The following is a 72,089-nucleotide window of genomic DNA, read 5'->3' on the forward strand; positions in this document are numbered from 1 at the left end:
TCTCCCAGCCCTGCAGCCAACGTGGCTTCCCTTCAGCTGGTGTTTAAAAGTACTCAAGTCTCCTCCTAGAGGGTGGGAAAACCCTGCAAAAAAAGTTTGAATGCAATTCTTGCCTTTATAGAGCCTCTAGGATAAATTGATTTCTGGGGGGCACCCTGCTTACCCCATACCAGTACCTGTCCTTTTATTAATAGCTTCAAAGTGTGGTTATATAAATACCTGAGATGGGGGTCAAAATTTTCAGTTGCTTTAACATTAAAGTGAAATTTTACAGCTAAAAAAAATACTTCTTCAGATGCAAGATGGCCTGTCAAGATTCCATTAGCTAGTTCATTTTTGTTAAACTGTTGCCAGAAAAAATGGTGGATCAGAGAGTCATTATCAAAGGGGCAAGCTGACTTGTCATCACCTGTGTGATGAAAACAGCATTGTCTGAATCTTGTACCTGATCTAGCCTAACATTTCTACTTACACAAAATGTTTAACAGTTCAATTAACAACTGAAAGTTGCATTTGGATTTTCTCAAGACTGAATTTAATGAAGACAATTATCTTGTTTCTTCTCAAAATAATGCATGTTTTTATATTTTTGAGAGGTTTAAAAATATATATATTTATCCTTCTGGACCTATTTCTGGAACAATCTATCTTAGCTAGGAATACCTCAAATCCTTTCACATTTAGGGGTATTTTTGAAGGGACAGTCGTGGTATCATCTTTCATTTATAGACAATGTACTTGATGATAACCTCAGAAAAAAAGATAAAGGCAACCCGTCCACTGTTTCTCATAGAAACAGTTCTCTGGTGTTTATGTTTCTGCATTATTAAGGCAAACCACAGATATTTGCAATTTCTGTGGTTACTCTTTGAAATTACTGCAACTAACTACATTTTTGCTCTTTATACTCGCTGAAAGAGCTGCTTTGAAGCTTATTGGTTTTCATGTGATGCATTGCTAACATCTCTTGAAGTTCTAACTTTTAATAACTGTCAAGGTTTTTAACTCAGTCTCCTCTGTCAAATACAGTAATTCATGTACAAACATAAATTCTCCTCACATTTCTGAGTGACATATTCAAAAAATGTTTCACTCATATCTCCCCACCTCATTTATTGCACTGGCTTATGGAAGGCTTTCAAATTTAAATTAATTACAATTAATTTTCAGAACACTATGAATACTCCAATATCTTCTGGGTACTTTGGAGAAAATTTTGAGAAAACTAGCCAGAAGACTAAGTCCCCATACTTGTTCTGCAACCCATGATAGAAACACCGCATACCATTAATAACATATCCATTACATTTCCTGGTGTGCTAGAGTGTGAGGTCTCTGAGGTTTGTCTGGTACACTAGCTACAATTGGCTATTATTAGGTTGGTGCATTTTGGCCTAACAAAGCTGTCAGCAGTTCTAGGCCAACTCCTAGATGTTTTCCCCCTTTGGACCCACACTCCCTTATTGCTTCTCCCCTGAATGTATTTTTATCTTTTCCTATGCTTTATTTCCTCAGACTTTTGTATTTGACTCCTTCTATTAGCACATAATCCCTAGCATCTGGTCCATTGGACAGAGTTTTTTCAGTGAGGTATATGTTTTATTACTAATGATAGTACATAAACAAATATTTACTGATAATGAATCTGGGGCTTCTATTAGGAAGGTTTGATGGAATAATATATACTCCGAAAATCCAATATTGAGGCAGAGTAAGCAGAATACATCTCTTTTGTTTAAACATTTCTTATCTTCCCTGTATATTTTCTTTATAAAGTCTGTCTGAAGAAAATGAAAGAGCAGGGGAAATTTTGGCAAGAGAAGCTAAAATCCTAGAGAAGTTAGTCATGCAGCCTACTTCAAAATTAGAAATAAACATGAGAAAAGTCCTTTTCTATGTCTTTTGGATACTCTAAGGCAGCAGTCCCCAATGTTTTTGGCTCCAGGGACTGGTCTCATGATAGACAATTTTTCCATGGACTTGGGGTGAGGCGTTGGTTTCAGGATGATTCAAGTACATTACATTTATTGTGCAATCAAACCTCTCTGCTAATGATAATCTGTATATGCAGCAGCTCCCCAGCAACAGAATCACCCTCTCAGCGCCACCTCAGATCATCAGGTATTAGATTCTCATGAGGAGCACACAACCTAGATCCCTCACATGTGCAGTTTACAATAGGCTTTTAGCTCCTATGAGAATCTAATGCCACCACTGACCTGACAGAGGAGGAGGTCAGGCAATGGTGTGAGTGATGGGGAGCGGCTGTAAATACAGATGAAGCTTCACTCCCTTGCTGCCCGCAGGTCCCCTCCTGCTGTGCGGCCTGGTTCCTAACACGTCACGGGCTGGTACAGGTCTGCCTCCCAGGAGTTGGGGATCACAGCCCTAGAGTATTTGTGTACCTTTAAGCTTTACCAGAGTTCCACTTTGCTTGGTTTAAAGAATGACATTCAGAAAGAAGAAACTTGCAAAATGTTCTCTACTTTGTTTCACATTCACCCTGGTAAATGTGTTGTTATCAACAGAATTGTGAAACATCAATCAACAGTAAAATGTTTATATGCTTTTGTTTTCTAAAGAAATAAATTTGCATTTGCAATTTATGTTTATTTTGCCTCATATAATTTATTTTCTCCACCACAAAATATACTGTGACACCTCCAATTCCAGAAATAAATATACATCATATTAAACTATTGATCCTGACCAACTCTTCTTAGAGTTTGTTTTTCTATTTAGTTTGAGAATTCTACCTAACAGCTACAGGAATGATATTACTTTGTAATAAATACAGGCTATTTCCAAATAGCAGACACTATTCAGTTGCATTGTCCTCATGATGGACAAATAGATAATTAGAGAAACCCAGAAGCTTGACACAAATGTCATACAGAATATGCCTGACATTGGTATCTTTACACATAAATATTTGTCAACTGACTCTGCTTGTCAGATAGTACCTGTAGGCCCCAAGGCAATTTATTTTTTTAACCCTCCATTTCCTTATCTGTAAAGTTGATAGGTCAATATTTATCTGTGTTAACTAAGGATTAGTCCTAGGAATCTGTATTTTAAATAAACTTTTGAGTCTTCCTAAGCAGCTACCCTGAATTTGGTCTATAAATCAGGGCTGGAAGCTACTGCCTTAAACCAATCCTGTTTATTTTTATATAAAGTGGATCCATTGATTATAAAATTAAGTATTAAATAGTAAGATATTTTTTAAAAGTAGCACAGAGGAAAACCATAAATAAAAACAAATACACAAAAGGAGTAAATCATTTTAATCTGATTTTTGGGCATAGCTTAACTATAAAAATGATTCCCCTGGAGTTTTCTACTTTTTGTCTTCATACCTATTTTTTTTCCTGGTGATTTTTCATGGTACCTATTTTGTCATCGTTGTAGTTTGAGAACAAATATTTAGTGCATAAAATAATTTTATGAAATTTTTCTGTCATACATCATCATTCAAAGAAAATTCAGAATGAGATTAAAGGAATGCTTCAGATAGAGTTTTCATTCAGATATATCAATGTTATTGACCAATGTATTCCACAATATTGAAAAACAATGTCTGATGCTTCTGTTTTCTCTAATAAGGCAAGAGGGCAAACTAGATATCCTGAAAATCCAACAAAAATGAAACACCTAAAACAAGCTTAATAAAGTTTACATTAAAATAAATTGTTATAAATCATTGGTGAAAATGTTAAGAAATTTAGAAAAATTTCTAAACAAGACAGAGGAATAAGGTATTAAAACAAAGAGGTAATTGGCTTTTGGAGAAACTGACAATCCACAAATCCATTTGTTATGGAGTTTCCATATTGGAAACTGCGTGCTGGGGGATTGACTCAGAAACCCTCACACAAAACTGTGACTTCTGGTGGATGACGCAGTTTAAAAGAGAGAGCCTGGAGTGATTCTACTTCCACAGCAGAGACAAGGTAACTTGTCTGTCTTCTCCTTGGTGGGGGCAGGGGTAGAAGACTGGAAACCAACTGTGACTCAAAAATACAGAGGCAATAAAAAATAACAAATTGAATTATATGCTTTTTAAAAGTGCTTGGAAAACAATGTCATAGAGGAATGTCAAAAGATAAAACAGGAAATCAGTGCAGTGTGCACTGTCTGGGAAATGGACACACTTATAGCTCTGACTCAGGCAGGGCAAAGGCAATATACGTAACTTAAACATTTGTACCCCCATAATATTCTGAAATTCAAAAAATGAATAAATAAAAATATTTGAAACAGGTATTAAAGACAGAAAGCAAATTCCCCTAAGATATAATTAATTATTCAAAGAATATAGGAAAAAAAGATGGAAAAAGTCAGAAACAAAAGTAGCCCAAAATATGAATAGTTCTCCAAATTATGATATAAAAATGGTACTTAAATGTATAAAAACCAGTTCAATATCCTTTAAAATAAGTACAAATTAACATTACATTGAAATATATCACTTATCAGGTTGGCAAAAACTCAAAAGTTGTCAATACTTCTGTTGATAAAGCCTTAGAAAAATAGGGACTCACATAATGCTGTAGAAATACAAAATAAAACAGGCATGGTAGCTCACACCTGTAATCCTACCTAGCACTTTGGGAGGCCCAGGCACGAGGATTGCTTGAGGCCAGGAGTTCAATAGGAGCCTGAGCAATATAGCAAGACCTCTTTCTACAAAAAACTAAAAAAGAAAAACTTAGCCAGGTGTGGTGGTGCATGCCTGTAGTCTCAGCTACTTGGAAGGCTGAGACAGCAGGATCATGAGCCTGGGAGTTTGAGGTTGCAGTGGGCTATGAAGATGCTGCTGCACCTTCAGGGCAGGGCAACACAGTGAGACCCTGTCTCAAAAAAAAAAAAAAAAAAAAAAAAGCAAAGCATATCAGTGCAGAAGATGGCAATATATTACAAAACTGCACATTCATTTGGCCCAGCAATCTCACTGATGAATTTATCCTTAAATTACACCTCAAATAACTAAAAATACATATTCAAAATGTTATTCATTATGGCATTAGTTGCCATTACAAAGTATTAGAAACATTCATAGCATATTGGGCTAATAAATTATGGTATTTAACACAATGGAGTATTATAAAACTGTAACAAAAGAATGAGAAATGTACTTTGAACAAATAGAATCTTTAGGCTATATTATTAATTGAAGAAAGCAAAGCATATGAAAAAATACTCATGTGCCAGGACAGAAGGGGAAATTATATGTGTTTGTATATATAACTACATATACGCATATTTGTCATAAAATAAAACAAAGATGAAAAATCTACAATGTAATACAAACAGATAAAAATGAACCTAACTTTATTTCAAATATATTACAAAGCCACATAGAAAGTAATGGTATAATTTTCAATTTGTTCTAAATCTTAAGTTGACAGTTAAATATGCAGTTTATTATTACTGTATATTATTACTATCCATACATCTATCATCAATGATATCCTTATTATTTTGGATATGTGAAATGTTTCATGATATAAAAAAAAAGATTCTTTTGAGTGCCATAGAGAGGTTAGTAAATATTCACGGAATATTTTAAGAATGTATGCTCTGTAATCATATAGCATCCATTCATATTCTGTTATCTTGGGCAAATTCCTTTACACTCCATGCCTCAGTTCTTCATTTATGAAATGAGTTTATAAAAATGTCTATCTAGTAATATCTTTATGAGTATTAAGTGATTATTAGACTGTTTAGAATAGCATCAAGATCATAGTAAGAGATCAATAAGTATTAGTCAGTATTAATATTAATAGCACAGATTCTACTTCTCTAGGACTCAGAGTCTTGGGCCATCAACTTGCATCTGATTATCAGTGATGGCTAAAAATGGTATTTTAGTAACTGTATTCTGTAATGGCAAATAATAGTGATTTTCAACTAGGGGTAACATCAGCATCAGTGTTGATGTCTTAAAAATTATAAACAAACAAAATTCAGAGAATTAGGCATCAACAATAACTTATCGAACAGAAGTTTTAGACATCTGGCCCAGGTTCATATAAGTTCAAAAATGTCTTAGGTGATGCTGACAAGCTGTCCTTGTTAAGAACTCAGTGATAGGAATATTGAGGGAGTATTTGGCTGCAAAGAAATAATGCTAAGTCCTTCACCTGAGACAGAGAATTGAGCCTCAGTTTATCCTCTATAAAATGAGGATAATGATCCTTTACAAGTAGGTTCATTGTAATGATTAATGGAGATAATATGTAGAGAATACTTAGTCCATTTTTGGTACTCAATGAATGATGGTTATTATCATTTTCTGTTCTTGTAGGGGATTGAAAAACTGCATGAAAAGAGAAAATGGAGTATTTATAAGAGATCATAGATAATGTAATTTAATATCATATTTTAATGAGATCTGTAATTTTAGTAGAATTTCAAACTCTACTTTTAAGGCCATTAGACCAAATCCTATAAGATATAAAAATATCACCTATTTTCACAAAGGTAATTGAAGGTCTTAGTACAATTTCAAATAATGGATTTATGCTGCTGACTTGCACACACAAATGAGTGCCCTTGTGAACTGAAAGATATTCAAGTATGTTTATCATAGTCAGAGTCTGCAACTGCATACTGATCAACGCCCCTCGCTCATTAACATACGGGACTCCTTGCTTGAGCTTTCATTTGCATGCTCTTCTAAAAGCTCCTTTTTTCTTCACTGTTCAAACAGCCAATGACCTTTGTAATCAACAAGAAAATTAGAAGCAGGTGGGAGCTTATTTTTAATGATGCTGAGACCAAATTGTTTAACTTAAATCTGAACTTTTTTCTTCCAATCATTTTTAGTGCCTGACAAATACTAATTATGTAAAGTTAGACAGAGACTCTGACTTTCTCATCATCTCTGATCAAGCTCTGTAACTAACTCTTTGCTTTTATATTTAATTAATATGATGAAAACATCTCGCCTTTATCACTTTTTTCTTTTTCCTGGAGCCTCCAGTACAAACATGGTATCTTTGAGATTTAGCTAATATACTGGCAACCTTTACAAGTTCTCCTAAATGATTAGAAGTCAAACTGATCGAGGACATTTCCTACAGGAGTGTAATTATTTATTTTAATAAGTGCATGTTAGTGAGTCAGAAATAAAGTTTTAATGTCATAAATGGCAAGTATTTATTCTGTTTTTTGTCTCTTTTGCTTCAAAATATTCTTAATCATGTTCACTTGAAATAATCTCATTTCCCTGAAATTTCTCAGAGGAAGCACAAATTTTTGTTTCAGCTTTATATTTCAAGTATGTAATGAGTTAAATAATAAATACTGCCAATTTCAGTAATATCTAGATTATCTACAAACAAATATGTGCCTACTGAATCTATAGCAAACTGAATCTCAAGCAAACTAAATCTCTATTTAACATGATCTACTCTGCCATCTCCTAATACTCACGAAAAATATGCTCAAAGAAACTAAAATAATCTTAAAATGTATCATTCAAATCTTTCAAGATAAGTAAAAATGGACTTTATAGTAGTTCAGAATTTTGGATTTGCCACAACTCCCTCATTAATTTTAAGTAATGTGATATTCATTATACTTTATATCTCAACCTATCCAGCTATTTCTCCATTAACTACCATTTGAATGAAAATGACAATACTAATATAAAGCACTAGCAAATAAAATATTTATTTTACCTAAAGTAAAACAGAATATGGAGTTTTGAAAAAAGAAAAACCCTATTAAATGTTTCACTATTCGTTTAAAATAATCTACAATGACTTGCCTTTAATGGCTTGCCACTATTTTCTACGACCATTTTGTCTATAAATATTTTGGCTAAAGAACTGATCCTTTTCAGCTATCCATAGATTGAATACAAAATAGTCAGTGCTATTTTAAATATTTATGCCTACATATATATATTTAAAATATATACACACACCACAAAGGCTTTTACTGATGATAATACCTTGAAAACTTCTAATCAAGTAGAAGCCTACTTAATAGTCAGTTGGGCTTTAAAAACAAAAATCAAATCCATAAATCTTGTTTATTCTTATTTTTTACGTTATATTTATATATTGTCCAATTACCAAATAAATTGAGGTAGCTTAAAATGAAAGACATTCAAGTAAAGTTTTTAACTGTGATAGAAAATCAGAATCACAGGAAACAGTTTAGAAATCTGCTTACTATAAGGGCTAACCTATGTTTTTCACAGTTCCAAATATAACTATGAGCCTTATGGCATCTGGAAGAAAAATTAAAGGAATGGAATAAATGGCATAGCTCTCATACTGGAAAAACTAAACAAAATCAACAAGGAAGCAGAAGTAAGAGTCTGTATTTATGGTAATGAATATCTAAGCACTACAACATGAAACTCAAGATTCAGCTTCACATTTGAATGTATGTTTTGAGCTCAAAGTTCTCTATGTCAGTAAAAGTTGTATAAATCTCGTATACTGCTAATGTCATACAGTATCATATACTGCTACTTAGGAAAAGTAGGAGGAGACAGAAAATAAACAAAGTAACAATAAATCTGTATAAAGTGGAAGGAAAGGTTTAACTACTGTTTCTATGGTTTTTCTATGTTTATGTTTTTATGGCCCCAGGGATGCTTGAATATTTGACATTTAATTAATTTTCCATGCAATATTTACTCAAATAGTGCATAGGTAGACACAATATCGGATCCAAGATAAATGAGAATTCAACCAAAGACTGTGTATAAGAACAAGCACCTGTGCTTTATTGTTGGCACTGTTCATTGAGAATCAAGTCACCAGTGCTGTTGAAATAGAGCATCAACGGCAACGGAGACTACACACATACCCTGAGGGCACAGTACAGTAGCTAGACATAAAAGGTGAAGGGATTCAAAAGCTGAAGGCTGTTCTGGCCAGTGACCACTCAGCCCCTTCTCCTGTGACGAAACATGTTCTGAATGTGGATATGGGAAATTGTGCTTGCTCTACCATTTTCTGTCTTCAATCCTTTCTTAAAACTAAATAAACTTGATGCTAGTGAGCCCTACTGTGTTATGAGTTTAATTATCAATCCAAGCTTAAGATCACTGATGCTAGTAGAGCCCAGTGAGTGTTATAGTAACTAAACAGCATTTTAGGTAGCTCAAGTGATATGCAGAAAAAGCAGAAAGAATTCTGGCTTTGGATTGGCAGGGTAGCAAAAGGGAGTTGATTTTAAATATGAGTGGTCATATTTAAATATGGATGATCATACATGAAGACCTCACCTAGAAAGAGATTTCCACAAAGACATGAAGCACAAAGTATAGCAAGTCATTTTGATTTTTTGAGGAAGAACATTCCATAAAGAAGAAAAGGAATCATAAAAGACCCTGAGGCAGGTATATGCTTGGTGTGCTTTGTATTTTAGAAACAGCAAGGCAGCCAGAGTGGCCAGTGTGGAACCAATCAGGGGAAAGAACAGTAGGGGTATGAAGTCAGCAAGATGATTACTGTGGATTATTGTGGGTAGGAGGGGACAGATATAGGGCTTTCTATTCCATTTTAAGGACTTTAGATTTAACTTATAATAAGATGGGGAGTCACTGTTGGAATTTAAGCAAAATAGAGATATAATATACTTATATCTTATTAGAATCACTCTGACTATTGTTTTGCAAATCCACTGAAGGAGGCAATGTGCAAGGAGAATGACTAAGAAGCCATCGTGGTAATCCATTTAGTCAAAGGTGGCTTGGCCCAAGATAGCAAAGGATAATCAAAAGTGGTAAAGCCTACAGGATCTTTTAGTGAATTGATACATAATGCAGAGATAGAGGGAAATCAAGGATGGCTGTAAAGGTTTTAGTCTCAGTGACTGTAAGGATGGTGTTGCCATGTCAAAGACAAATTATTCAATAGACATGTTAAAAATGGCAAGAAAGATTTTATTCAGACTACTGAGTAGAGGAGACAGACTGCTGTATGAATTCAGTTCAACTCCATTGAAACAAAAGGCAGGAGGCTTTTTAAATGACAGGGTATGCTAAAAGAAAAGTACTAAAGGATATTAAGGGGAGGGATGGGAAGAGAACTCGGTCACTGTATTAGGCCACCTTTGTTTGCTAATTTATAAAGTTAGGCTCCTACCCTCCCAAGGAGACTAGGACAGGGGGTCCTATCTTTGTCGCTGAGCACATTTCAAAGGGATGGTGCCCAGATTCTTGAGAAAGAAATTGCTGAGTTGCAGAAGATACATCTAAAAGGAACAGAAAAAGGATTAATGGTTGCATGTTTTCTAAAATAATACTTCCAAGAAAAGGGAGGTCAGAGACCTCCAGTCAGGTTTTGGCTGGAACAGTAAATTATATCGGCAGCATTGAGCTTTCTCAGGCAGGCATTTTAATGGGCCTGGGGTTGCCATCTTTGTATGCCTTGAGATAGTAACCATACTAGTGTTCACTCAAGTCTTTTAGTGTGGGTGACAGATGAAATCATTTGTGCTGAGAGTTTGTAGTTCTTATAGGCCTAATCAAGAAGAGGGCTCAGAAGAATCTTTGACTAGAGTTTGGTGAAGGAGATTAAAAAATAAGGAATAATTCTCCATTTTCATAAACTAAACCTCTTGTTCTGAGAATTGTAGTTAAAACTCATTGTTTATAACATAGCTAGCTTCTACTTTGAAATGAAAATTCTTTTCATGGCATTCTGAATATTCCGATATTACTTAATCTTACTTTAATAGTATGTATTTATTTTTCTTAATAGAAAGTAACAAAAGTTAAACATAATATTATATCAGCCTAAGTTTATCTTTTGGCACCTTATTTAATACCAAATTATCCGTATCTGATATTCAATGCTAAGGACAATTTTAATTAGGCCATATTTAAAATCTTAAAGCTACTTTAAAAATAAGTCACATTTGGTGCTTTATTTTTTAAATTAACTTAACAAGAAAAAATGAAAACTCATGCATACTAAGCACTATAAAAATTCCAAATAGAGTACATGAAAAGAAAAAAAAGCTAATATATTTCCTATTAGGAAGAAAATTACCATAATATCATAAGCATATAAATTTAGAGAAAAATGATTAGGCAGTTACAGTCACAATAAATGCTTAATGGATGTTCAAACCATTTCATAATTTCTCCATACTGTTTGTCTGGGGGTACCCTTAAAAAGAGAAAAATGTAGAAAATAGCTGATGGGAACCTTCAGCTGAAGTTTTGCTAAACAATCTGAACCAAGAAAACAACTATTTAAATTTTGTTTTCTCAACCATAATTGCATACCTCATGCTGACAAATTAGGAAGCAAACAAGCCTATGCACATTCAAATAATAGGTGTTGAGGCTCTAAATGTCAAGCATTTCCCTATGAAATATTCAGTTTGCAAGTGAATATTTCAACTCACATATGTTTAAGGTAAAAAGTGACAGGTAAGCATGACAGGAGACCAATGCACAAATGTTCATATTTGCACTGGCAGACCCTCCCACAAGTATGATCACTGCACAAGATGCATGGATAGAATGTTTGTTTTTTTGACAGGTAATCAATTACACAATTTATGTTATCATAAACCTCACAGTTTACAATAAAATAAAATGAATATAGAGCCCCATATGAATAGAGGGAGAAAAGAGACCTCTCTCCCCTGACATCCTAAATTTATAGTGTACTTTATTACCTACACTGAGAACCCTTAGTGGTCAGGTGGTCTGTGAGGGGTGAGGGAGCAAGTTGATTACACTTCACTCACTCTGTTCTCTCATGTCTTCCAATAATTCTTCCTGTTTTACAATATTACACAGCTCTCACTTATGTTGGGGAGGGGGTAGGAGAGGGGTTGAAAAAGTGGGAGGTCAAAAATAACTGTTTTTGTTGCTATGAATTCAAAATTTGGGGCGTTATACCTAAAGTCTAGGCTCTTCTTTATAGAAGCAAAAGATTCCATGCTGTTATTCTCCAACACTGATATGATAGCTTCTCCCTAAACTTAATGATGGCCCCAATATGTGTAGTTGATAGGGGTGGGGGAAGGAAATGCTGGATAATGTCTCAAATTATTTTCTGATCTATTACATGTGTTCAATATGACCATATAACATAAAGGAAAATCAGAAGGCAAAATTCACCTGCAGCTCCATTGCTGATTAATATTCAATCTCTATTCATTTAGAATACATTGTTTGAATAAATACAATGACTTGATCATAAAGACCTGGTTACCACATTATTTTGGGATTCTGTGTTATAAAAAAATCTATCCTACTAAGCAAAATACTACAATTAAGCCCAACTTATCTAAATGTTTCTTGAAGGAATATTAGACAATGAGAAATAAGCATCTCATTTTGATTCATCAGCCTTGGGGGAATTGGAACAGTAGGAATCACCTACTGTAACATGAGCAAAAAGTTAGAGAGAAAGCACACCAGGAGAGAGCCTGCTCCCAGTGTATGGGCTGGGCTGCTCGGTGGACACCTTACTTGGTTAAATGTGACATGGAGACTAGTCTATGCAATGCTCCCAATCCAAACTTAATCTCAGCACTAAAATTTGGAGGCCAGTAAATGGACTTTTAAAATCCCTAAACACGTTGATTTTGACAGAAATATGTAGACCCAAAATTATCCTGCCTTGAAGCCAACGATAAATAAAGAAATGGAGACACAGAGTTTTGCCATCTTTTAAAAAAAATTTTCTTCTTTGTGTCTACTTTTCCCACGAAACACTGCTCTTTTCCTTATTTAAGACTCTAATGTTAAGTCTCTATCTCAATTTGCCCTGTCAATGAATAAGGAAGTGTGAGTGCTTGCCCAGAAGACATATTCATCAGTGTGCAAGTCAAAGAGATTGGAAAATATGTGTTAAAATAAAAATAATAACAGTTGTACTACCTCAAAGAAAAATTTGTCACTCACCATCATTTATGTAGTAGATCTGCATTAGAGAGGCTGTGCCCTTACTCTGCCATATAAACAAATAAAAGAAAAATGGAAATAAAACACAATATAGAGTGATATATACTAAATTTCTAATTGCTTTTCTGTCGTCCATTTGTTTATAATGTGCTGAGTACATTGACAAGATAATAACTGAAGAGCATGACAAATGTTTGAAATGCATACAAAGACTTCAGATCCACTGCCAGCATAAAATGATCACTTCATGACTCAGCGATAGTTTCCACTTTTAATTGATGCAACAGATTTGCAATTATGTTCTTTTCTTCTGAGTTTGGCTTTTATTTTATTCAAGAAGAAACACCCACCGAAATTTTTTGCATTAAGTAGGCTTCATTTTCTAAATCGGTTTTTCAATGTGAGTGTTCATTCTGATAAACCTAAACCTCTCTGGCATGTTTTCTGTCTTGGAGAACTTATTTTGCCTGCACCATAACCCAGCTGCCATTTCCAATAGCATTTATTGGAAATGTAGCTTGGCCAGGAGAAACCAGGGAGAGACAGGGCTGGGTAGCATGGTGCTGTGCTTCATCTCCCCTCACACTCCACAATCCTGGGATTGATTTTTCTGTTGCAGCTTAGAGTCATAGAAAATTATTTCTTAACTGCTACTCAGAATGAATAACAGCTGTGCCAGCAGCCTTATGATTCTCTGTGGATGTGTGAGATCTCAGAAGCAATTGGTAGGGAGCTCTACTCCACAAAAACTATTGGTGTGCAGTATTAAAAATGTAGATTAGGGTAACTACCATATGACACATTGTATATATGTATTGAAACATCACACTGTATTCCCATAAGTAAGTACAATTATGTGTCAATTTAAAATAAAACAAACTTTTTTTAAAAGGCAGAGTTTTTGTCTTAGGTTACAGGAGGATGTACAGTTTACTGTTTTTATTACCATGTCAGCAAAGAAGAGCTGTTATAGAAACACTAAAATACACTACACAGACTTCTATAGCAGACTGGGCACATATTTTTAACAGGTGGCTCCAATAAACTGAAATAAAATCCAGAACTTAAATACATAATATAATTAAGTTGAAATGAAAATAAGTATAGATTAAAGGAAAAATTACAAGAGAAAAGAAAGGAAATTAATAACTATAGGTAGAAAAATAAAGAAAGAAGAGTACCAAAAAAGTCATTGTCCAATTTTGAAGCAAAATCTAATGTGGCATGAAACCTGGAAATGACAAAAAAAAAAAAAAAATGATTAAACACAGCAACTTTCAACCATAAGCTAATCAAAAAGTAATTTATAATAGAACTCAAAATCAGCAATGAGAGAGACACTTTTAAAACTTGAAGTACTGAGTCTTATACATGCAGAGGGAATACTAATCTCAGATATGGTCCTGAAAAGGACTATTGGAGATTAACTCTTACATTGCTAGAGATGTAATGTTTAAGAGCTTGGAGTATAAACAGAAACTAAAACTTGAAATGAGAGAATGATCATACTTGCAAGCCGTACCTGAGTCCATAAACATTTTTAAGTCCTAAGAATAGACTGAGCAACAAAGTCCCTTACCTCACTTAGAGAAGTAGAGACTAGGCAGGTAAGAAAAGAGAAAGAACTAAAGGGCTAAAGCATTATGATGAAGGGAGATTAAGGGTAACACGTGACTGAAGAAAAGTCTTTTGATGTCATCTCCAGCCTCTAAGGGACCATCCATATGAAGGATACACCACTAATATGGTCAGAGAAGTCTTGAACTCATACATAGTGCCTGGGAATAAGTTAGTAAATTAGAGGTGGTACACAATGCCCTATTTGTAAATCTTGATTCCCGCTCCCTCCAAAAATGTCCTTAGATCTATTTCCTTCTTCAGATACAAAGAACTCTGGTAAACCTTTTCAGAGAAGAGGGTAGTTGAGCTTCGTTCATGCAAGGTTAACTTTTTGTAACTGTCTATATAAGTATACATATGCACAACATTTTAGAAGGTAATGAACTTTTTAGACAATGAATGTCTTGAGTCAAGGCACAAATGCAAGATGTCGTAGTGTTGTGTGGGGACCAGACGTCAGGTCTGTGTTCCTTGGTTCTTGGTTCCTAATACCAAAAAATGGTTATGAGCACTGAGTTCACAGAGCAAATGAGCAGACCAAGCAAGCACAAGAAAGCCAAGTGCCAAAGTTTATTAAAGCATATTTCGTTCTGGAGAAGGAACAGTTCAACTCCAGCGAGTGGAGGAGACCCTGAGTTTAACAAGATTTTACTTTTTATGCTGATTCTTTAATTTTATGTTAAGTGGGGGTGGAGTATTAATGGTTTTTCTTGGAAAGGGGTGGAGAATTCCCAGAACTGGGAACCCTCCCCATTTTTAACCTTGTAAGGCAATTTCCAGGGGTTGTCATGGTATTTGTAAGCTGTCATGGCGCTGGAGGGTATGATTTTTACTATGCTAATGAGGGTAGATCACTTGTGGATACTGTCACCTTACTTGTAGGCATGTATGCAAAGACCCTCTTTTGTGGCCTTGTTCATATCTCTACTTTGTGGCCTTTCTACTTCTGTCTGGTTGGTCAGTCCTTGGAGACCCTGTATTGTACACCAAACATATTGTTCAGTACTTGAAGCCCCCTTGACCTGTCATCTGTTGCTTCTTAGAAGCCCCTTCTGGTCAATTTGTTCCTCTTTAGTAGACAAAACAATTCTAATGTCCTCTATTTCTCAATAGAAACCCCCTAGACAAAGCATCTGTTCCCCTTCCTCCTTATACCCACTTAACAATGGTAGGTTCATATATTTCCTGACTGAAGTTCACAAGAGATCAACAGTAGAGGATGCCAGGAAATTAGATAAAGGTTAAATGAACAATTATATGTGCTATTCTAAGGACTTTGCATTTTTATTTATGGGAAAATAAATTGCTAAAGATTATAAAGCAAAATTTTAGTAATCAGCCTTTTAAAGCTATGATCTATTATGAAAAATAAATATATCATACCTCCCTTCATATTTTTATTTGAATAAATTGAATATTGTGACTCAGAAAAGAAGCCAATACTAAATTAACTATTCCAGTCACAATTTTTCACATACACATACCTGATATACTTTCCAAAAAGTTATTTATTTCTCCTAAATAGAATTTAGAAGTGCTTAACTGAAGAATGGACAATAAAAGGAAAGATAATTCCAGAGAGAGACAAGGAGAAAATTTCACCAAGTTATTTGGTTTCAAAAAACAGGGACTGACTCAGAATAAATTTTTAACACTCCTAAATGAACATATTTCCAGCAATGACAAAAGTTAAACAGCATCCATGTCATCTATTAATATTATATCAAAACATTAGAAAAAAGCTACCTAAACTTATCATCTCTCTATTCCAAATAGACCCTATTTTATAATACCTACAATTTTAGTTCAAAACTATTAATTTTTACATCAAAAATAATTACAGTTAACAATTATTGAGTGCTTATTATTTGCAAGGCATTGTTCTCAGCACTTAAATACTAATTTATTTAATATGCACAATATTCTTACTAGGTGAATACATTCATCTGTTTCATTTTACAAACATGTCCAAGATCACACAGAGAATTAGTGGTAAAGTTAGGATTCTCATTATGAGTCTGGTTCAGTGTCCAAGCTCTTTACACTACACTTTAATACTTCTTAATATTCTATATGCACAATAAGTTTATTAATATTTTGAAAATAATTATGATTCTCAATTATTTCTCTTAGATTCATGTTGTCTTCTCTTTATCTAGTCTCTAGGAATTATTTCAGATGTTCTATGAATAATAAATTTCCTGAATCCATCCATGAATAGACTTTCATATGTGAAAATACTTCTATTTTTCCTACACAGTGGATGTAATTTCAGTAAGTATAGAATCCTAGGTTCCAAATAGTCCAAGATATTATATAATTCTCTTTTTATTTCCTCCAATACAATATTGTTAAAAACATTTGGGGTTATGGTGATTCTTGTCCTTTTGCAGAGGATCTGATATTTCTTCTAAAGAATGTTTTGAATTTTCTCTATATTTTTGCTGCCTTGAAATTTCAGTATGATATGTCAGCATGGGTGCACGTGTGTGCACACATTCATGTATTTTATGCATATGGTATTTTTCTCTTCCATTAGACAGATTTTACAAATTCTGTGTCTATCCTCCATGCCTCTTCCTTCTGTATTTTGAAACATACTTTCTGCATTCTGGAAGAATTCTTCAGCTTTATCATGCAGTCTAATTCATTCCTTCTCTTATTTCTGTTTCCATTTCAGATCATATTTTGAGATTTGTTTTGTGCTTCTTTGTTTAATCTCAATGACCATGTGTTTCCTGTATATTATCTGAGTTGATTTATTTTTATGGGTGCAATATAGTATCATGTATATGGCAGTACTAACAATATTTATTATAAATTCCTCTTCGTTTTGCTCTATTACATATGGTTTCCTCTGTTTTAAATTTGGTGTTCAGATTTCCACACTTTTCTGTGGTATTGAATTTCTGCAAATATTTGCTGATTTTATGCTGTGTGTTCACCTTTGTATTTATTATTATTTGTCAGATGGTTGCTATATCTCCTGGACTGAGGGTGGCATTGCTCCATGGTACTTCTGGTTATCAAGGGTTTACCTACCCGTGTGCCTAAGTTCTCAAACTTACTACTCACTTCTGTCGGCAGAATATACAGCTGCCTCTGCCTGGTCCAACGTGGGTTTGGGGAGCATCCTCAGTGTGAAAGCTTCCACCAATCTGGCTGTTTCCTGAGGTGCTTCCATCCCACTACATTCTTGGGTGCTTCTATGACCTCTCACTCCTCCAAACACCACCAACTCTTATTGTCAAGGACTGTACAGTAAGAGTTAGCAAGAGCATTATTCCACATTTGGGTCTGTGGTTTCCTTCTTTTATCTAATTTCTGCCTACTTTACATTTTTTCAGAGATGCCCTGGATCTTAGATACTATAAGATATTCTAATATTCAATCTAAAATATACTAATTAGCTGTTCTCTTATAGATACTTGGAGAATGCTAATATTACATGGCAAATTAACGCTATCTCAAAAATATCTGTGTAACAAATTTGCAACTAAGCATCATTTTGTGCAAAAGAAATGAAGCAGAAAACATGTTTTGATAGTTTTCATGGATTCAACTCTGTATTTGGAGAATATAAACCTATAATTATATATAATTTTTCCTACTTCTTGTAATAAAATATAACAGTTAGATAGGATGATAGGACCTTAGATGCTCCACATTCACTAGTAGCCATGTTGCATAAAGATGATGTCTTAAGGATTGATTACTCTTCAAATGCAATGTTCTATAGGCCATATTTCTGGCTTCTTCTTTACCTAACTGAGGAAAATATGAGGGCCATGATGGCAGAAATATTTCCTAGATAAGAATAAAAGTAAAATTATTCATTAGGTCCTAGATTTATGTGGAGAGTCTACTGACAAATTTATCCAACTCCATTGGCAAATTTGTTGCAAGAAATATCCTGAGGGCTCATTGTTGGAACCTTGGATTCTGGTTAAGAACACTGATAAAAGAAATGAAGAAGATGCAAACACATGGAAAGACATCACAGGCTCATGGATCAGAATATTGTTAAAATGACAATATTACTCAAAGCAATCTATGGATTCAACGCAATCCCTATCAAAATACCAATGAAATTCTTTAAAGAAAAATGGAAAAAACATCCTAAAATTTGCATGAGACCACAAAAGACCCTGAATGGTCACAACAGTCCTGAGCAAAAAGAGCAAAGCTGGAGGCATCACACTATCAGACTTGAAAATATACTCAAAGCTATAGGAATCAAAACAGCATGATATTGGCATAAACATAGACACATAGACCAATGGAACAGTATAGAAAACCCAGAAAATAATCCACATATATACAGTCAAATTATTTTTGACAAAGGTGCCAAGAACATTCATTGGGGAAAAGGCAGTCTCATTAATAAATGGTGCTGAGAAAACTTGATATCAATATGCAGAAGAATGAAACTAGACTGTCGCCTCTCATACTATACAAAAATCAATTCAAAATGGATTAAAGAACTAAATATAATACCCAAAATGATAAAACCACTAGAAGAAAGCATAGGGGAGCTACTTCAGGACATTGGTCTAGGATGAGATTTTATGAATAATACCTCAAAAGCAAAGGCAACAAAATCAAAAATAAACAAATGAGATTTTGTCAAGCTACAAACAAAGGAAACTATCAATGAAGAGAAAAGACAATATCGAGAATGGGAGAAAGTATTTGCAAACTATTCATTCAACAGGTAATTAATATCCAAAGTATACAAGGAGCTGAAACATCTCAACAGAAAAAAACCAAATAATCCAATTAAAAAGTGGGCAAATAATCTGAACAAACATTTGACAAAAGAAGACATGCAAATGGCCGACAATTATATGAAAAATGCTCAAGATCACTAATCATCAGGGAAATGTAAATTGAAACCATAATAAGGTATCATCTCACTCCAAAGATAATACTTATATAAAAAAGACAAAAAATAACAAATGCTAGTAAGGATGTAGAGAAAAGGGAATTCTTATATACTGTTGGTGGGATGCAAACTAGTATAGCTGCTATGGAGAACAGTATGGAGGGTCCTCAAAAAACTACAAACAAAACTACCATATGATCCAGCAATCCCTGTACTAGAAATTTATCCAAAGGAAGGGAAATCATTATATCTAAGAGACATCTGCACCCTTATGTTTATTAAAGCACTATTCATAATAGCCAAGACATGGACTCAACCTAGGTATTTAACAATAGATGAACGGATTAAAGAAAATGTAGTGTATATATACAATATGGAATAATATACAGTTATAAAAAAAGAATGGAATCCTGTCATTTGCAGCAACATGGAAGGAACTAGAAGACATTATGTTAAGTGAAATAAGCCAGGAACAGAATGTTGAGTAGTGCATGTTCTCACTCATATGTAGAAGCTCAAAAAGTTGATCTCATGGAAGTAAAAAGCAAAATAGAGAATACTAGATGCTGGGAAGGTTAGGGAGAAGGGAGAGATAGGGACAGCTTTGTTAAAAAATACAAAATTACAGCTAGATAGGAGGAATAAGTTTTAGTGTTCTATACCAACGTAGGATGACTATAAGTAGCATTAACATATTATATAGTTTCAAATAGCTAGGAGGAGGATATTGAATGTTCCCAACACAAGGAAATGTTCAATGTTTGAGATTATGGCTATACTAATTTCCCTGATTTGATCATCATACATTACATGTATGAAACATGACTATGTAACCCCTTAATATGTACAATTATTATCAATTTAAAAAATTAAAATTTAAACAAAAGAATAGTTCTGACAGAGTAACTCATTGTGAAAGCAAACTCATGTAAGATAAATTATCAAAGTTGAAAATGTAATTATCATTGAAATGAATGGCATACAGCTAATTGCAATAGAAAACAATAACTCATAAATATGATACTCAAAGTTTTACACAACTGAACTTATTTATAATACAAAAGAAAAATAAATCAATGAAAACATTTTAAATAAAAAGAATAAATCAATGAAAACATTTTAAATAAAAAGAGTACTGACACTACACAATTAAGCAAGAAGACAGTTAAGGAAAACTCTTAAGAATAAAATAGGCTCTAACTTCACATGCACAAAAATGCCTGTGAGCTGCTAGCTGGAATCTCAAAATCCAAAATGGTCCTCACAAATCTAAGAAAAAAAGCCCAAGATATCACATTTATCAATGGTAGTATTCTGGATTTATCTACACTGGGGTTGTGATTGATGTATGGTAGACAGGTAAAGGAGGTTATGATCTCAGTCAAATGTTTCTCTCTGTATCTTGAATACTGCACTATGTATATTGCATACTATCTTGAGAATGGATGACATGCCCTGCTGCCACCCTCAACTCTGGATGTTTAATTATCATGTGACATGAGAAATCGACCAACAAATTACATATATACATACATATATATATATATTTATGTGTGTATGTATACATATATATATATATATATAAAGAGAGAGAACCTTTTTCTCTTTGTGGTTGGTATGCGGTTGGTAATACAAGAATATAAGTAGTATTCTCCAAATGATTCCAAGTTATAAATTACATTAATTTTTACAAACACTGTCTACATTCAGTTGTAATCTTGGTTCCACAGCAGGAGACTATATGAAGGGAAGATAGATTGCTGAAGAAAATAATTACATTCCAGCCTTTCATAAAAATTCAAGGACCTGTATATATGTCAATTTCCTGGTTGTAACCTTGTACTATAGTTTTGCAAAATGTTACCATTTGGGAGAAACAAGGCAAAGTATACAAAGCAACTCTCTCTGTATTATTTCTTACAACTACATGTGAATCTACAATTATTTCAACCAACAATAATAATCAAAGACAAATTGGAATGAAACAAACTCTCTGATGCACAAGAAGCTGCTCTCATTCACTATTTTGTATCCTGCATCTTTATCATGTTTCAAACCATTCTATTTCTTATCTTCCTACCTACCTACCAAAAATAAAATGAAATGCATTAGAAAATTTTTCGACAGAAGTTACCCAGCAAAATTCATTTGTCAACCCTTCATCCTCGTAGATATTTAGAAAACATTAGGTATCTCACAACAGAATTTTCTCAGAAATTTCACTCTATATATTTCATACTGATATTAATAAGTCATTTTTATTGATCAATAAATCATTTTCTGAGAATCAAAAATTGCTAAATAAACAAGTTAGAAATATACTGTTTGACAGTTAGATAATAATATTTAAAAATGTTTTACTCTTAATTTGATGTAAATTTAATGATTAAAGGAAAAGAAAAAAAGATTAATTTCTTATTTGACTTGGGTCTTATTTTTAAAAATTGTCTTACTAGCAGATCCTCATTTCATCTGATTGGACATATTAGTGTTGTGAATAAATAGCAATTTCCCAAGCTGGGTATAAGTCATTGAATTATCTTATTTATCACATTTGTTTGTATTTATAATTTCAGGTGTAACGTCACAGAAAATCAGCTTATTTCACACATCATTTCAAACCACCAAAAATAATCATGCAGATTTTTGAGAGTTTTACTACCCTATTTCATGGTGATATGGGAAGAATATATTTTTTTCTTGCCTCTAAACTCTTTTTTTCACTCATTTGATTAACAAAATTAACTGGGTATAGCCCATTCAATGCTCCATTTCCTTCTATAAAAGTTCAAACACAAAAACCACAAGTCTTTGTCATTACAAAGACTACTAGCAGAATTAAATGTGACATACAAAACATTACGCCATTTTCCTTTTACCCTTTTAAGAGAACATGTTGGATTGAGCTAATTTTAGGTTTCAGATGAAATGTAATCACATCATTGCACCCTCATCTAAGGAAGTAAAAAATTAAACTATGCACATTATGCTATTACCTTCAGATTACGGAATGATCTCTTTTTCTTTAATTCACTGGCAATATAATAGTTACATCACTTCAGAAGAGATTAGAATTTCAAGATAAGATCCACTGAGAATTTTAATTTCCCTGACTGGTTTTCTGATAGTTTTTACTAGAAGAGCACCAATTCCTTATAAAATATAGGAGATTTATGTTAACTAGACATCTTTAGGCTTGAAAAGCAAAGGAAAACTGGTATATATCATTTAGTAGCCTAATAAAGCTTTTCATATTTAAGTTAAAAGTGTAACATTACAATTTTTAATTAACAAATAATTTTATTTGTGTACCAAATATGTTTTAGGCACTGTTCTAGATGAACAGTGAATTCAGTAATAAAAAACTAAGTCTCTGATTTCAAACATTTCTAACCTACTAGGATTACAAAGAACTATTAGGCAATTATAACTAAATATAGGAAGTGTGATAATCATATTAATTATATGGAGATAAAATCTCACAATAAAGGGAGAAGGTACCCAGTACAGTAATGGAAGATAAGGAAGGCATCCTAAAAAAGTCCTATCTAACTGAAAACCAGAAAGTGATTTCTGCTTATGATTTTTACTTTACCTTGAAGACTAATGTTGTCCATTGACTATGTTTAAGGAAGGCAGTATTAAATGGGATTTGTATTTTTACAAGATCCTGCAAGCTTAAGTATAGACAATGGACCAGAGGCAAGGCAGTTCACAAGAAATAAAAAAAAAAATTATATCATGTTTATAAAGTCACAACCCCATGATTCAATTCTGTAGGAGTGAAAAAATGGCTGTTAACAATCTTACTTCTCATGTTCCACAGCTTTGTGCACTGAGCTAGGCCAATCTTTTCCCCAGATTCTTAAAAAAATGCTATTATTGCCTCAGTTTCAGTCAATGGTTCACCCCAGACCACTTAAATACAGTCAGTGTTGTTAGGCCATATGATGGGGTATCTTCTAGTACCACAGAGTTAGAGAAAGAGAAGGAAGAGAAGTTCTTTGAAGAAAGATTCTAAGACATAATGTTGGATGCGTTGGTTTGCCCAAGATTATGCTAGGATAAATAACTTAGAAATCTAGATTTTATATTAAGATCAAGGGATAGTGAATAAAAGATTTTTATAAGGAAAATGGAAATCAGGTATTTATTGTAAAAAATAAATACTCTAGCTACAGTGTGAAGAGTGAATTGGAGGGGTTGGAATAGACAGGAAATATAAGAAAACTTCAGAAAATAAAGGCAGGAGATGGCTTGTAGTTTGTTAGTAATAATTGAGCTAGAGAAGAGAGAAGGAATCTCAGAAACAGTTGAAAGGTAGGATCTACAGAACTTGGTGACTGAGATTTGGAAGAGAGACAACACCCAGATAAGGAGAAACAGGTTTCAAGAAGCTGATATGAAACTGTTTTGTTTTGGCTCTGAGTTTTAGATGTCTATGGAATACACTGTAGAAATATCCACTAGGGGGAAGTCAGCAGAATGGACTAAGGAGCCCAAGATCTTCTTTATCTCCTATGGAGACATCAATTCAACAACAATATATTGACCAATTCTCTCTGTGAGAAATCCAGAAAACAGTTAAGAGGCTTCTGCACCCCAAGAATGATCCTAAAAAATGGAAGTATATGAGTTCCCTGTGAATTAACAAAATAACCCTCATAAAGATGCTCAACAAGCTCAAGATAAAAAATGCATAAACAAAATAAGAATATCAATAACAAGATAGAAAGCATAAAGAAGGAACCAAACAGAACTTTTGGATCTCAAGAATATAATAGATTCACTAGAGAGATTCAACAGCAAACTCAGTCAAGCAGAAGAATCAACAAATTCAAAAATAGGTCATTAGAAATTATCTAGTCAATGACCAAAGAAGAATTCCTACAAGTTGTGAGATGAAAGCATCAAGTTAACTTCACTATTCCTTTCCTTCAAAGGAAAACCAATCAGACTACCAGCAGACTTTTCAATAGAAAGCTCACAAGCCAGAGGGGACTAGAGTCCTATCCTTAATCCTCATGATAAGAATATCTGCTGGGCAAGAATTTTGTATTCTGCATAAATGAAGGAGAAATAAAGTCTTTCCCAAACAAATGCTGAGGGAATTTGTCACTACCAGACCAGCCCTTCAAGCAACACTTAGAGGAGTTTTAAAAATTGAAAAGAAAGGTCAATATTCACAAGTATAAAAACATCTAAAAGTAAAACAAACCTCACAGCTTTTATAAAACAGTAACACGAGAGAATACCATGAAACTAAGTAACAATCAATGTCTCGAACTAGTATCTCACATATCAATATTGACATTAAATATAAATGGTCTAAATGTCCCATTAAAAGGTATAAATTGGTGGAATGGATTAAGAAAAACACAGCCCAAATATCTGCTGTCTCTAAAAGATCCACTTCACTTGTAAACATTCTCATAGACTTAAGCAAATGGAAAGCAAAAGTGAGCAGGAGTAGCTATTCTTATATCACATAAAACAAACATTAACTCAACAGTAAAAAAAGACAAAGGTCATTATATAATGATAAAGAGATCAATTTAACAGGAAGATACAACAATTCTAAATATATATGCACCTAACATAGGAGCTGCCAGATTCATAAAACAAACAGCGCTAGAACTAAGAAAAGAAATAAACAGCATTAATTGTGGGAGATTTCAACACTCCAGCACTCTTTGATGAACTTGACAGATCATCAAGGCATAAAAATAAATAAACATCAGATGTCAATGGGTCTCCGGAACAAATGGACCTAACACACATGTACAGAACATTCTACCCAAAAATACATAGTTCAGAATATACATTCTTCTCATTAGTACATGGAACATTTTTCAAGATAACCATATATTAGCCCACAAATTCTTAACAAATTTTTTGAAAATGAGATTATAACAAAGATATTCTCAGACCTCAGTGTAATAAAACTAGAAATCATTCCAAGAAGAACTCTCAAAACTATACAAATATATGGAAATTAAATAACCTGCTGCTGAATGATCTCTTGGTGAATAATGAACTTAAGGTTGAAATTTAAAAATTCTCAAAATGAATGATAATAATGACACAAGCTATCAAAAGATCTGAGATACAGAAAAAGCAATACTAAGGAGGAAGTTTATAGCACTAAATTCTTACATCAAAAATACAGAAAGATCACAACAACCTAAGGATCACACCTCAAGGAACTAGAAAAGCAAGAACAAACTAGTCCTGAAGCTAGCAGAAGGCAAGAAATAACAAAAATCAGAGAACCGTAAGAAATGGAAACAGAAAAAAAATAGAAAGTGTCAATGAAATGCACCATCGGTTCTTTGAGAAGATAAAATAGATTACTAGCTAGAAAATGAAGCAAAGATGAGAGAGGATTCAAATAAACTCCATCAGAAATTAAAAAGAGGACATTACAACTGGTAGCACAGAAATACAAAAGATTATCTGAGACTACTATAAACACCTCAGCACATACAAACTAGAAAATCTAGAGGAAATGAATACATTCCTGGAAATACACAACCTCTCAAGCTTGAATCACAAAGACATAGAAATCCTGAACAGATCAATAATGAGTAGCAAGATTGAATCAGCAATAAAAAGTCTCTCAACTAAAAAAAGCCCAGAACCTGATGGATTCATACCTGAATTTTATGAGACCTAAAAAGAAGAAATGGCACCAATCCTATTGAAATTGTTCCAAAAGATTGAGAGGTAGGGAATCTCCCTAATTCATTCTATGATGCCTGTATCACCCTGATACCAGGGCCAGAAATGGACATAAGAAAAGAATATGGACATTTTAATGATGTTGATTCTACCAATCCATGAGCAAGGAAGATTTCTCCATCTGTTTACATCTTCTATCTAAAGTGATCTAAAGAATTAATGTAATCCCTATCAAAGTACTATCATCATTCTTTACAAATCTAGAAAAAAATAATTCTACACTTTGCATGGAACCAGAGACCTCGTACAGCCAAAGCAATCTTAAGTAAAAAGAACAAACTGGGAGGTGTCAGTCTACCAGACTTCAAGCTGTACTACAAGGCTACAGTAACTAAAACAGCATGGTACTGGCACGAGAACAGACATATAGACCTTTGGAACAAGGCTAAGAATCCAGAGATGAAACCATCTGCATATGTAATCTAAGCTTTGGCAAAGCAGACAAAAATATACACTGGGGAAAAGAATCTCTTTTCAATAAATGGTGCTGAGAAAACTGGATAGCTACATACAGAAGATTGAAACTGGATCCTAACCTCTCACCTCTCACAAAAATCAACTCAAGACAGATAACAGACTTAAACCTAAGTCATGAAACCTTAAGAATTCTAGAAGAAGATGTGGGAAGATCCTTTCAGACATTGGCCTAGGCAAAGAATTTTTGAAGAAGACCCCCAAAACAATCACAGTAACAACAAAAATAAATAAATGGGATCTGATAAAATTAAAAGGCCTTTGCATAGCCAAGGAAACTATCATTAGAGAGAATAGACAGTCTACAGAATGGGAGAAAATATTTGCTCTCTACACATCTGGTAAAGGGCTGATAACAAGAATCTACCTAGAATTTTAAAAAATCAACAAGAAAAAAATCAAACAACCCCATCAATAAGTGGGCAAAGGAAATGAACAGAAACTTTTTTTAAAAAGACAGAATAATGGCCAGCAAACATATAAAAAAATGCTCAACATCTCTAATCATTAGAGAAATGCAAATCAAAACCACAATGAGATATCACCTAACCCCAGTGAGATTGGCCTCTACCAAAAAAATCCCAAAATAACAAATGGTGGCGAGGATGTTGGAGAGACGGGAACACTTTTACACTGCTGACGGGACTGCAAATTAGTACAACTTCTGTGGAAAAGAATTTGGAGATGCCTCAAAGAGCTAAAAATAGAAATACCATTCAATCCAGCAATAGTACTATTAGGCATTTATCCAAAAGAGCAAAAGATATTCTATAATAAAGACATCTGCACCCGAATGTTTATGGCAGCACAATTCACTATTGCAATGATGTGGAAACAACTCAAGTGCCCGTCAATTCATGAGTAGATTATTAAAATTTTGTATATGTATACAATGGAATATTACTCAATTATAAGAAACAACGGTGATCTAGCACCTCTTATATTTTCCTGGATAGAGCTTGAGCCCATTATCTGAAATGAGGTATCACAAGAATGGAAGAATAGGCTCCACATGTACTTGCTATCAAATCGACACTAACTGATCAACACTACGGTGCTCACATGGTAGTAATATTCTCCAGGGATTAGTGAGTTGGGGGGGGTAAACTCACAACTAATGGACGCAGTGAGCATTGTAAAGAGGAACAGCATGCCTGTAATCCTCACTCAGGTGAGGCAAAGGCGTAAAATGTAACCCAAATGTTTGTACCCTCATAATATCCTGAAATAAAAATAAATAAAAGAATAAAACAACAGACCAATATCCTTGATAAAATAAATGCAAAAATCCTCAACAAAAAACTAGCAAATTGAACCCAGAAGCACATCAAAAAAGTTAAGTCGCCACTATCAAGTGGTTTCATCCCAGTGATGCAAGGATGGTTCAACATTCACAGATCAATAAATGTGATTCGACCATAGGATCATCTCAATTGACACAAAAAAAAAAAACTCAAAAAAATCCAATACCCTTTTATGACAAAAAACCCTCAACAAACTATGCATAGAAGGATCTTACCAAAAAATAATAAAGCCAAAATAACAATTTCAATCCACTTCATAATGAAGGGGAAAAGTCAAAAGCATTCCTCCTAAGAACTGAAACAAGACAAGGATGCCCACTTTAACCTCTTCTATTCAACATAGTACTGGAAGTCCTAGCCAGAGCAATCAAGCAAGAGAATGAAATAAAGGGTACCCAAATCAGAAAAGAGAACATCAAACTATCTGTTAATAAGCTAGTCACAGAAAAACAAGTACTACATGATTCCACTTCTATGAGTTGTTTAAACTAATCAGAATCACAAAAGTAGAAGGTAGAATGGTGAGTGTCAAGGGTTGTGGGGAGGAAATAATGGAGAGTTGCTGTTTCATGGGTGTAGAGTTTTAGTCATGCAAGCTGACAAGGTTCTAGAGATTTTCTGTACAACAATCTTCTTTTAATTAATAATACTGTACTCCAAGCTTAAAAATTTGCTAAGAGGGCAGATCTCATGTTATGTGTTTCTCACCATAATAAAAAAATTAATAAAAGCTGACTGAAAATAAAACAAAAATTCACCAGTGAGTTTTCCCCTGAATTTCATGTTTATAACATTTAGGAAGAAAAAAACTATTAAAAAGTTTTGAAAATCCAGCAAAAAGAAAAAGGAAGGAAGGAAGGCAGGCAGGCAGTCAAGCAGGGAGGGACGGAGGGACGGAAGGAGGGAAGGAGGGAAATATTCACCAGATGTATGGTTGCAAAACCATGACCCTTGGTAGAGTATATCACTTATTTGTATCTGAATAAATGATATTCATTTTTGGTTATCAGACTTTAAACTGAATGCTAGAAAAGTAATATTCATTTTCAATAATTACACTTGTCTAGACAGATTACTCAGAATCTGAAATTCCTCTGAAGCTAGAGATTTTAGATTACTCATCTGACGGCCAAATTTGACTTCACATTTTATACTAAGCCAAGATCTTTATAAGACATTATTAACCTCTTTATCCCCAAGTTTAACTTTTTAGATAAAACTAAAATTCAGAAGCAACAATACTGAATCATAAATTTGTGGAAAAGAGCACACCTTGGAATCATTCTCTGTAATGCTGAGAATTTTAGAATGCAGATTATGGATTTTAAATCACATGGCAAGTATCTGCAATTAAAATATATGTTATAACTTTATATATACAATATAATATAATATAATATAACATAATATAATATAATATATTACTGTCCTGGGGTCTTTTCCTCTTGATTAGATCTTAAACTAGATATAGGTAGTATGGGTACAAGTCACAGGGTGTCAAATGGCAGGGTTAATTTATACCTGTTTTCTACTCTATACAGAATACCCACGGACTAAGTTGAAAGGACCAATTACCAGGTGAGTTTGAAGTATTATATTCTTTTTTGGTTTCAGTGTAGAGACTCATCTAGATTACATTAAGTAGTGCAAGTCCATTATAAGATTACAGACAGAAACATTTCAGCCACTTCCTGTAAGAAACCTGGAAAAATTGAACAATCAAGTAGAAATTGAAGGACAACAAAGCACATAGAAACGCAATGGTCTAACAGGTCCTGGAAATCAGAAGTGTGACATCTAGGTTACCTTGCTATCCTTAAGCAGTGGCTGTCTGATGCACTTGACTCTGGAACTCTGTCTTTATATATTTCAGATATTTTGAAATGTATGCTTTTCTCTTTTCTGCTTTTTCATTTATAATATGATTACCCTATTTCTCCAGTTCAGCTTAATGCAAAAGAAGATCTGATTCTCCAGTGAATTGCATTATTCCACTTTAAGCAGAGCCTTGAAAGATCACCTTACAAGGTACCGTTCAATACATAAGTCACCTGGGGATAAGTGCTTACCCCTGGATCCAAAAGTAGGAGAAGAGTATGAGGTTAGCCATGTGGAGGAAGTCCCTTAAAGAGAGCTGTGGGTGAGAACTTTTAGGAAATAAAGCATGGACAGACTGGCAGGAATTCTGTACAGGACACCTGAGACAGATGACCAGTTAAGAAAGATAATACAGGGAAAAGAGAAAGAAGTTTATAGCCACAGCAGCCAAGAAATGAGCATGTCATACGGAAGGAGCTGTAGGGTAGAACAGATGGGAGTTTGGAGTTAAAAAATCAAGGGTCAAATGAGAAAAAAGAAAGAAAAAATGTAAAGATGGAAATAGATGCTACAGGTTGAAGGCTAATTGGTATGAATCCCCCAACACTGAGCTCCATCTGTTTATTCTCTTATCTATATATTTTGAAATTTTTAATGTATTCAGTGCAGAATATTCCAAAATATCTCATTCTAAATTAGGTTTACCCACTCACCCATGGACTGGAAACATGACAGTGTGATCCCAACCTCAATTATTATTTGTATGCTCAGAAGGTAATTGGTTCCAAGAAAAGGTTTACTCTATGATCCACTCTCCACTTTTAACTGTTGTTATAGTGGTATGGGTGGTTGTTAGGGAGATTGGGTAGGAGAAAGAAGAGATTATCTCTTTTTATTGTTTACATGTTCATTAAATAATGGGATTACATATGACTTTTGAGTGTTTTAAAATCATTTTACAAGGTTTCCTTAAAACAGGAGTTTAACTAGTAACCATTCTGCATATGGGTATAATTTTTTTTGGGTATATATTGGGTATGATTGAGTATGGAAGTTTTGCCTCTACCATGTGAGGGGAAAAAAAAACATATATAACACCACTATGGACACAAAGCTCAGAGATAGGCACCAGACGTATAACACCAGATAAGAACCAATGAAAAAAATGGAAAGGAAAGAAAAAATATATATAAATGAAATTCATGTTAATACAAACAGGATTTATGTAAATCTTTGTAATAAATTATGAAGAAATGGTAAATATGAGTAAAATTATATATTTATATTGTCACACTTTAAGCTTTTTAATCTTATAACCGAGAAAAAATACAGCCCCAAAGTATAGTTCTTATTGGAGTTCAAAGAAATAAAACACTTGATTAGTTTTATGCTATTTCAGTGATCTAATTATAAATCAGACAGATACAATTGTGCATATTGTAAATTGATTTTGAACAGGGGTTCTGCAGATGGCTAACTACAACCATAGTGAAATTATAAATTGTTTTACTTGAGTAATTACTTTGGAAAAGATCAATCTTCTATTTTCATTTTGTCAAAATGTGCTGTTTAATGTTGGATCACACCAAAATTCAACACTGAGGAGGAAATTAAATTGCATTAAGTACAAGGAAGGTTATAACCAAAAATATTTTTTCTTATAGCTGAAACAAAATTTTAAAAATTAGAAGATAATTGCTGTGTTTTTAAGAAAAATGCACTGATTATTCTTTCCAAATACCATACTTATGGAATAGATTGTTGTTATTAACGTTTATAATAACAGATAGAAGAATATCCAGTTTATAAATACCATTTGGAAGGATTAAATGCTTCATTTAACTAAATAAGTTTTTATAAAGGCATACTCTTAAATACTACTTTTGTCTTATATCATTATACATAAATATTAAAAGCAGTATGTTTACAAAATCATACAAAATAACATAGAAAAGACAAGAGACAAAAAAGTGAATCATTACTTTAGTCCAGTGGTTCTGAGACTTAAACAAATAATAAGAAGCTTCCTCTTTTGAACACTAAAGATTTAAAAAGAAAGAAAGAGAGCAAGAAAGTTGGCCCTGCCTTCTCCCCCCCACCGCACAAAAAACATTGGCCTCTGGTTAGAATGACTGAATTTGTGGCCAAAGACAAATCAGACTGAAGAATAATAAACCTTTCCATCTACCTTCTAAAATGATTAACTCAAATAAAATTCACGTCATCTAGCAGTCATAACCTTTCTCTAGGTAGTAGAAAATCTTAAAAAATAAGAACAAAAGTGTCAGAAGTTGAACTTTGTAGACACATTAAAGGAATCAAAATTTGTAATCAGAGGTTATTCCAGATTGATTTTGTTAAGTAAAATGCATTTAAAAGTATGAGAAGCAAGGCCTGAAGGAATGTACAACCAACACCATAGCAGAGGAGGTAGTATTTTGAAGAGGCGCTACATGAGTAACAATTATTTTGTAATAGCAGAGTCTCAAGCTATCTTGTTGGTTTTCACTGTTGCATGGTCCAGAAAAAGCCTGGAATCCCAGAGAGTCCAGAAACACAAGAAACAGGAAATTCTAAATAAAAGCCAGTAGCTGGAGTAAGTAAGAATAGACAAGATAAAAGGTTCCTTCTTCTTCCACCAACCTTCACTGTTTACATGTTCAAGTTCCCTTACATGTCACTAAATAAATAGGCTTAGTCAAAATATTTACCATCAAATTTTATTCAGTGGCTCTGATCTCTGAGCATCACATGGGGATTGAATAAACTGACACACTCTATATGGCTCAAATTGCTATGAAAGCATCATAAGGAAAGTTATGAATACTTAGATAGAAAAAAGTTTATTTTTACCCAGACTCTACATTTTATGGGCATCAGAAGACATAAAATTGAAATCACATGAAAGCGGCTAAGCAGCTCACAGCCCCAGAGTTTACCAAAATCTCTCCTCAGAAGGTTGCATGATCGGACACCCTGCATGTGTCCCCAGGCAGCACACCGTCATCACACTCAGATACAGACCTCTAAAACATGAGCTCTGTCTGCTGGGCTCAGTGCACACAGAGCAGGTCTCTCTCTCTTCTGATGAGGGATTTTAATTGCACAGCTCTCTTTTCAGGGAGCTGCAGTTACGTCCCCCATGACAGACGAGCAATCTGTCACCAGGCTGATCAACCACAGGCAACTCTTATGAAGACGGAATGCCTCCTGATCCTTGGCAGTAACTGCATTGATTCTCTTGTCTGGCCCGCATGATGCAACATGCTGCCCACATATACTCTTTCTGTGGGGTCAGCATAAAGAGAGAACAATTCTAATGCTCTCTTTTCTCTGTCATTGTTATACACATACCATTCTCTTTCTCCTCTTGTCTGAACAAATTAGTTCCTTTATTCTTCAATTGTTCTTCTAATTATTCAATTTCCATATCATGATATAAAACCTCTCGTGCTCCCACAGTCTTCACCAAATATTTGTTTCACCACTATGTCCTAATTGGATCCAGCTTCTTCACAGCTTCCGAACTTGTACAGCCCACTAGTTTCAGGATTATGAGCTGAGATAGCCCTTTCTTTTCCAGTGCTATCGACAGCCATTACTCCTCCACCTTCTTATAAAAACAGCTCATCCTTAGAGGCCTTTCAGCTGTATCACACTCCCTGGGCTCTCCCTTAATGAAGATTTACAGACCAGAAAAATAATTTGTCTCTTTATGCTAGTACCTGTAATAATACTGAATGACTCCAACGTCCACGGGAATAGCCAATCTCATCATTTCCCTTCTTGCATCCTTGATCTCCTTACCTCTAATAAACTTCGTTTCCAGTCCACTTTGACTACCCACTCATATTGCTACAAAAAAACCCAGTTAAAATCTAGAACTGTTTTATCTCTGACATATTAAGTTCAAATATCCCACTCTCACTATAATGCTACTCTCACATAGTTTCGCCACTGTGTCTGTTTTTCAAACTCTTGAGACTCAAGACCTTATTCAGTAATAACATTCCTGCTTCCCTTCCTTATTTATCCAGTCTGAATTGTGTAACCCATCTTCTTTGGAATGTTCATTCCAAAATCCAACTTTCTTGCCCCTTTACCTTCAGTTGGTCTAGGCCAGAAACATTGAAAAGTGGAATCAATGTAAATATCTGCTCCTGCCAGAAAATAATACTATACAACCATATAGAATATGCCACTGATTCATTGTTTCCAGCCTAAACTGAAGTCTCTCTCTCTCTTTCTCTCTAACCAGTAGTCTCCCCTATTTACTGTCTATGCTTTTTCTGTGCTAAAAATGTGATTCTGACAATTTTCCTCCACAATTTCAGTATTGGTCTTGCTTTCCACTGCTAAGAGAACACAGAACTCTGCCACATTCTTGCCTCCTTTCCTACGTCTACATTTAAGAACTATTTCTTCTCCAACCTAAAATGAGTCCCCTTTCCTGGGTATCTTCATTTTCACCGTCTCTACTATGCCCTCCCTGTAAGCATTAAAACCTAATTAAGTCTACTCCATAAAGGGGGGTTTCCTATATCTTACCTCTGTGACCCTATTTTAATCTTTCAAAGAAAAACATCATAGAAAATAAATCTATACTTTACTGCCTTACCTTCCTTGTATTTCTCATCTGGCTTCCAAACACAAATCCATTCACCACTTTGCCAAATGTGAAATGGCTCCCAAAAAAGGCTCCTCTAGACTTGACCTCTTGGCGACTGTTGGCACTTTGCCCACTCATTTCTTCAGTTTATTCTTTTGATTTCTAGGACAACACACTTTCCCATTTTATTGTCCTCCTCTTTTTTGCTGCCCCTTAGTATTTACTAGGCTTTTCTTACTCTGTTCATGTTTTGTGCCCTTCAGGTCTTTTGTATATGCCTGCTTCTCACATTATAGTATTTTTGTTTTAGTAATGTGATCTCATCCAAATCCATATCTTTAATTAATTTGTGTACTGATAACACCCAAAGAGAAACCTGAGAACTGATCTTCTTGCAGAGCTCCTTCCTTAGCTCTATAAACAATTTTCTATCAGATAGCTTCATGTGGCATTCCTCAAACACACCAAATACAGTATGTCTAAAACTGAACCATTTTTAATAATTCTTGCTATTTTCCAAATTGCTCAATCCTGAAACCTAGTCACAATCTTTAGCTTTTCTTCCTCTTTAACCCACATTTAATCAATAATCAATGGTTCTATCTTCTGATTATCACTGAAGTTATTTCCTTGTGTGCTTATACTCTGGTTGAGGCCACCATTACCTCTTCCCTAGATTACTAGCAGACTACTATACTCTGAACTGATGATACCTCCAATCTATATCCTGAGCTGCAACCCAAATACTATTTTAAAAATGAACATCTGATTCCAGAATTTTCTTTTCTAAAATGCTTCACTGTTCCCATTATTTTCTGGATAAGCCATAATGCTGATGCATCTTCTGTAAATGTCACACCTTATCATTTCAGAATCATGTCTAATCTCCCCCTCCACAACCCTGCTACTATGCTGTGCTTAAGCAAAGATAAACTACTTTGTGTCTTCAGATTATAGCGCAGTTCCCACCACCCTTGTACCCAAGAAAGATTCCTGTAATGGTATTTCTGATGTATCACCTGATTACTTCTTTCTTAACCTTATGTTACATACTTTTTTTTACTAGAATGCACCCCTGAGCATCCATCCTGATAGACACCTAACCCCAGGTTAGTGCATTAAGATACTAGTCCTATGTATTTTATAGAATAAAATATAGAGAGGGATATATAAATATAAAACTATAATACAATAGGATTATAGAGATTTTACACTCTATAATTGATTCACCATAGCATGTATTTCTCATGGTGTCACTTACTTATTTGTCTCAGTCATCTGATGTGATTGCAAGATCCTGAAAGGCAGAGACCATATTGATGTGTCATATTCATCTCCATATGCCAGAAATTAGCACATATGATAAATTATTGCTTGTTGAAAGTATAAATGAATGAGTGAATTAATAATTAATTAACTATCTCAAGAGACCGATTCTGATTGTTTGGCAAGGTAAAATCTAGCAGACTAGCTATCTGGACTGCTGCCCAGGTGATAGATGACGATTTTGGTTCAGTCATCCATTTCTAGCCTAACCATCTGTGTCCAAAGTAACAGAATCATGTGTTATAAGCAGAAAAATGAGGTCCAAAGAGTCACTAGGAGAAAGTGATAGGCCTAAATATTGCTCATATTTAAAAGCTTCTTAAAAGAGGACAATGCAATTGACAGGCATTTCACTTAGTCTGCCAAATGCATTATTACTTAGACTTCCACTTAGAAATCCGAAAAGCTCTTCTTAATTTCCATCCCCCAGACTATAAGACAGTAACTCTCACTGATATTTCATGTTTTTTTGTCTATGGTTAGGTCATAGCTGGTTGGCAGAATGAACTTTTTAACTTGTAGTCTCGATGTCTGGTATATTTCTGAATAATAGTAAATTAATAATAGTAGATATTTAGTGAATTCATGTTGAATGTTGAATGAAGAAATAAATAATTACATGAATGAAGAAATAAATTATTAAATCAAATTTAAAAGGTCTCAACAAATCTGTCTCTTTAAAGATTTTAAAATAAATTTAAATATGCATATATATAAAGGGTAGGTAGGTGACCATTTTACTGGCCCACTGACAAACTGAAGTTCCAAAATGTAGATGAGTCTCCTGATTATTTATATTGCTATAAATAATTGCTTAAATATAATCAACTTTTTTATTTTCAGTTCAGTGCTCTGCACAGAATAAGTATACAATCTGCTTATTGAGTTGAATTAACTGAATGGTTGAACTGCACTGAATTTGATTTAGACAGATTGTCCCCACCCATATGAGATTATGGGGGAAGAAGACTAAATCATAACATGGCTGGCGTTTTTTTATGTCATGAATTATTGTAGGCCATAAATCATTAACAAAATTTAATAACATTACTTGTGCTGGAATCCAAACCATAAACTCCTTTTATTTTTAACATATTTCTAAACTAAAGGAATTCACCCCCGCCCCCACAAAAAAAGTTCTTAATGAATTAGTGGATCAAGTCTCTGTAATTTCTTAAAATCATAAACTAAAATGAGAACCAACAATGATTCTTGAAAATCAATTTGAAATAATAATTGTCTTTTAGAATACCTCATTTCTCCTTAGCCCAGCAGCCCCTAACCTTTTTGGCACCAAGGACTGTTTTCATGTAAGACAATTTTTCCATGGACCAGGGGACGGGGAATGTTTGGGGATGATTCAAGCACATTACATTTATTGTGTAAACAAACTTCTCTGATAATGATAATCTGTATTTGCAGATGCTCCCCAGTGCTAGCATCACTGCCTCAGCTCCACCTGAAATCATCAGGCATTAGATTCTCATAAGGAGCCTGCAACCTAAATCCCCTGCATGGGTGCTTACAGTAGGGTTTACGCCTCTGTGAATCTAATGCCGCCACTGATCTGACAGGAGGCGGAGCTAAGGCAATGACGCTAGCAATGGGGAGCAGCTGTAAATACAGATGAAGCTTCGCTCTTTGCCTGCCACTCACCTCCTGCTGTGCGGCCCAGTTCCTAACAGGCCATGGACCAGTAGCAGTCGATGGCCCAGGGATTGGGGACCACAGCCTACCCAACTGATAGATTTGTCATCTGGAGCAATACCACTACTGTATTAAAAAAGAAAACGTGTCTTCAATTTAAATGTATATGTGGTGACAGAAATCTTTTTTAACTTAGTGGACCATAAAGTATAATAACTGAACTATACATAGAATTTCTTTTTCTTTTTCACCCAGTCGCAGAAAGGTTCATGAGGAACAGATGTTTATTTCTCCTGATTAAAGGGAAAGACATTTTTGAACACTTTCTGAAGTACATATAATACAAAAATATTTTAAGAACATAATATTGAATATGCTTAAAGGGATTCTTCATTATCAACACTTGTATAGAACTAGACCTCTCCTCTAAATATGACCTATTTTCTATAATATAAATCCTGTGAAATAAACATGCCAAATGGTATGATGTTCTCTTTTATCCACCTTTTACTTATATTTATTACCTAGTGTTTATAACCTGGAGAGCTTTTGAAATGCAAGTTAAGATCTCACTAAAGAGACTAGCTCTGCTATTTGAAATACTAGTACTTCCTGATAAACAGTATGTTATTTTATCCCTCTGTATATTTGCTCTAATATCATTCCCATTCATCAGGATTATAATCCATTTTTCTGTCCTAGAATCCCTCCCTTTTCCTAGTTTCACAGTGAGACAGTTCAGCAATTCTACTTATCAACAGGGATTTGAAATGGTCTTTACTGCTCTGAGTCTAAATCTGGAAGTGCCCGGCTCCCCAGAGAAATGGCCGACAGACAGGTCCCCAGTTCTCCTGAGAGACAGCAAATCTGCTTACCTGGTGCATTTCTGCTCAGACTTTCTGTGCTGTTATGTTCTTCATGCTCCCCATGTAACTCTGAGGAGGGCTCTTTAAAGCTTAAGTTTACTTCTTGGTGACTGATCCCTGTTGTTATTATATTTTAGATGGAATTTTAGAAATAGCTGGCTCTGCATCTGACACTGCCACAATTTTTACTCCATGCTTTCAAAAGTGGACCCTTGCCCTATGTCCTTCCTGTTGAATCCCTTGTATTTCTCAAAACCCAGCACAGAAATGATTTCTTTGTAAACCTCCTCTCCAGGATTGTCATTTCTGTCCTGATTTTCACCTATGGTTCCATATTCCTTCCAATTTCTCCTCACCTTAGAAAGAGGTCCCCTTCACTCCCAGCATGTCCTGTGGCAGTAACTCTAACTTAGTGCTGGGAGTCCACATTGACCAGAAAGAAATAAATGTCTTGCTTCAGATTCTTTTTAAATTCATGATAATTTTAGAATTGCATTATTTTCTTGATTATCATGTGTGAACTTGATTTATTTTTAAGATACACAAATTGAATAGTTAAAATTAAAAAAAAAAACACTCCTTTGCCTCACTTACCTGGATATTTCAGCGTGGCCGTGTCTTTTTTTTCCCATGGACATAATTATACATTTCAATTTTGTCATATTCTGACTTCTTACTGCATATATAGACAGAGCCTATTGGAATGGTAGCTTAATCGATGCCTAACATTTAGATACAGCTCTATAAATATTTTTGTAAATTAATGTGGCATATTTTATTGAATCCAAGATACCTAAAAAAAAGAAAAGAAACTAGCTCAAAGGGCATAATTTATCCCTATAAGGATGATAATCCCTATAAGGAAGTGTAATTATGATTTTATGCAAGATAATAATTACAGTTTGAAAATAAGCTTTTTCACACTCTGAGGCTTGTTTTGCTTTCAGTGTTCTGTAGTTACGCATAGCAACAGAGCAACACTGTTTTCATAACCCATGTTCTCAATCTGGACCTCCTTAGCATTCTTCAGACAGAAAGAATAATGTCAAGGTAAAATCAAAGCTTTGGCTTAATTTTCATGAGTACAAGTACTAACAACTACATTATAACTTATTCATCTACCTTGAGAGTTTCTTTTGACATCAATTTCACTACCATTCCAACTTCAGAAATGCAAAAATGTCAAAGAAAAATCTCACTATTTTATATTAACAGAAATATATAAATGTATTTGTGCCTAAGTCTCCTACATATTAATGAACTTAAACTTTTTTTCCCTGAGTAAACAAGTTGCTTACATGCTTCTCAATACAATGCGCTCTTTTAGGAGCATCAAGGCAGTAAAAGGGCAGGCAATAAAGCCCATTCATTTTAAATACTACAAGGGATTCAGCACTTTATTCACTGTGTTTTATTATGCTTGTCATTTGTGTACTCAGTGGCATCATTATTAAATCATATGGAGATTTCAGCCTCTGAGGCTGGTCACTTGCCTAAAATCAGTCCTTTTTTTTTTTTTTTTTTTTTATTTCAGCTCATCATGGGGGTACATAAGTTCAGGTCATATACATTGTCCCTGTCCCGCCCATCCCCCCGAGTCAGAGTCCCAAGCGCGTCCGTTCTCATTCTCCAGACAGTGCACCTGGCACTCACCATGTATTCATACCTCGATCCCTTCCCCCCCCACCTCCCCGGGTCTGCACCCTCAAGCATGACCATTCCCCAGAGGGTGCGCAACCCACTCGTCATGTAGGCATACACCCATCCCCTCCCCCCACCCCCCCATCCCAGTCTGATATCCAATTGGTATCCTTCCCCGATGTACATTTAGGTGATGATCAGGGAAACCAGTTTTCTGGTGAGTACATGTGATGCTTGTTTTTCCATTCTTTGGATACTTCACTTAGTATAATGGGTTCCAGCTCTCTCCAGGAGAACCAAAGAGATGTCGTATCATCGTTATTTCTTATAGCTGAGTAGTACTCCATGGTATACATATACCACAGTTTACTAATCCATTCGTGGATTGATGGGCACTTGGGTTGTTTCCACATCTTTGCGATTGTGAATTGTGCTGCTATAAACATTCGGGTAAAATCAGTCCATTCATTCGTGCATCTTCCTCCATCCTCAGGGTTCTGAATCTTGCACTAGGCTAACTTTTGTGCCAGCTAGGATGAACTTATCTTGTTCAGCCCATATCAGGTTCTCATTGCATAAAAATATATTAACATATAAGGTCTACACATGCAGTAATAAGTCAGAATTTAACAAAGTTAAAATGTGTAATTATGCCCCAAGGAAAAAATACAGATACAATAAAATGTAAAGATGAGTGAGAGCAAGGACTTTTTTTTAACTTTTCATTTTGTGTGTTTATTGGATGCCTTCAAAATAAGTCAAGTTCACACAAGATAATGTGATTCCAACAAAATGCCAGGAATATTATTATTATTACTATTATTTTATAGAGAAAAGTTTGTTTTAAAGTCCATATGTGGAAACATAAACATACTAGAATAGCTAGGAAAACTCTGACAAAAGACAAACAATGAGGGGCGATACAGGAAATTAGTTATAAATGGCCCTAAGACACATGAATGGATTCTCAACTGGACTAAAAACAAACATAAATTAAAACTACCCTGAGAGGAAATGCTTCACCTTTCATATTGGCAAATGTTCAAAAACTTAACAATACACTTTGTTGCAGAAGCTCTAGGAAAATAGGCACTATGATACATAGGATTACAAATTGGTGCAATTTATGGAGGAAAAATTGGCAGGAGCATCTAATTACTTTAGATAGCCATTTATCTTTGACCCAGAAATTCCACATCTAAAAATTCACACTCAAAACAGTCAGTGAAAAAAACTTGCAAATTAGTGCCACCCACAAGTTGGTATAATCCACAGTTGAAATGCACTGAGGTATGCTATGAAGCAATATGGCAACAGAAAAACAGAAGAGGGCCATAGACACAGTAGGACTGTTCTAACAGCCCTGGGCCCACTTACCACATTGAAGAGGAGAGACAAAGGAGGTCAACCATAGGTGTGGCCCTTAAACACAGTGAGCCATCCCACTCCACCCCACCAGACTAACTAAAGATTGACAAAACCATATTCTAATGTCTAAACAGCAAGATTATATTTACCTCTTTAGAAAAGAGAAGATAGAAGTGAAAAAAGAGACTGGCAAAATAGCAAAAGCTTTCTTTTCCTGCTATAGATACTGTATGTTTGTCCCTAATGTTACAAACACAAATAAAACATTCTTTCTCCTCTTGCAAATATCAGTCTTACCAGCTCTTCACCAATTATAGTTCACAAAATGTTTTCTAACTCTAAAACATAGCTGTATACTAAATCCAATGTTATATTTAACAGCATGTGATAATATACTGACCTCAGTACTAAATATAGTTGTTTATGAGGTAATTGCTTACATTCATTCTAAAAAGGGCATCTTCCTTTTCGTGAAGTTCCATAATGGGCTACTCTCAATAAACACATACTGATCCACTATCAGCTTCCAGCTGTCTTGGAGTACGAAGTGAAAATTTTTTTATTTTTATTTTTGAGATAGTTACCTGAAATAAGATTCGGGATGTGTTAAGAGAGCAGAGCATCCATCTTATGTAACAGTAGGACCCTGGCTATTGGCGTTCAGAATTCTGAGGTTAGAATTAGGAGCAGGCAGTTCAGTCCTGTGAACATGAGGTACAAAGCCATACCTCTGGCAGTGCATTAAAATCTCAGTCTCTGAGGCTGGTCACTTGCCATAGAATCAGTCCATTCATTCTGCACATCTTTCTCCATCCTCAGCGTTCTGAATCTTGCACTGGGCTCACTTTTGTGCCAGCTTGGATGAATTTATCTTGTTCACCACTTATGTTCTGCCAGGGTTAGAATTTTGATATTAACTCTCCTGCATTATCCCAGCAATTACTGAATCAACTGCTGGACCAACTTTTTGTCTAACTTTGAATCTGTTATTGAACACAGAAAACTGAATAAAATCCAATATACTATTTGTATCTAGTGTGGGCTACATAAAAGTTAATGTGTTTGAATCAAACACATATCAGCTAAGCTTCTGTGTGTGTGGTTTCTGCATCATTATAGCTTCCAAGAATGTCTATTTTGCAGATAAAAATCACTTGGTCCTATTTGTAAACATGCGTATCTTTACTAAAGTATTGGGATAGCACTTTATTTCTTCCAACTGGACTGCAGCTGACTCCATGAGATGTACACACAATTACAGTGGTGGTAGCTTTAAACAAACACAAGCAGAAATCCAAAATGAAATGGGAACCACAAAGGAAGAGGTCTTCGCAGACAAACAATTCACTCACAGCAGGATTCATATTGGTTATATGACACTGGTGTATATCAAGCAGAGTTCCCGAAAACACTTTACACTCCAGCTATCTATCACACATGCCAATAGCCCAAGTCAAGGGAAGGGATAGGAAAGGACCAAGGAGAAGGCTATTCCTAAAACAGCTCTTTATAAAGCCTCCATTCTTAAAGCATGGGCTATCTTCATAACAATATTTCTGTAATGTCAATCATGCTTTGCTTTGCTTTCTCAATTATCAGGAAAGAGGGACAAATAGATTTTTCTTCTGATTGTTTTCTGAGATATCAGAAAAGATAAGAAATATATGAAAATATGAATACAGACGATAGACTACTTCTTTTTAGCTTTTAATACTTATGCTACTATCTTCTTCCTACATCAAAGGCATCTATGCCATTTATGATTTTAAGTGCAGGTATCGGAAAGATGAATGTCATCAAGCAGCCTAACTATATGGGAAAGTGTACAACTGGAAGCATGTTTATTTCCAATTAAAAAAATACAAGAGTTCAGTTTTTGCTATTTTTATTTATATATCCTTAAAGAACTGTGTGAAACTATATCTAAGGTATAAGTTACCTAGGCAATTGTGATCCCACGTGCATTTTTCTTTAAACTCAGCAGGACACACTTATAAAATGCATAGCTTTTGAAAGAAATCAATTACACCACAGGTCAACACAAGTCTCTCAAATACAAGGATGATAGAATTTCTTCACTCAAACATAAATAACTAGTCATGCACATGAATGCTAAATATGTAGAAAGTCCTAAATATTTGAGGTGTCTCCTCCCTGCAGGTGACAGGGTGACATGGCTGTTGTAGCTATTACATACACAAGACACATATTACCTACTCAGTCAATACTTGATGATTAGCTACTGACTGTTGCTATCAAAAAAATTCTCTACCCTTGCCCCAAGACAAAGTTTTGGAATAAATATTACGTATTTTGGCAGAAACTATCTGAGTGGCTCTCAAACTCAGCTTCACTTTAAAGTCACCAAGCTTTAATCAGACCCTGGCATTAGCACAAAGGATGCACCAAGGGGATTCCTATATAGTCACGTAATCTGTAACATCAGGGATATGGTCTAAGAAATGCATCCTTAGGTGATTTTAGCACTGTGAAAACATCACAGAGCGCACTTACACAAACCTAGATGGTGTGGCCTACTACATCTAGGCTATATGGTATATCAGGCCTGTTGCTTGTAGGCTACAAACCTATACGATATGTTACTGTACTGAATAGTTTAGGTCATTGTAACACAATGGTGAGTATTTGTGTACCTAAATATAGAAAAGGCACAGTAAAAATTCAGTATAAAAGATAAAAAAATACAATACATCTGTATAGGGCACTTACAAGTGGAGCTCGTAAGACTTGAAATTGTTCTGAGTGAGTGAGTGAGTGCGGTGAGTGAATATGAAGGCCTAGGACATTGTAGTACACTACTGTTGACTTTGTAAACACTGTACCTGTAGGCTACATTAAATGTATAAAAAAATAAAGAAATTGTGCTATGAATTTATGATGACTAAAATGTCACTATGCCAGTGTTTCAGCTGTATTATAATCATACGGGACCACAGTCTGTCCTTGACTGAAACATTGTCATGAGGTGCATGAGGCTGCGGTTCAACCTTTAGTGTACAACAGTATCACCTGGAGGTAATTGTTAAAACACAGATTGTTGGGCTGCACCTCAGAGTTTCTGATTCATTACATTTGGGGTAGAGACAAGCATTTGCATTTCTTACAAGTTCCTAAGTGATGCTGATGCTGCGAGTCTGGCAATCACTCTTTCCAACCACTCTCTACAAAGCACTGTCTGAAACATGGTGAATGTAAATACAAACCAACCAGGGATCATGTTAAATTCCAGATCTTGATACAGGAGTTTGAGGGAGGGTAGAGCTCAAGATTTTGGATTTCTTTTTTCTTTTTATTTGGTTATTTCAAAATATTATGGGGGTAAAAATTTTTTTGCTTACATGTATCAATTTTGTTATGCCTGAGTCAGGGTTATAAGTGTGCCCATCCCCAGTGGGCAGTGGATGTTCACTGTACCCAATAGGCAGCTTTTTGCCCACCTGCTCCTGCACCCTCCCCCCTGCTTGATTTCCACTGAGTTTTATCTCCCTCTGTGCACATGTGTGCTCCCAGTTAGTTCCAGTTTAATAGTGAGTACATGTGTGTGTGTTTTTCCATTCTTCATTGAGGATAATGGTATCCAGTTCCATCCAAATTGTTGTAAAAGGCCTTAATTCATCCTTCCTTGGGGCTGCATAGTATTCCATACTATACATGTACAACATTTTGCTAATCCACTCATGAATTGATGGGCATTTGGGTTGATTCCACATTTTTGCAATTGTGAATTGTGCTGCAATAAACATTCAGATGCAGGTGTCTTTTTGATAAAATGACTTGTTTTCCTTTGGGAAAATATCCAGGAGTGGGATTGCTGGATCAAATGGTAGGTCTACTTTTAGTTCTTTGAGAAATCTCCATACTGTTTTCCATAGAGATTGTACCAATTTTCAGTCCCACAGTGTATAAGAGTTCCTTTCTCTCTGCATCCATATCAGCATCTATTGTTTTTGAACTTTTTAATAAAAGCCATTCTAACTTGGGTAAGGTGATGTCACATTGTGGTTTTAATTTGCATTTCCCTGATGATTAGTGATGTTGAGCATTTTTTCGTATGTTTTTTGGCCATTTGTCTATCTTTTTTTGAAAAGCTTCTGTTCATGTCTTTTGCCTGCTTTAATGGAGTTGTTTGTTTTTTTTTCTTGCCAATTTACTTGAGTTCTCTGTAGATTCTGGTTATTAGGCCATTACTAGATGTATAGCTGGCAAATATTTTCTCCCATTTTGTAGGTTGCCTATTAGCTCTGTTGATTATTTATTTAGCTGTGCAGAAGATTTTTAATTTAATTAAGTCCCATTTCTTTATTTTTGTTGTTGCTGTGACTGCCATTGGGCTCTTCTTCATGAATTCCTTTTAATTTTTTTATTTTATTTTTTATTTTTTTATTTCAGCATATTATGTGGGTACAACTGTTTAGGTTACTTATATTTCCTTTGCCCCACCCGAGTCAGAGCCTCAAATGTGTCCATCTCCCAGATGGTGTGCACTGCACCCATTAGGTGTGAATTTACTCATCCCAACCACCCCCCTCCCATCTGCCCAACACGTGATGAATGTTATTGCTATATGTTCAGCAACTGGCTGTTTAATTTCCACGATTTTACATTTCTAACAAGCTCTCAGGTGATACTAATATACAGTGTTTTGAGTTTTGGAGTTATGGAGATTCTGAAAGCTTATGTTTTACAATTGAACTTGCGCAACAATGCCTGGAATAACTGTACCAACCCCTCCTACAGTGTTGTCCAAAAACCCCACCTCTGTTTCCACACCTAGCCAAAGTTTCACCTCCTGTGTAAAGCCTTCCCTGAGCAACAGAGTCTGAAATAAACTTTCATTTAAATTGTGACTGTTATTGGCTTTGCTGCTCAGTTATTACTTCAACCTTAAATGAAGCTTTTATACTGCAGAATACATCCGTGTGATTTTTTTTTAAAGCAAGATTTGTTTTACTATAAATAAGTGGATTATTTCAATGCAGGCAAAATTGTGATGTTCTACTGAGAAAGATAGCATGCTTTTTGTGTGCAAGTACCTGAGAGTAACAAGTTTTTGGTTTTTTGGTTTTTTTTAATTTAAATGTTTGTAGCTGCTATGTGAACAGTTGTTTTCTAGTGTGGTATGTAGCCCAATGATTGGGGAATAAGTTACAGACAAACATCACCGTAAATTATTCACAACATTATAAACAGTTGTGAGTAAATATTTCACATTAACAAAGCTGCACAATAAAAAGATAATGTTTGGGGAAACAAACAATAGTATTATTATTATTACTTAGATAAATTAATTCAGGATAATTCTTACTGATGAGAAGCAGGTCCTATTAACTTTGGTATTATTTTGGTTCAAAAGTTGAGGAAATTGAGGCTTACAGAGGTTAAGTAAGTTTCCTGTTGTAACATAGCAAATAAGTGGCTGAGTCAAAGGTCATTGTATCTGCATGACTCAAACGCCAGCATTCCCTTGAATGTCCTACTGCATACTCTCTAAAACTACAAACCCAGCACATCTCCCCAATTATGGTTTGTATATTAATTTTGTTACTTTTTATTATATTTTTTGTTTACTTGTTTGTTTTTGCTTTGCTACTTTTAAATGAAAAGAACAAAGAGAAAATAGGACTGCCTTAAAATGCAATTATAGCATTATTTATTGCTTATTTGTTATTCCCATGGTGCAGACATCTTAAAAAGGACTGTGTTTCAATATTAGAGTTTTTTCCCCCACACCAATCACACATAAGGAGACAGATTAATGGTTGTTAGATCATGTGCTTTCTTAGTCTCAGACGGAAGCATTGTAACATTATAAAGTTCTCTCCCCACAAATAGACATTGGTATACTTTAAAAAAATACTTTTTAAAATGAATATATCTTCGGGGTAATGCTTATAAGATGATTTTGAAGAAATTATGGTACCAATATTCAAAATATAAATTCAGATTCAAACTCTGAATTCAAAATTATAAAACCCCAAACTAAAACATTGTATAATGGAAGTAACAGAAGTAGAGCTTACATATTCTTTATAATTTTATTATTAACCTGTTGTAGTACTTTCCAATTCTTGAATTGTAGCTGGTCTATCAAAAAAGCTGTGAAACTTTTAAGGTTATTTATTGTTGGGTGACAGCCTATAACGCAGCTAGATAAACTGTAGTTTTACCAGTGCTTTGGATTTAAATGTAGCATTAGAGCTCCCTGACTCCAACATTTAACTTGATTTATGATTTGTGATATAAAAATGCTGGGGCTCAGATGGCTTTAAGTGACTTTTGAAAATTAAGTAAAAGAAAAAATGTAACTACTAATCTAAACTTGCTGTGAAATATTAATTATGCATTTCATGTGAAGGAAGTAAGCAAGCAATAATTTAATCTGTGACATGAAATAAATCCCAAACTGTACTCTTGCTGAAGGCATTTTCTAAATAAACACTTGATTTTTAAGTCACAAAGGAACTGAAGTTGAAACCATTAGTTACTGAAATCTGAGCTGTTTATTAAAACATTTCCCCCTAGACATCTGTTTTTAAAAAATCCAGTTTTGAAAGGTAAGTTAGAGTAGAAAAACAGCTCTAACCTAAGGAGGAATAGAGTGTCTTTTAAAAGTATGACAGGTGAAACTTCTTAATAATCCACGGCAGTGTAAGATGGCAGTTGCAACTGCTGAGTCAGTGTAGAAGCAAATCTAAACGTAGGTGCAATTGTAGCCTTTATTAATGACCCGCTGAGAACGTGGGCAAACTGCCAGGGCCAGACACACAGCAATACTTCTCTGATAACTGAGCATTCCAAACCCCCTAGATATAAATTTCTCCAAGCTCCCTAAACCTGAAATAATATCCTCAGTATTTTGTACTAGGCAAGACACACAGGCATGTTATCCATATTATATTAATCTTTAAAATGTATTGCCCAAGGAGGAGACATGAAAGAGAACAGATTATCTATACTGGAGGAATTAACACTTGTAAAGAAAAAGATGTAAAAAATTGCATCCAAAGCAAACACAACATATCCTGCACCTGCAAGTTTTCAGGAATTTGCTTTTCCCAGCCTTGTGCACAAAACACTACACAGTCATTTTGCCGTATCTGTTACAAAGTTGTTTTTTTTTTTTCCTTGATATCTCAAAGTTACAGTAAATGCATCCCTCAGGATTTGGATGGTAGGGATATATTTTTTTTCTAGAGAGGAAAAGAGTTACCCTATCTTGCCCATTGGACATATGAGGAGGCTTTACGCTTATCAATTTTTAAGAAAAGTTATCAGTAACTTTGAACTATTCAGAAGAAGTTCTCAGTCTGAGTCAGGAGTTGTATTAATATATTTCCAAGAGGTATTTGAAAATGTATAAGGAAAGATGGGAATTTATGAAGCCAGAAGCAAATGAAAACTACTTGTAACATAATAAGATGAAACAGAAAAAAACAAAGATGACTAAGAATTTTTTCCGGCAATCATTCTTAAAGTGTTGCTCCTAACCAGCGGCACTGGCATTACCCAGGAACTCATTAAAAATGCAAATTATGGGGATCAACCCCTGACCTACTAAACCTAGGGAATTAAACTCTGGGATGGGTCTTTTAACTATCCCTCCAAGTAATTCTGATGCAGATAATTTTAAGAACCACTTTCTTTGCTAAATTTCTGATTTGATCTGAGGGGAAAAGTTCCAGTTTTCACTTATGCAAACAAATATGCTGAAGAGTCACCTAAATAGTAAAACTCACCTTTGTTTTTTTTAGCCCCAAAGCACAGGACCTTAAGGGAAGATAAAATAGAAGTAATTATTCAAAAGGAAATGGTGCCATGATCCAGGAGAATTTTTGAAAAGGACTGTAGAATAGGGCCACATAAACCAACATTTAAAGTAAATCTTTTTTTGGTTCCATATATTGTTAAATAAAAGAAAAAGGCTACAAAATAGAATGACAGTATCACAGTTTTTGTTTTACCTACCTATATATACACAAATACACCCTTATTTGTAATGAGATTGATTGAAAATACCTAAAAAGACAGTTTATTTACCATGATTTATCTTAGGTTGGTGAGATTATAAGCAACTTTAATTTCCATGCTTTTTGTGTTTTCTTTGTTACACATCTATAACTTCTATTACCTTCAAATTAAAATATTTTTTGCAGAACATTCCCTAATATATAAAAGTTGGCACCTCTGCTGAGAAGTTGGCATGGTAACCTATTATCATCATCAAAATTCATAACTTTGAGTGGTTCCTAGACTTGTCTGCAGACTAAATTTACCTGGAGAGTCAAAAAATTCTGAAAGCCTCTGAGATTGCAAAGTAATTGTTCCAGACTGTGACTTATGCTTTAGAAATTTCAACAGATCCCCAGGAGATTCTAATCTGCACACCCGTTTGGAAACCAGTTTTACACTGTTTTAAATACATTTTATTTTCAGTGTTGGATCAAAGTGCAGAATTAGCATCATCAGATTGTGATCCTGAAGATGTCTAATCAGATGTAGAAGGACAAACTTCTGATTCTACATCCTTTTGACATTCCCAATTTTTTAGGATCCTGACCTCATTTGTAGTAGTAGTCAGTGCTGACTTAATCTGGGCAGCATTACATTACCTATTCATCAGAAAGAAGAAACTCTTTAGCACCAAGGTAGACACAAGGCACACAATATCCTGGGATAAAGTCTCATGCTATGACAGGACTTATTTCTCATGCCTGAATCTGTAGTAACCACACCTTGACGCATATTTCAAAATCCACTCACCATGGCCAACTTGAACCCTGTATCTCATACAATGTCTATGAACACATATTCTACTATCCATCATACCTCAGAATTCTAGACTTCGCTTGCTAATGCCTGAGTGATCATGACAAGACAGGAAGGATATGGAGTTGGAAGGAATGGGCCTCACATGATAATTCCTCAGCTATCACACAATGAAATTACCTCCCACATTGAGATTCCCTGTAATCTCAGAAGGAAGATTTCTCGAAATTTATTCATTGCTGGTGGCAGAGTCACAGGATAAGATAAATAAGGTCTATAATTATTAGACAATATGATATACATTCTTTATTACTATGTGACACAATAACATGCACATGACACAATTTATATTGACATATTTCATATCCTAATATAAAACTGATTTTAATATTAAAGAAAAACTTTGTACTTTCACTATTACTAAAATGCACTAAAAGAGATCCTGAGTCCTGTAATGTATTTATTTATTTTAACATTTCTTCTTTTATCCACTCTAAGTAAAATTTCATTGTTAATATTGTAAGCCAGCAATGAGATTTGCAAAATAAGATTGTTTAAATTGCTTTAGGCACCATCAGGGAGACAGAGTTATAAGGCCGGTCACTTAAATGTTTATGGAAAATTAATATATATTTTACTTGGGATGCAAGTATGACTGAAAGGAAGAAAACCCTACCACCCACTGACAGATACCTATGACTTATTTTTCTATAAGACAACCAGGCATTTTTATCATCATTTTTCGTTCTCTTTCTTTTAAAACAATTTTTTTGTTTGTTTTCTGTTTGGGGAAGGTGATATAGCAGTCACTAAAATGGACATTTTTTTTCAAGTATGAAGGGAAATAACTGCAAAGGATAGTGTCTATTGATTAGGGTAATACTGGTTGCTGTAGTAAATAAATCCCAAAATTTCAGTGGCTTAACCACCTCAATCCCCCAACTCCACCCCGACTAATAACGTAATGAGAATGTTCTTGGTTGAACAGCTTTTCTAGGTGGCTCTACTCCAAGAATAGATTTAGGGAACGAAAATCCTTGCATTTTGTGGCACTTAGCCCTCAAGTTTACCATAAAGCCTTCTCCATTCTAGTCAGCCAAAGAAGATCATGACAGATCACATATAGGAAGTTTATGTAGGCCAAGCCTACCCACAGAATGAACTAGAATCATCTGCAAGGCCACAACTGCAAAGGAGACTGAGAAATTTAGTTTAGCTAATTTTCTAGGCAGAAGAGAAGATGTAATTGCCAATTAGCAGTTAGCCAATTAGCACTCACTTTCTAGATATCCAGTCATCTTGGTTTGTTGAAAAAGGTTGAGTGTGATGTTATCATTAGGAAATTCTCACATCTGAGTGTTGTAGTCAAAATTCATGCAAACACTATTTAAATTTATTTTAAATAATATTTTTTCTGCTAGGTACAACATTGTATAGCACACACGACTTGACATTGTTGGAAAATACTAGTACCAGAAACTTTAAAGGATATTAAAATTTTATGTGAAATTGATTAACAATAACAAAGCGAAGTTTGCACCCCTGGAAAAACTCACGAAGCTATTTCTCCTGAAAACTATCAAAATGTTATCATACAATGTGTATTTTTCTCTGATCCTACCATTAAACACTGGGTTAATGACAGCAAAAAATATTAAGGCCTTGCAAAAATAATTTGATTATTGCCCTTTTAAAATATTACGGTTTTTAAAGTGTTTCATTATTTTATTTCTAACAGCTTTATTGAGGTATAATTGATAAACAAAATACTGTCCATATTTAATGTATACATTCTGACGAGTTTGGAGAGATGTATATACCAATGAAATCATCACCACAATCAGGGTAATAAATATATCTTACACCACCATTATATAATATCTTTTATATTAATTTTGAAGACATTACAGGTAAAAATTATTGTCAATAATATGTATATTCTTCTTCTGTGGAAAATACTACTAATCAAAGTTTGGAGGCTACCACTGATACTGATTATTATTTGAAACTGTGTCACACCCACATTTATACATACACACACATATAAATACATATGCATATTAGAATAAACAGTGGTTATATTGTTATAAATCTAGGTTCAAAACCAAAAATTTCAATATGACCACAAAGAAAACTATACCTTTACTGGGATACCCTGATTAAATCATTTACTGATTAAGCACTGACTTGTAAATCTCTGAATTGGGATCCATAGAAGACTTCAATTTCAACTGTAATATTATCAATTATATACAAGAATCAAAATCAGATTATTTTATTGCTTTGTGAATATTTTAATGTTGATTACAAAATCCTTTTATTACACATCACACTTTGTTCATTGTCAGAGAAAAATGTGTATCCACAGATTTATGAGCTGAAAGATGCTGTTGCCCTATTTTTGGAACACCAGGGAAAAGACCAACTGCCTCAGACTTTTATGAAGACAAATTTCAGAGGAGCTTGGCATATTTTGCAGGTATAGTTAAAACTTTGAATACCATGAATCAAACTTCAAGGACTAAGAGAAACATCATGTTTGTTATATTGTACCTCAAGAACTTAGAGCTAAAATACAATTATGAGTAGAGTGAATTCATATTAACAATATCTCTTCAATTTTTGACTTAATGATGCACTCAAAGAAAAGATTCATGGAAATAATTTCAAGAAAATATATAAATTCACATTTAATTTTTTCCATAAGAGGAATTCATGTAATAGATTCTTGATGTGATAACTATATATCTTACTTAGAGACCTGTGAAGAGAAAGTCGTTTTCCTGGTATTTCATTTTTGCCTGAAGATATTCAAGAGAAATATTTGGAACTCAAGGTATCAGGTTAAGAATAATAGAGGATTTCTTTGGAGAAATCTTTCTTTGGAGAAATTACGGGTGAGAGGAAGAAATATTTCTGTTTTCCCCACAAGTCAACCACTGCTTCTTTTTCATACACTTGTGAAACTTTTTTCTCTATTTCCACTGTGAAAGCAAGTACACAACAAGTTTGGTATTCAAAGTATCTGTTTTTCCACCACACGCAGAGAAACACTTGTAGAAAGAATCAATAATCGCACTGGTATCAGGAAATCCAAGATGTGAGAAGCTGTCTCAAATTCAAGTTATTTACTTTTTAAAATAGCTATTGCTTTGATTTATTCTGTTTTATTTAATTCATTTCAAAATGTAAAGTTGTATGAAAGAAAAACTTGGATTATTATATTTATCAATATAAATAGGTAGTTCATCGCTGTACCAATGTTATTAGCATTTTTAAACATGACTGTATCTATCCAAAAAGATTTTAAATATTAGGGGTGCTTTTTGTTATAGAAAGGAAATATTTCATCAGCTTTCATGTCAGCTTTTTTGTGAGATTCCCCTTTTTTCCACCCAATAATCTAATTCCAACTTCAACAAGGAAATCCTAGTTATCAACCTTGTGTTTGTTCTGGTAATTGGAAAAGAAGGTATCTTAAATTATGAATATAACAATCAATTAACAATGATGGACATACAAATTTTGGTCAATGGAAATGAATAGTCTACATTGTAAATCAACATACTGGCATTCTATAGTCAAGAAAGTCCAGGCTTTGAAATCATTACAATCCACATTCTCTCTTCTAGGTTGTTTCCTAAGACATATTGGACAGGGTACTGAACACTCAGATGCAGTTTCCCCATTGAGAAGCACCAATATCTATTTTTAAATGCTGCTTTAGAGCTGCATGAGATAACGTAAGTACTTGGTTTGGCAAGTTAGACATATAGTAAATGGAAAATAAATGGCAGTTATAAAGCAGGTCTCTTTTTATATTTGTTAATCTGAGTGAATCCTTAGTATAACAAGTATCTCTTTAATTACCAGCCATTGACCCACAAAGCTAAGGACAAACCCCTGTTAAATGTTGATGGGTCTCTACTGACCAATCTTGCCTGCTTGATCTCAAGTATCCTCATCATTTCGTCCAAGCGGTTGCAGTAGACATCCACTGTAATCGATTGACCAGATTTCACAAAGCAGTAGTGGATAATACCAGCACTGGACCACCAAACAACACAATTAACATTTTGATGAATATTAGGTTTTGGATTGTGTTTAAGCACTTATCTTTCTCCAACCATTGTGTCGAATGCTTGCAATTGTCAAAAAGTATCCATTTTTCATCACACATAACAATACTGTGTAGAAATGGTTCATCTTTACGTCTTGACAGCAAAGAAAGGCAAGCTTTGAGACAATTTCTCTTCTGATGCTCATTTAATTCATCCGGAACCATCTATCCAGCTTCTTTACCTTGCCAATTCATTTCAAATGGTCCAATATTGTTGGAATATTAATGTCAAACCTTGCTGCTAATTCACATGTAGGTTGAGATGGATTCACTTCCACTACAGCTTTCAGCTTATCATTATCCACATTGGTCTCAGGTCACACACATAGCTCATTTTCAAGATTAAAATCACCACAACAGAACTTCTTGAATCATCAATGTACTGTGCATTCATTAGCCACACCCTTCCTAAACACTTAGTTGATATTTTGAGCTGTCTGTGCTGCATTGGTTCCATGGCATAACTCATATTTGAAAATAACAAATTTTTACTTATCCATGCTTCCACAAAAATTTTCCCCGAAACTTTGAAAGATACTCACAAACCAAAATATGTACTGGAAAGGCTAAGGATGTACTTTCACAATGAAATAAAATGTGAAATGTCAGAGATATCAACTGTCAAACTTAGTACTTAAGGAAATTGGACTTTTCATACTTAACCACCTAAAGTATTTGTCCTTAAGATGGGAGTTCCATAAATTAATTCTAAATCAAAGCATTTGGTCCTACACAATGTTTTAAATGGAATTCTTCTTACTAAGAAAAGGAAACATTTCAGGATATCAAGTACTTCTAGTAATGAGGTTTTCTTTTTTGTATTCGCTAATGTAACACTCAACTTCCTCTATTTTGTTGCTAATTTTCAAAATGCATACTGGAAAAAGAGGGAATTTTCCAAAAATGCATGTTTAAAGAGCTAGATAATTTTTTACTTAGAAGATGTTAAAAGCTTCTTTAAAAATTGTATTTGAAAATAATTTCCAAAGAAGGTATGACCAACAGTTACATCAAAAGATGTTCAATGTCACTAACTATGAGAGAAATGCAAATCAAAACCACAATGCAATATCACCTCACGACTGGTAGGATGGCTATTATTAATACCAAAAAGACAAGAGATAACAAGTGTTGGCAAGGATGTAGAGAAAAAGCTACCTATGTACACTTGGAGAGAACGTAAACTGGTATAGACATCATAGAAAACAGTATTGAGGTTCTTCAAAAAATTAAAAGTAGAACTACCATATAATCCAGTAGTCCCACTTCTGGGTAGATATCCAGAGAAATGAAATCAGTGTATTGAAGAGATATCTGCACTCCCATATTCAATTCAGTATTATTCACAATAGCCAAGATAAGGAAACAATGTAAATGCCCATTGATGGATGAATGAAGAAAGAAATTGTGGTGTGTAAATATATAAATACAGTGTGTGTATGTGTGTGTGTATATATATGTACACATAGAATGGAATATTATTCATCCTTTACAAAGAAGGATATCTTGCCATCCATGACAAATGGATGGATAAACCTAGAGGACATTATGTTATGTGAAATAAGCCTGAAACAGGAAGAAATATACTGTATGATATCACTTATATGTCGAATCTTTTGAATCAAATCATCCAAACAGAGAGTAGAATAGTGGTTTACCAGGGGTTGGGAGAATGGGTGAAATGGGGGAGATGTTGGCTAAAGGATACAAACTTGCACTTATAAGAAGATGAATGAATTCTGGAGACCTAATGTACAGCATGGTGACTATAGTTAATCATAAGTAGTGTATACTTAAAATATGCGAAGAGGGTAAGTTATAAGTATTTTCACTATATGCAGAAAAAATTAACTATGGGAGGTAATAGTAATAGATAATGATAAGTAGCTTGATCATGTTAATTTCACAAAGTCTATGCATACCAAAAAACATGTTGTATACATTGAATATATGCAATTTTATTTGTCAATTATGCCTCAATAAAGCTGAAAAAAGAATAATTTTATTCATCCCTTTCAATGAATAAAAACTGACTTCCTTTGATAATCATAAATAAATTATTACAATCATTATTCACAAATTACATAAAGGAAATTAATAAATACCTGTAGGTAAAAACATCTGGGTATAGATTTTGACTTCTCTCACACAGTAAGTTTGTGAGGCAGAAAGAACCTTGGACTTGAAGCTACAACAGATTTGATTTTCAATCCTGATCTGGCTCTATCACTTGCCTGTCAACCAGCATAGCAAATGCAATGCCATCCAGCGGAGCTGATCCCTGAATTCTGTGGGTTTTCTCCCATTCCATCCCCAACCCAGGAAAATTCTCCCAATCTAACCTTAAAAATAATTTCAACAGCAGACAAAGACACAATAGTAAAGGCATGCAGTATGTGTATGTGTGGCGGGGGGTGGGGAGTAAGGTAGAGAATAATGGGATCAATGCAATATTTTAGAATACTGTATTTCAAGATGACATGAGAATCAAGATGAATTTCTTTAGTCCTATTTTGAGATGGCCCCTACCTGTATTATGTTTTGAGAAAGGTAGTGTATTGGAATAAAAACACACGTTACATACGACAGAGTAGACATATGCATTTTTATAGCTGAGTCTTCAGGAGCAGGAATATCTGAAATATTTTACTGTAAAATATTAGATTTCAATAGACTGGATTTGGACTATGATCAAGGTTTTAATTGTATTCTACTGAATACTACCACAACTATTTCAATTAACATTATAATTACTTTTATTATGAATTTCCCACATTCTTTACATCCTATGTGCTTGTGAAGTAACTGTTTCATCTTTTTACTGATTTTAACAAATAATATTTGCAAACAGAAGGCAATTAAAGTAATAAACATACCCCAGTAACAACGAAGATTTGAAAAAGAAAAGAGTGTTTTTACTATTTCAGAACATAGAATTTTTTTTTTTAAATCTTTTAAGGAGGCAAAAGCAACATATTCTGAGAATGTCATTAAGTTTGGTTTATTTTGTCCAATAAATACAATTCCTGTTCTCTTTAAGCACATTTTAGAGCTCCCTTTATTGTTTCTGACTTTTAAAAGTTAATTGAAATGCCAAAGTTTTGAGCATGAAGCATAAATTTCATTTGACCTTTTAAGAAAAATTATTCTATTCTTGTATATTCTTCAGAAGATGAATTTGTCTTCTCTACCAATCATGTTAGAATGAGCCAGGTGGCAGATTACTTAACATCTAGCCTTTCACCTCTGGAGACTAGGAATTTAAGGTTTAAATATGGCTTAAGAAAATACCCAGGAGTGATTTGTGCACATCTCGAAGCCCTTACAATGGGCTTAAGTAGCAATCATTTGCAGCTGCGGAGATGCTCTTTCAAAAAAACATCAGAAATGTCATAGGACAAGATCAGGGGATTTCAATAAAGGTATAAAGGCCACCCAGACAATCCATATGGGATAAAGCTTACCAAAATAATGAACCTAAAGGTCTGCAACTTTCCTGGGCAATGAAAAATACCAAATGAGCTACTGCTCTTAAGGAAAAAACAGAGCAACAAAAAAGAAAAACAAAAGAAGAAGAAGAAAAACGAGTAGTTTCAAGTAGGTCAGATTAAGCAGTAAAAGCATCCCTAAAGACATGCAAATTGTGTTGGTAAATGAAAAAAAATAAAAAAAAAGTATAGCTTACTGGCACCCTCTAGTGTACCTTCCCTCCTGCTTTATGTGGAATGTGATTTTTTTAAAAAAATTTTCTAGAGGCTTAAACATAAATTTTAGAACTAAAAACTTGAAGAAGAAATAATATTTGCAAATTATTTTTTAAAATAATCATTAAAATTATCTAGAAAATAAGAACAGCCAACCTAATAATATTATTGTATGTATTAGTGTCAATAAACCAACATCAGTGGCAAATTAAAGGAAGACTGACAGACAGAAAGATGATACCATTTTCTCCTCACTAGGCCTGGGCCTTCTCCTTGAAAAATGTTTTCCTTCACAGTCACTCTGTTTTGCATCCCAATTGTATCATGTGCCAGCAAAACAGATTGTTTGCTAATTGATATCATAAAGCAAGACAGCCCAGTGAAGGATGATAATTCTGACTCCAGCTAGCAGCAGCTGATGTAGAGCTTGATAGAAATGCTGTCATTTTCAACACAAACTGCCTACAATTGACTTTTCACTGTAAATATAGAGATGTGACAGAAGCCTCATACACCCACCTTTATTTTTTAAAAATGAAATAATTCTGCTACAGTATTTTTGTTACCAGCTCTAGTTTAGCATTTTAGGAAAGTTCTAGTTTGTAGCATGTTAAGGAAAATAAATGTAGGAATATCACTTTTTTTTCCTGTACATAGAACTGGTAGACAAGCTAAAACTTTCTGTCCAGGGTCAGCTGCAAGCTCAGGAAGAACATCTTTGTTTACTGATTTTTAATAGAGAATAAAATAGCCAGAGCACGAACTACGTCTATATTGAAATTTTGCAAGATGTCAATAAATTAGAATATAAAAGGTATATTTTACTTCAAGAATGTATAAATTCAACCATAGCATATTTGAATAATAAAAATTATTTTCACATTTCCATCCATCTTTCACAGCAAAAATGCTGTATGTCTTAACGGGACTTAGCGTGTCAGTGTAAAAGCAGTACCTACATTAAGCATTTTTTGTGTGTTGAAATTGATATTATTGGGTAATAATAAATGTGGATTTAGATGTGATTCCACACAGAGCAGTCTTTTGAATGTAGTTCCCTAAAAAACAACGGCTATGTGTTGCAAATGATTCAGGCAATGGCAAATGAAAAAATAAGTACTTTCTGAGAGAGAAGAAATGGTGATGATGGGATTTGAAGATTTCCAGCTTGTGAAAAAATGTGAACCTGAGAAAGCCTTTAAGATGGATTCCAAGTGCCTAACTGGCCCTAAATTCAAATAGAGCCAAATGACCATTTGCTGACTAGAGGTCACACTACATACTCTGAAAACTCCTATCTCTGTCTAACTTTGGGACTTTCGGAAGTTACCTGCCTTGACCAATCAGGCCTCAACTATATCAACCAATCAGAACTCAACTATGATAACCAATCAGAACAAAGAAGTTTGAATCCTTCATTTGCACAAACCGACCTGACTGAGAACCTGGGTGGAAGCTTTTGCTATAAAACCCAAACTTTCACTTTGTTCTTTGGAATGCATCTTTGTTTTTTTTTTTTTCACTAAAGGCTGTGACTCCCTGGTTTGCAAATTGTTCACAGGAATAAAGTCTCTTTTCTCCAAATTCCTTTTCAAAGAACTTTGTTCACAAGCTCTCAAGGAGGAAGATTGATGTAAAGTGGCAACGTACCGCATGTCATAATACACAGCAATCTACTTTTCTTGTTCAAAAGATCAACTATTTGTGATTTAAAAACCTCACTAATCCTTTCTAGATATTTGTATTTATTAAATAATTTCTGCTCGTGTCAACCTTGACTCTTCATATTTTTTGCAAAGTAAAAGCTGATTAATAAAGATAGAGATGGATTAGACTCAAAATTTTCAAAGTAAAGAGAACCTCAGAGATCCTATGGTCAACTCACCCCCAGACTCCCATCACTTAGCAAGTGAAGAAACTGAGGCATAGAAAAGTCAAATCAAATCTATTTAAAGATCACAGAGCAAGTTTGTAGCAGAGACAAAAGTAAAAGAAATCCCAAATAGTCTATCCATAGTTTTCAAACTAGCTATTTTTGGTGCAATGCAAAATCCTTTGAAAAGTCTTTAAAAAGTTTTAATTTTCTACCTTTTGGAAGTTTAAGTTTCAGCCATTTAATTCTTAAAATGAGCAAAGGAACAGAGCCAAGGGAACAAACAGTGGAATGGATTGAAATCCCATCACAATTCAGGGCAAATTGTTTTGCAGTCTTAAGCTAATCCTGAAGTGGTACTTGATGGACTTTTAATTAAGCAACAAACATCTATACATTTGTGCATCTGTCAGTTTACACTCCTGACACTCTGATTTGAAAATCATTAATTGACAAATCTAGGGGTTTGGTTATATTATGAGTAAATCCACACTTGTGTTTATTTTTCTTACTGCTAAAATTCTCTCCTTTTTACCCTAAATTTGTAGGAAACTTATGAAGATAGTGATTTTATTTATTATCACTACTGAATACAGTCTAACATCATTTTATTCAAATTGCTTCTGTCATATATTATTTTTGAAATTTATTCAGAGTTTTTGCTTCATCTTCAGATTATTCTCATTTCATGTCTACCTGGATCCTGAGGTCCAATTCTCAGATTTCTGAAGTAGGAAACTGACTTTTTGCTAAACCGGGCATATGTAACACCATCAAAGTTGGATCCTTTGTGTGTACCAACAACAAACCCAGGAAGTGAGGAAGATCTAGATCACAGTGTGGCAAGTAATAGCATGACTAAAACCATAGTGTCCGAACCTTCTTCTTCTCCTTCTTCTCATTCTTAGCAAGTCAGAGGACACACTGAACATAAGATAGTAGAGAAGAAAGTACACAGATGAAAACAAAAATGGAGGGGGATTTTGAGTTCAAAGTACTCAACATCCAATTTCATTTTGTTCAAAGTTATAATCCATGTGACTTTATTTTCCCTCTCTAGTGAGCATTAGTGCCATATGCCACTGTTTGGAGCCATGTCTCCCTTAGTTATCCTTTAATTGGCTTGACCTATGGGAAGGATGGCTTGCAACCAAGCTAATTACACAAATCCACTCTAGTCTCTATAAATTCTACTAAAGATGGCTCTTCTGGGAGAATAAAAATGAAGGAACAGTTTATCCAACGTTTCAAACTTCTTCATACACTACATATACCCAAACCATGCATTTTATAGAATGATAAAAAGGTAACAAAGATTTGCATCATTTATAATTTGAATGTTCTTCGCTCCCATATAGTTAACACATAATTAAGAATTTAAACTGCACTGATGTGTGAAAAATACAATTTAAAGAAAAAGTCAAAATTATAGTTAGAAAACTAATTTTAGATTACCAATTTTAATTCAAGCAATTCTCATGGGAAACAAATGATGGGATGCTAGATTCTCTTAAAATACTGACAAAATAAAAATAGCAGGAAAACAGTCAAATTTTCAAAGCAAATCCATTTTGTAGTTTTATACATATAGACTATTAAAAAGCAATAATACAAAATAGTCACCCATCAAGAAAAAAAAGGAAAATTGCCAAAAACACTAGATATAGGAGAATTACTTGAAAGTTGTACTTAAGGACCAAAATCATTTCTGTTGGGATCTGGGCATAATATATTTGTTTTTATTGATACATTCATCATACACATTTTATAGAGTATGGTTAAGTTTTATATAGCTTTAGGACATATTGAATGGTATCCCTTAAATTTTTTGAACTGTGAAATACTTAAATAGACTCATCATAGAGTGGAATTTGAAGCATGCATGATACTCTTATTTTTAGCAAAATAATGATAAATAATTCTTGAAATATTAAGAAGCACTGTAAATTCTATACATGTGTTTCATAAAAATATAACTATATTCCATAAACTCATATTATGTCCTGCAAGATCTCTGTTTAAGCAAGTCAAATGGTAGTGACTAAATGATTACTTTTTCAGATAATCAGTTACTCGAAATCTTTTTGAGGGAAAAGACAAAAACAACTTTAATAGTATGGCATGACTTGAAAATAATATATTTCTGTTCAAAAACATCAGATATATATTGCTTCTGTTTAATACTGCTTCAGTGTTGTGACTAAATATGTGTCATACTTATGTCAAAATGGTCTAATAATTTTCTTTACTCAGTGGATCTACCTTTTGAAAGAATAAAGGAATTATGATATAAGTTTTAAAAAAACCAACAAGTTTTACACGACATTCAAAGTTATCACTTTATCATGAGGAACCATCAACCTTGTAGCATTATATGCACAAAAGTATTACTATGTGGACTTGTGTTCCACAAGATATATGGATAATATTTAGTGAATAATTATTTATGAAAGTACTATCATATAAAATTTTATAATTGAATTAAAATTTGCTATCTAGCTATAGGTAGCTAAATTTTGATAAAAATAAATTGACTTTTCTTCAAATAAAAGACTAATAAACATTTAATGAAAATGATGGTAAGGTTTTTTGGGTGACCCTGCTACTAAAATTTATTTTTAAAAAAGCACAAAATTTTCATTGTACTTTATGATTTGAATTTTATGGAAATATAGGCTCCCAAACTAGAAGGAACTCCAAATATCTTCTAGACTAATGCCAACCTCATAAAAACAGGATGATACAAAGATGATCAACTGACGCGAAGAGAAGTTTCCAGATGATGAGAAATATTTCATTGGTTCAGAGAGCAGAGGCATATGTTTTTGTTTCTTTGAAATTTTAAATATTTGATATTTTTCCTTATATACAGGAAGCAAGTACTAATATTATCTTCATGTTACAGGTAAGAAAACTAAATCCTAGAGAGATTTAGCAAGTTGGACAAAGTCATTCAGATAGCAGTCAGCAAATCTACAGTTTAAGCCAAATGGGATCAGAACCCAAATCTTATGATTTTAGTTCTTATATTTACTGTAAGATGATTTTACGTTGTATAACCCACTGACATTCATTCTGTTGTAGATGAGAGGATTTCCAAATTTGTCATAGTCAAAGCTGAATGCTTATGGACAGAGAAGTTTTCCAATACTTACCCCAAAAGTGACACTTGGAATAAGTAGGAGACTAAGTAAAATATTACCTAATACAAAGTAAAAAGGGATACTCTGTTTTTCTGTACTTAACTAATGTTAGATTTTTAAGCAACCAAATCACTGTAATTATTGTAGATTTATAATCAATTACAACTCCAGGTATTTTCATATGAAATAGTTGTTGCTAGTTTAATTGGCCCCTTTCTAAATTTACATAAATGTGTTTTGAGTGTCAATATTAGACTACAATGAAGGCAATTTATATTCCTACTAAATTTCATCATTTTAGTTAGACTAGGAAAAATGCTTTAGCTACCCTTCCCAACTTTTTAATATTTATAAATTTAATAAATATTCCTGATGTGCTTTCATTCAAGGAACAGATCAAAATGTTGGAAAATACATGACTAAGAACAACCCATCATAGCAAGCATATTTACATTACTACAATAATTTTAACTTTCTTGAACTCAGTTTTGGCAGGCACACTGCTATTAATATGCAGTTCCCTATTTACTCCTTACAACGCCCTATAAAATTGACCTATTACAATCATTATCCTGTGGTGAGAACATGAGAGGGAAGTTAAGTTATTCCCCTGAAATGACACAGACAATCGAAGCAGAACAAGAGACTGAACACAGTTCTGGCTCCACAGAATCTATCCGAGGATTTTTCAATCTATATCCGGAAGAGAGAAGCCCCCTTTCTTTGTGGTCACAAATTGGTAATGATTTGAGCCTAGGTAAGCCAGCAACTCTGGTTTCAGCTTTGTGCTAATTACCAGAGAAAGGAAGACAAAATGTAAAAGAAAATAAGCAAGAGGATAAATAGAAGAAAAGGAAGGCTATGTTGGAAGACAGCCTATAGTGTGCCCAAGAAGGCTGGATTAAGATGCTGCACTGTGGAAGACTTGTCAAAAGCCACACGGATGTTTGTGGAACGCATTCTAGGAACCCTACGTACTAATTCTCCGTGTGCGCTTCTCCTGTACATATATGAAATAGAATTACGGTTGCTATTTGGACTGTAATTTGTAGATACTCCTTAAAACCCTCCATCTTTACTGTAATTTTTTTCCATAATAGATATTGCACATACAAGATGACAATGATTGACAGAAAGAATGCATTAGAGGAAAAAAATGGCAGTGATTTAATGTAGGGAAATAATACATTTACACAGAGTAGATTTTGCAGCATCCTCTTCGATAGAACAGCAAGCTTTTCTACCAATTTCCCAAAAGATACCTAAGAATAAATACTGCCTATTCTCCCTCCCTAAAAATATCAACTGTTAACACGTGCTTCTAAAAATCTACCAGTCTTTTTTTATTTTATTAAAAACTTCTGTTATTAATACTTTTGAGAAGTATTTAGGTTGGTGCAAAAGTAACTGCAGTTTCACATCATGAATTTTAAATCATTATAATTAGGCTCAAACACATCTTTATTAATCAAAATAGAAACCACTACAATCAACACATTTTTGCCAATGAGAAATAAGCTTGCTTATTCCTGTAGTGTAAAAATCTGTGCTTCAGTATTCAACAAACTCTTGGAAAGTATTTTCTGCATGCTTCTTGTTGTGGAAGTGTTTTTCCTGAAAAAAGCTGTCAAGATGCTTGAAGAATTGGTAGTCGGTGGGCGAGAGGTCAGGTGAATATGGCGGATGAGGCAAAACTTTTTAGCCCAATTTGTTCAACTTTGGAAGCATTAATTGTGCTACATGTGGTTGGAGCATTGTCATGGAGAAGAATCAGGCCCTTTCTGTTGACCAATGCTGGCTGCAGACATTGCAGTTTTTGGTGCATCTCATTGATTTGCTGAGCATACTTCTCAGATGTAATGGTTTCACTGGGATTCAGAAAGCTGTAGTGGATCAGACGGGCAGCAGACAACCAAACAGTGACCCTGACCTTTTTTGGTGCAAGTTTGTCTTTGGAAAGTACTTTGGAGCTTTTCCTCAGTCCAACCACTGAGCTGGTTATTGTATAAAATTCACTGTTCCTTGTATATCGCAATCCAATCGAGAAATAGTTCATTGTTTTTTTATACAACAAGAGAAGACAACACTTCAAAATGATGATTTTTTTGATTTTCAGTCAGCTCATGAGACACCCACTTATCAAGCTTTTTCCCCTTTCCAATTTGCTTTAAATGCCAAACTACTGTAGAATGGTTGATGTTGAGTTCTTCGGCAACTTCTTGTATAATTGTGAGAGGATCAGCTTCGATGATTGCTCTCCATTAGTTGCTGTCAACTTCCGATGGCTGGCCACTTCACTCCTCATCTTCAAGACTCTCCTCCTCTCTGTAAAACTTCTTGAACCACCACTGAACTGTACATTCATTAGCAGTGCCTGGGCCAAATGTGCTGTTGATGTCGCGAGTTGTTTCTGCTGCTTTACGACCCATTTTTAATTCAAAATAAGAAAAATCACTTGAATTTGCTTTTTGTTAACATCATTTCCACAGTCTAAAACAACCATAAAATAAACAGCAAGTAATAAGTCATTAGCAGAAAAACATAAAGTGAGAAATGTGCATTAAAATGATGTATACCAGCTTGAGCAAGAACGAGACCCCGTCTCTACTAAAAAAATAGAAAGAAATTATCTGGACAACTAAAAATATATAGAAAAAATTAGCTGGGCATGGTGGCACATGCCTGTAGTCCCAGCTACTTGGGGAGGCTGAGGCAGAAGGATTTCTTGAGCCCAGGAGTTTGAGCTTGCTGTGAGCTAGGTTGACACCATGGCACTAGAGCCTGGGTAATAGACTGAGACTCTGTCTCCAAAAAAAAAAAAAAAGATGTATAACATAACCACATTTATTTAAAAATGTATTCCAATATCAAATGGCAAATGTCAATAATGCTAAAACTGCAATTACTTTTGCATCAACCTAATATTTTCCCCTTGCCCACAGTTTTTTTTCCAGTTAAATGATCTCTTCAAAAATTTCAATAGAAAAATGATATAAGACATAATGGTGATTGGTTAAGCATGCTTACCAGAACTGAGCACCCTAAGGACCTACTGAAAACCCATATGTCTTATCTCATTTTTTTTCATACTCAAAATCTGTAGGCATCAGATTACCAGATTTCAAACTATACTACAAAGCTATAGTAATCAAAACAGCATGGTATTGGCACAAAGGTAGAGATATAGACCAATGGAATGGAACAGAGAACCCAGATGTAAAACCATCTATATACATCCAACTGATCTTTGGCAAAGCAGACAACAATGTACACTGGGGAAAACACTCCCTATTCAATAAATGGTGGTGGGAAAATTGAATAGCCACATGCAGAAGAATAAAACAGGACCCCTATGTCTCACCACTCACAAAAATTCATCCAAGATGAATAAAAGACTTAAATGTTAGGCATGAAACTATAAGAATTCTAAAGAAAATGTAAGGAAAACTCTTCTAGATATCAGCCTAGGCAAGAAATTTATTACTAAGACCCCAATGGCAATTACAGCAACAAAAATAGATAAATAAATGGGACTTGATTAAAATAAAAAGCTTCTACATAGCTAAGGAAATAATCAACAGAACATAGACAACCTACAGAATGGGAGAAAACACTCAAAATCTACACATCCAATAAGGAGCTAATATCCAGAATGTACAAAGAACTCAAACAAATCAGCAAGAAAAAAAAAAAAAAAACATTAAAAAGTAGGCAAAAGATATGAATAGAAGTTTCTCCATAGTTTTTTAATTCTTCAGGTCTAAAATAATTTGTCAGGTCTAAACGCCCGTTTGCTCTCTCTTTTTCTGTAGCTTTAAACCAAAGTCAATTTCCTTGTTCTCACCATTCCATTTTTCTCAGGTACTCCCTACACTTTTCAATTAGTTAAGCTTACTTTTTAACACTTCAACGTACTTCTATAATTGGTTCTGATTTTCTCCTACCCTATTCAGGAAAGCATTTTGCTAGATCTAAAGGTCCCCCTCATCCTTTCTTTATCTCTTCTACAATTCATATTTTCCTCCCTAACTTTCTCTTGACCTTACCCTCCTTTTCTATTTGCATTTCCTTTGGCCTTAATATATTTATATATTTTTTCAATTTCATTTTAATCTGTGTACAATGCAAAGGCACCTCAAATATTTGTAGAAAACAGGGAGACTATATAAATTTTTAAAATGATTTTTTATTTTTATGCTTCCTGACATCTTACATACCATTAAATGATAAGAATCTCTGTTGCAAACCATGGTTTCTGCATAGCTCTGACATTTGTAAGTTAGTAACTGAACATCTGAGATTAAGTTTCAGCATTTATAATTTGGTGATATTAACCTCATTGTGGATACTGAATGGCATAACTAAAACCAAGTGCTAGCTCATTATAGTTTACACATTTGATATTAATCATCATTTGTCTCATTTTCCTCCACTAAATTCCATCTTTAATCCTTTCAATTTTCTTCCTCTGAGAACCATATATACTATTTCCTGGGTACAGGAACATCACTAAAAATCCAAGTCCTTGAAGCTTTGAGCCCCTTTCATCAAATCATTCATGTCACACATTTTCTGGCCTTTTCCCTAAACTATGTAAACAACTCCTAATCATTAACACTGCTCACTCTTCCATCCTACTACTTCTACTACTAAATGTAACAAGTCAAAAATTAATTGGGAGTTGCTAAAGTTTTAGCCTGAATTTGTCTATTTCTCAAGCATAAAATTAGCTTGGTGCTAAAATCAATTAAAGCAGAACTATACTACTATTGATGAAATGTCAAAAGGCGTTTGATTATCATTAACATTTCACTTACTTGACAAGATAATTCTTTGAGCCTTATGTATAGTTTGGACAGAAAAAATATTGAACTGATCCGGACATATACCTATTTATTTACTCCATGTGTTGAGGACCAATCATGATGGCATAAAGATTAAGAATTAATTAGTACTTTTTAAAAGATGACTATTACAAATGGCTTCCTTGTTTGGGGATTTTCATGTAGTAAAATATATCATAAACACAAAAAAGTGAATACAATACATTTTATGGTCATAATAATAATATTAATAAAAGTACACATATACCCACCACCCATCTTAAGAACTGAAACATAATCAATATCTTTGAGATCTCCTGTATGTCCCTTCCCAATCAGACTGCTGTTCCTCCCTGAGGAGTTAACCACTCACTATTCTAAATTTTTCTGGTATTTGTTTTATTTTCTTAATAATTACATGGTGCCTCCATGTTTTCCTAAATAATGCACTGTTTAGTTTCATCATTATGTAGATTGATATGCTTGTCTATTCTTTTGTGACCTTTTACTTCTAAATACTGTTTGAAATTGATGTATATTTCATATTCATTTTCTAGGATGTGTATATCCCATTTTGTGAATATATATATTCACTATTTCTTGCTTTTTCTCCCTATTTGCTGGTTTGTTTTCTTTTACTTATTTTTGTATAAATATCATGCATGTATAGATTTTTTTAAATACAAATTTATTGTCAGTAGCATGGCAATCTGTATCAGGCAAATATTTTCTCTCCAGTTATGCTTTGTTTTAGCACTTCCTTTATGTTATACTTAGAAAATTAGAAGTTCTTCATTTCAGTGCAAAAGGATTTTAACTGTTTTCTTTAGTTTTATTATTTTTGTGTCTTATTGAAAAAATCCATATCTAACCTCATTTTAAAGATACTCTCTTACATTTTCTTCAAAAGCCCTAAAATATTGCCTTACGTAATTATATCCTAAATCCAATTTGAATTTATTTTATGTATGGTATGAAGTGGGGATCAATTTGTTTTTTCCGTAGAGGTAACTTATTTTCCTATAACCATTTTCCTCACTAATTGTCTAAAATTTGCAATCTGAAAATCTCTTGTTATATGATTAAGTCACCAAGTTATCGTACCTTATTTTCAGTTCTTTGTCTTTCATATTTATTTGGCTTTTTTTTTTGAACTTTTGTTCTTCTATAATAATTTTTAAAATTATCTTTAACATATTAAAATAAACTATTGAATGTTATTAGAATCAGGATAAGTATCAATTTTGGTACAATAGAAATTCTTGTGATAATGAGTCTGATAATGTCTTTATGACATTTCTGAAGGTGGTTTTTACTGTGTATTCAATTCTATGTTGCTAGGTATTCTCAGTACTTTGAAAATGTTATTTCTCTTTGCTTTTATTACTGCCATTAAGAAGGTAATTGTTAGTTTAGTTTTCCTTCCTATGAAGATAAGCTATCTCATGTCCTTAGCAGCTTTGACAATCTTCTCTTTAGTGTTCTGCAGTTTCATGTGTAGGTATGAATTTTTGTTTAGCTATCCTGATTTGCAATTTTTAAGATTCACTTATACTATTGACAATACTTTGCGGTTTTCATTCCCCTTAATTCTAAAAAATTCTAGCCTATTACCTTTGTTGCTTATTCCTATTCTAACATGTTTTTTAACTTCAATTAGATGAATGCATGAATATTAGAACTTTTCACCCCACATCTCCTAACCTGTTCTCCATAGTGTTTTATCTCTTTCTGCATTCTGGATATCCCTCTTCTTATTCTTTTACTGCATCAATTTTCTCTTCATTAAATCTAATTTGGGGTTTAGCATGAACTTTGTATTTCATATATTTGCATTTTCTCTAGAAATTCTATAATATTCTTTTTCAGTGTTACCTGATTGTTTGGATAGAATCTTATCCCTTAGTCATAATTTTGATACTTTTTTCATTTCTTTAAACATATGTATCATACTTATTTAATACCCTGTGGTGACAATTCTGGTATCTGCAGTCTATGAAGATCTCATTCTGTAGTTTGTGATTTTGTTGACTCTCACAAAATATTACTTCTTTCCGTACATGTCTCATAAATGTATTTTTTGCTTTTGAGAAATCATCTTCTCTGGAATTTTATTGTGGGATTACCTTGAGGCTTGTGTTGAACACATTTTCTCTCCAGGGATTTGTATATGACTTTACCAGGCACTTAAGGATAAATTTTAAATACATTTTCTGATTTGAAGTTTAGGACCAATTATTGTTATTTCTAGTCCCCAACCCAGGAAGGGTTGTTATGAATTCTCAAGGGAAGTTTCGGGGGTTTTTTTGTGGGGTTTTTTTTTTTCCCCCTCAAGCCACCCAGAGGCAAAGATCCCTTAATATTTCCCAACTAAATGACAAGTTTGCTTTCTCACTTGAGCCACAGAGTATGTCACCCTTTAAGGGTTCTGGCTTAATTCTGAATCTCTAATCTACCTCTTCACTATACATGTCCTTGTCACCCACATGGGTGCCCTTAAAATTGAAACTGTGGGGCAACAGAGTCAATTGGCAGGGCCCTGAGGGCGACGCCTACCTAAAACTATTGCTGACTTTTCTAGATTTAAGTTTTCTAGTTATAGTTTCTGAAGATTTCTTTCAGATCTTGCTATTGAAAGATTAAGCTTAAATATTTTCTAATATATGAGGTGTTTGTACCAGGGAGGCTTGAAGGAATGTCACACTACCTTCTGTGCTGTAAGTAGAACCATTTAACTGGCAAACTGAAACATGCATAAAGTCCTCAGTATGAGAGACAAGAAGTTGAATCAAAATTTGGGTGGTATAGCTCTTAAAACTGAGGACACACTATGGTAGGTACATAGGTACACAAGATATCTTTTTGCATGCTGTGTTTTTAAGATTGCAATTTAGGCATCAAGTCTTACATACTAATATTGAATAGTAAATATCATCCAGTTTCACTGTGCGTATTTTCTCAGTAACACACTGATGGTGATTACATCTGGCACCAGGCACACAGGAAGGCTCAGCTATCTCAGGAGTGGAGGCAATTTAAGATTCTATCCTGGCTAGTCTGGCATATGAAGAAATCAAATTAAGTAAGCATGACAATCAGACTCTTGAAGAGAAGTATATTCATTTGAGGTGGACTGATAAAGAAGGGAATCAAATAATTTGATTCTGGAGTTCATGCTCTTAGCACTGCACTATAATTCTCCAAAATTGCTCCTTCAGAAATGGAACTTGATTCCTAATTGTTGCATTCATAGGAATATGAACATCTGTTCATTAAAAGCAGACATTCATATTTTAACTGATATAATTAGATTAGTTAGTAAAGCCAACTCCAAAAGTAATTCTCACATGTAATAATTTTTCAGGTTAGTGTCTGATAATAAACACAAGCTTCTCTCCAATATATTTACTCAAAATAGTATATTATATCTTAAAACATATTTAGTGGCTATACCTAAACACATTTACTATGTTTTTCTCTTGAGATAGAAAAATACAGTTCTATTTTTTTCAGAAATCTTTAATACAATGACCAAGAAAAATTCAAGCCAAACCTAGAAGAAAATAATCTGTGAGTTCTTCTGATTATTTTAGACATTGATTCAGAACTATTTAAAAATTTTTACCCACCCTTTGTTTATACTTAAAGTTTAGTAAATTTATTTTAATTGGTAACTTTAAAGAATACTGTAAAATCTACTCCTTCCCAAGGAGACAGGCAAGATTAGTAAATGACTGTGCTATAAGTTTTCAACTTCTTTGGGTAAATACCAAGAAAGTGAGATTCCTGGATTGTATGGTAAGACTATGTTTAATTTTGGTAAGAAACTGACAAACTTTCTTCCAAAGTGGCTGTACTATTTTGTCTTCCCACCAGCAATGCGTGAGTTTCCTGGTGCTCCACGTCCCCACCAGCATTTGGTGTTGTCTGTGTTTTGGATGTTGGCCATTCTATCAAATCTGTAGTGCTCTCTTCTGTTATTCTTCATATTCTTATTACCAAGTCCAGATAATTAAAGAACTTTTGGTAACATATACACATCAAGTTTCAAATGAAAGCTGACTTTCAAAATATAGCCAGAACAAACAGAATTAAGGTCTGTACTTATTTCCTTCTAGCACCCTGAAGTTATTTTATTATACTCTGTCTTTTTGTTGAGAAGTCAGCAGTGTGATTGACTCTCCTTTGAAGGTAATAAGTCTTTTCTGTGGCTGCCTTTAAAATTTCTTTTGGTTTTTGCTTTTCAGTCATTTTACTAGTGTGTCTGGAAGTGCTTGTTTGCATTTATACTTCTTGGTGTTCATGGCACATTTTGAAATCTGTCGATTGAACTCAAATATTTTGTCCATCTGGTTCTAAGAGCACTTAAAATCTCAGCTCAATTGAAAATTCTGCTCAGCTTCTCAGCCTGTCACCTACCTGTTCTGGAATGGTCAGGT

Source organism: Lemur catta, chromosome 2 (genome assembly GCF_020740605.2).
Source record: "Lemur catta isolate mLemCat1 chromosome 2, mLemCat1.pri, whole genome shotgun sequence".
NCBI lineage: Eukaryota > Metazoa > Chordata > Mammalia > Primates > Lemuridae > Lemur > Lemur catta.